At 43.8% G+C, this 60,948-nt stretch overlaps 2 protein-coding genes and 1 long non-coding RNA gene across 5 annotated transcripts in view; all 3 read right to left on the bottom strand.

The window, feature by feature from the left end:
* Positions 1-2,115: 2,115 nt before the first annotated feature.
* cica (capicua transcriptional repressor a) lies at positions 2,116-25,967 on the bottom strand. 3 transcript variants are annotated; one of them, XM_027016257.2, is made up of 21 exons: positions 25,814-25,967; positions 19,860-23,594; positions 16,749-16,880; positions 16,458-16,611; positions 16,183-16,282; positions 15,867-16,049; positions 14,254-14,386; positions 13,381-13,556; positions 13,152-13,272; positions 12,582-12,679; positions 11,392-12,256; positions 10,678-10,817; positions 10,406-10,566; positions 9,658-9,845; positions 9,176-9,571; positions 8,525-8,769; positions 7,304-7,428; positions 6,386-6,537; positions 5,716-5,847; positions 3,811-3,936; positions 2,116-2,913 (listed from the first exon to the last, which is right to left on the bottom strand). In XM_027016257.2, the coding sequence occupies exons 2-21, from the start codon at positions 23,446-23,448 to the stop codon at positions 2,630-2,632; spliced, it is 7,500 nt and encodes a 2,499-aa protein (XP_026872058.2). In that variant the 5' UTR covers positions 23,449-23,594; positions 25,814-25,967; the 3' UTR covers positions 2,116-2,629. The 3 variants fall into 3 exon arrangements, with proteins under 3 accessions (XP_026872058.2, XP_026872059.2, XP_026872061.2); XM_027016258.2 differs by having other exon boundaries at positions 13,152-13,230; XM_027016260.2 differs by having other exon boundaries at positions 2,738-2,908.
* A 6,282-nt stretch (positions 25,968-32,249) lies between these two features.
* On the bottom strand, positions 32,250-55,878 carry erf (Ets2 repressor factor). The gene is made up of 5 exons (XM_035528927.1): positions 55,299-55,878; positions 39,225-39,459; positions 36,389-36,504; positions 35,293-36,239; positions 32,250-35,190 (listed from the first exon to the last, which is right to left on the bottom strand). The coding sequence occupies exons 1-5, from the start codon at positions 55,318-55,320 to the stop codon at positions 34,645-34,647; spliced, it is 1,866 nt and encodes a 621-aa protein (XP_035384820.1). The 5' UTR covers positions 55,321-55,878; the 3' UTR covers positions 32,250-34,644.
* Positions 55,879-56,630: 752 nt separating this feature from the next.
* LOC118241934 overlaps positions 56,631-60,948 on the bottom strand; it is a 6,393-nt gene continuing 2,075 nt past the window's right edge. Inside the window, exon 3 of the long non-coding RNA XR_004776426.1 lies at positions 56,631-56,994. This is a non-coding gene — a long non-coding RNA (uncharacterized LOC118241934). The remainder of the gene's footprint in view (positions 56,995-60,948) is intronic.

Raw genomic sequence — 60,948 nt, 5'->3', positions numbered from 1 at the left:
ATTGGTCTAATAATAATTGCAGGGCACAGCTTCGCAGGTGTGATCTCTCCCAATACAGATCTGTTCATTACTGACACAGAAACCATTTGGTAAAAAAAAAAAAAAACTACAAGAAAAAATGTTGTGTTAGGTCTTTAATATTTTCAATATTCTTTTGTTTAGAAATATTGCACATGGTCAACATGCCTGCTTATGAGCTTACACTCATCTTTCTATTTCTAAAATTCCTTCTCCAGTCCAAAGTAAGGACAGTTTATTGGATACACAATCAGAAGGTGTGCACACATACATGTGCAGGTATGCATGTGTGTGTGTGTGTAAGCGTTTCTCTTTTGCTTGGGAATGGTAAATATATGGTGAAGTGCCAAAAGTCAAGTTTGTGTCATGTTATACGGTTTGCTTGAGAATCCCCTTATCAATACAATAATACCCAGCTTACAGGCATAGGATAACAGTCTTCTAGTAGAGTGCCCTAGTTTATGAAAAATATGGATGGCATTTGCATGTGGGCAAGTCTGGTCTGCCAAGGTGCATATTAGGTATTAGCAGATACGCTCACACACATACACGTGCACACACACACACGCGTGCATGCACACATACACATACACACACACACACACACACACATACACACACACACACACAAAACACCTGTATATTACGGACACACACACACACACACACACACACACACACACACACACACACACACACACACATATATATATATATATATATATATATATATATATATAGTCACACATTCAAGTGAAGACTGAGAAGTATCGATATAGTCATTACTCCTCTCAGCAAAACAAGACGCAAAAAAGTGCTAGGTTAATTTTTTGATTGTTTTTTAGATTTTAGCTTGTTGTTTGTTTTGTTTGGATTATTCTTCAACACTCATTTATGAATGTTAATATAATTCTTATTTTAACTTTTTTTTCAATATATATATCATACTGTGACAGCTTTGTCAGCCTATACAGTGAATATCTATGGCACAAACCGTTCCCTCATCTAAACCAAATAAATTTCCCATCCATACTGTCCTATTGCACCAGTGAACAAAGTAAAGTGGCAGAAAAAGGAAGAGGAGATCCTGAGAAATGCCACCTTAGCACTGGTCTCAGATCAGCTTTCCCTTGCATTATCCTCTTTCAAATTTACTCAAGACTTCAAAGCTTATTCTGACTCTGGACCAGCACTTTACAGGTGCTTTCCATCAACACTTCAGGTAAAAGTTTGAGGGGAAGGGCAAAAATAAAAACAGAAAAACAAAAACAAGAGTCTTTTTTTAAAAAAAAAGCCTTGCCTAAGAAAAGAAAAGAAGGGAATCAAATGAAATGAAACAAAATTCTTGGTTAGTTTTTAAATAACTCTAAAAGCAAATACTTTCCTGATTTTACTCATGGTCCATGACCATGTATTGTGCAAACACCTGATTGAAACATTTCTCAAAAAAAAATAGGAAAAAGGAAAGCCTCATGCCCCCAGGTCATCACCATTATGTACAGAGAGAGGTGAAGGGGGTGGGGGGTGGGGTGGGGTGGAGGGGGGGTAAAGCCTTAAGATGAAGGCTTAGGGAAAGCCTTAAGATGAAGGCCTGAGGAGAGGAGCTTCAGCTAAGAGGCCATAACAGAGAGTCTTTTTTTCTGTTTTTGACCCAAAACTCAGAGTCCATGCTGAAAATGTCACCAGAGTAAGAAGAGAGGAGCAAGCTATTACTGAAAAATATATATCAGTCGATTCCACCAGTACCACACAACGGCTACAAACAACAAAGCATAACTACAAGTTGATTCATAGAGTATAGTGTCTTGTTTTTTTCCCCACCATATTTCTCGGTGGGGACGTTCCATTTGAGAAGAAGAACACTGCTTTCTTGGTTTCAGTGGGCTGTGTTGTTGTTTCTGATGTTGTTTGCGCAGTTTGGTCATCCGCTGTAGCCTCTTTCTGCTGGGCTGTATGTGCTGGGGTCTGCTGCTTTTGCAGGAGTTTGGTTATGAGCCTGCGTCCAAGTTCGGAAACAGGCTTTGCAAGTTCCCCCACACAAAAAGTGTGTGCCATTCCTACGAAGACCCTCCTCCTCTCCATCTATTGCTTTCTGTCTCAGTCTTTCTCAAATCAAAGTGCAAGCGCAAATCCTCCAGCCATTTTTCCTAGAACAGTCTCATTTCTATGCCAGGCAAGGAAACACTGTGCAGACAGGCCAGTCTAGTGCTGCCTGGGCTGCAGCATGGAAGGGCTCTGAAACTCAAGACAGGAAGTGAAGTCACGCTGTGGGTAACCCCGACACTGCCTGGCATTGAGTGGCACACACAAATGACTTCCACCAGACACTGTATGGAAAAGGTTCTTGTGCCAGTTGTGAAAGTGTGTGAAGGTTATCTTTGTGTATACTTGCATAAAATATATGTGTATTTTGGTGAGTGTGTGGAACTGCCTCAGAGAGATTATGTCCAACAATAGGAAAATAACAAAGTGAACCAAACAGAAGAGAAATCCACACGGTTGATTAGAAATGGAACAAAATGTGCTGTATAATGTCAGTGAAGTTGCTTACACTCATTCACTACCCTTTCCTATGTTCTGTCACCGTTCCTTCTGATTTCTCTGTCGTTCTTCATCTCTGCTCCTGCAAGTCACCCAAGCCGCCCTTTGAGCCTTCCCAGCCTCTGCCCTTGTTGTGCGACTCTGCCCCTCCTTCCTCTCTGGCCACAGGATTGGATGGTCCAGGGGCAGTGGCAGAGTCTGATCCACCAGTAGCCCCTCCTCCACCACCCTCCAAACTACCAGGCGTCGCTGTCTGCATGATCTTCTGCCTCACCTCACGAATCTTCAGCTGCAGACACAACTTGGTGGGGAAGGTGTCCGAGTAGCGGGCCTGGAAGGCAGCGGTGGCCTGAGCTGGCACACAGGGGAAGACGGAGGAAGACATGGTAAATGTATTATCCACAGCTGGCCATTGAGGAGAGTGAACACTGGTAAAGCAAATACTAGGGATGCACCAATATTGAATTTCTTGGGCCAATACAATAACTGATCATTAGCACCTTGCTGTGGTTGATACTGATATTAATATGATAATGTTACCTTTATGAATCTTAAAGCAAGTTCAAACTATAATCTACATATGAAGTGAAAGATATGTTAAAAATGGATCACTAATTCATTTTACATAATCATGTCACAGGTAAATCAGACATCACAATTATTGTAAACATACGTTGTTCCTGGGGAACAACAGGCCTAATGCAGGTATAAAAAACCTTATGGCTGGAAAGCCACCAGAAAAAAAACATAAGTGTAAAAACTCACAGTCAAAAACACCAGACACTTTGCTTAATAAAAAACAAATCTGATGTGAAAATTATTCCAAAAGCAGGTTGCACTTTACAAAAGTTATCTCTTGTATTGGTTATTATTTTTTATAGCTGTAGTAATATATAACCAAGACCTAAACTAAACAGAAAAGCTGTAATCTGTCGAAGAGATGAAAATGATTGGTTTTAATTATCAGCCAAAACTCCCATTTTCTAACCAATAACTACAATAATTTTTGGCAAACACAATATCAGGCTTAGACACATCATGCACATCTAGCAAACACTTCTCCCAGTCTATTTGTCCAAAGACGAAACTAACCGCCTAACCTCATTGCTCAGTGATCACTGCTGAATATCAATGAATCCTAATGGGAGCCATTTGGAATACCTGGCACTTTTTGGGAGTAAAGTCCATCACTTCAGCTACTGGGCCTGTGTGTCTACAGCCTTTTTCTCCTGATATGTTTTCTGCACTCACCTGAGGGGAAGAAGGAGCCATGCTCCTGGAACAGCTGCATTACAAGAGCCCGGCGCTGGTCCAGCGTGCGACGCAAAGATGAGTAGGGCGCGCGGTCCAACTCTGACAGGATGTCCTCCGTCTCTCCTACTCAGAGGACACACGCGACCACACAGGGAGGTTGGTAAATGTCATATTTCTGTAGGTTATGTGTCTGACACATAAGGAGCAGGTGTCACTTCGGGAATGTGCCTCATGCTATAGTCTCTCATTGAGCGATGCAGATGTTAACTGAATGCTTGGCAGGTCACACCCTTGCAGAATGCCTAACAGCACTGGGCTTTTACATAATGCCATTAGGAATGAGAGCTGTGAAGGAGGGCAAAACCAAAACCTATTATAGTCTAGAAGTGGCATATCCTTAGGATGATTCATTTGTGATTTCACAAATAGCCTATACAATATGGCAAGGATTTCTTTGACAAAATACCAAAGAGGTGTAATGTGTAGTGTCATGTGCCATGCATGCAAAGTGTTTCCATGTTGGTTCAATATTAATAGCTGATATTTCTACTGAAATGATCATGCCAGTGGGAAAGCTCAGTGAAGCAAAACACCTTTTGTTTATGCCTTGCTTACTTGGGAGATTGTTTGGAGAGGAGACATAATGCTCATCTGCACGGCAAAGCTGAGAAGCAATTTGATCATCCTCAGCTTTTATGCACAAAAGCAGCAATATATACATTAAAGGCATCAGCAAAGGAACTGGATGATGTAGATAGAGAAATCTCAGTCCAGGCATCAGGCCAGCTTTTTGGACACACCCTCACCACACACGGCCCCTGCTGGCCCTGCCTCTTATGCATAAGCTTAACAAAGATTCATAAGACTCCTAACAAATAATATTGAAAGAACTTGGGCTAAATATAAAGGCTTTGCTCTCCTTAAACAGGATCAAGTGTTTCAATTTGAAGTTTCTGTCCGTTCTGTCCATGCTGGTTCTCTGCAAATCACATGTGTACTGAACGTATACACTCTCTCTCTCTCTCTCTCTCTCTCTCTCACTCACTCACTCATTCACTCACTCTCACTTACACACACACACACACACACACACACACACACACAGACACTGAGCCTTCAGCGCATTTATGGGTGAGTGTTTGGGCCTGCAAGGATGAGGATCAGGTGCCGGGGGTAGAAACCTGAACCAGGCGGATGGCCACAATGTGCCCATTTCTGAGACACACCCTGCTGCATGGTACCACAATGAAAGGCACAACATCAAGAGGTGTGTCAGTCATCACTCCAGCTAATCTGCCAGCAAGTCCACATTTCATATGGCATCTCATATTTCACATCTACGCTGAGTGTAAAATGCCATCCCATTGGACATTATCCAGCACCAGCTGACGGGAGCTTGATAAAAAAAGGAAATCTAATCAGACCGAAACAAACCTCCCAACTACATAATCATCTTAGAATATCTATAAGACTGCTCAAGAAGAAACTTAAATTCAATTAAATATATACTTCTTGAAGATATATATGAACTGCACATTATATAAACCATTATTGGTGCTCAGGCCAAGTTAAGAATATTTAAAGAATGTGAATTTATTCGGGTTTATGGCTGTCAAAATTGCCCATTTTTTGTTTGGAAAATAATCTACTATGCAAGGCAAAACATCAGCATTGCTGCTACAAAGTGGTTAAACTGAAAATAATTTACAACAAGCATGAGTCCCAGTGTTGGTGATAATTAAGAGAGCATTCCTGATACAGAATAAGAGAGAGCAAGCAAAAGAGGGAGAGAGAGAGAGAGAGAGAGAGAGAGAGAGAGAGAGAGAGAGAGAGAGAGAGACGAAGAAAGAGAGAGATAGAGACAGAGAGAGAGAAAGGGAATGAGAGGTTGTTTGTACCCACCAGCTCTGTCGAAAGTGAATATCTCTCCCTCACACTTGGCAGCACTCTTAGGTGTGTTGGGTTCAGAGCTGCAGCTTGACAAGCGACGGCTCTTTCTCCTTGGAGAACTGGGGTCATCGACAGAGTCCAGATCTAGTAGATAGACAGAGAGTGAAAGAGAGAGAGCGTGAACAAGAGAGAAAATGAGAGAGGGAGCAATAAAGAAAGATGGCAAAAGAGTGAGAGAGAAAGTGAAGGGAGAGGAGAACCAGACAGAAGGGACAGGTTGGAGGAAGAAGAGTGAGAGAAAGGCTGTTAGGAATAGAACTGTACATTCCCCAAAAAGAATCTACCATGAACAGGCCAAATAAGCAATCAGGCTCCAAAATTCGCCCCCACTGAGCTCACATCTGCTAACAAGCGCCACGCTTCTGTTTGCACAGTCCACAACAGAGCCGCACTTAAACTGACACACAATGTCCCTTTTCAAAACATTAGCCATGTATGGAGGATACAAAATATGGAACATATTGGCTTGATGCTGTTTTCTTTGCTAGCATATCTCTCGCTCTCACACACACACGCACACGCAAAGGCACACAGATGCACACACAGACACACAGGTACACACACAGACACTCAAACATACACACACAGACACACACACACACACAGACACACACACACACACCTGTGGAGTTCCTCCTCTTCTTCCGGTAGCTGACCAGTATAGCTCGTGGAGAGGTGGTCAGGCTTTGCAGGTTCGGAGAGGGCAGCACATCCTCTGGCTTAAACTCGGGCAGCTCGGCCAGACGCTCCTCCAAGTATGTGTCAGACAACACCCTTTGCAAAGAGAGGCCAACCAACTGTGGGTCAATTTGAACACTTTGACTGTAGAAAGACACAGTCCAAACCCAAACAGAAGAAGTGCTCAGTCAAGTAGTTCCATTATAGGGTGTAGTCCATAAGTTCAGTGATACAGTTTGGTTGTCTGGGGACCATACAATGAACCAAACAGTGCTGCTTTTTGGCCATGTGTGTCTGTGTCAGGTCTCACAGAAGGACTTGATTGATTCTAGGCTTGCTGGTGTGTGAAGTCTGTTACTGCTGTGTCTCAGCAAAGAACTAAAGAAGCGTTACTGTCTGTAAAGCAGGACAGAAATCAGAACAAATCAATAGACAAAACCTTAAGTGTGTCAAAAACAACTATTGGGTACAAGAAGCTGGAGTCCACATGTTATAGCTTAGCAACCACCAAGCTGGAAGGCTATGGAAGACCACTGAAGTGAATGACCAAAAAAACACTTTTAATCGTGAAGAACCAACTCTTTTTCAGACTACCACAAAGCCAATACCGCAAGACGCAAGATGAGTCGTTTGCCTCAAGAACAGCAAGCTCCTGCTTTCTGAAGTGTACATGAAGTGTACTTGGGTCTGGGAACAATTCTTATGGACAGATAATTAAACCATACAGAACAATGGGGAATTTTGCAATGGGGAAAGGTGGGGAAAGAAATGCAAGGTTCTCAAAACCACACTGCCGAATTATGTCACTGCAGACTGCATGTACATGGCCGTGTAATAATGTTTTTATAATGTTTTTACTCACCTTTCCACAGGTTCCACAGTACTCTTCAGTGGTGGGGGGCGGGACTTGGTCTTCTTGATTATAGGGGTGTCGTTTTGTGGCGGCGGTGGAGGTGGGTCCAGAACAGACAGGTCTCTCCGGCCAGCCTGAGAGAGCCAAGCCCCGTCAAGTTTATTCATATAACACAGGCAGTTCACAGTGCTTCACATAAAAGAGTTAAATAACAAACCCATTTCATCTTGAGATCTATCACCTCAGGAAGGTTTTTGCCAAAAGAAAAAAATTAAAAATAACTGAGCAAATTACAAATAGAAGGTGTCAAAATAAAAGATCTATTTCAACAAGGAAAGTATAAGAAATGTTAAAAATGAAGTGCTGGAATCAAACTTGTAGAGAGAAGGAAAGAAAGGATAAGAGAGGAGAGAATAGAGGATGAAAGTGATAGGAGAAAGAGAGGAACACCTATGTACACAACACGCAGGGTGTGATAACTGCATGACTGCATCATAATCTTATGAGATTAAGATTAAGCATATTAAAACTAAACCTAATTTGAAATTGCAGCTGCAATTCATGTGAGTGTAATGTTGGCCTGGGGAAAATAATAAAAGAACTTATCATTCTCCGCTGAACCTCACAGAGCCATACTAAATCATTTAGCTCAAGCTAAAACTGTTGACACCTGTAACTACAGAGACAATATCACTGCTTCAAGCACCCACGCCAAATCTCCAACAAATTACTGTCTCCTGTCATTTGGTGCCATGCAAACATTTTGAAATCCCCTCCCACTGCTTGGCCTTTTATATACTACTTGTCTCTGGGTAAAGGAGTGCTAAGTAGAGTCCACTTCTACATTCCATCCAGCTGCACTCAGTAAGATGGAAGAGAACATATCTCTGACCACCTCTGACCGTTGACTATTTACACACAGTTCACAAAAATTAGGCTATAGTGAATAATCACACTTGTTATATCATGAATGACACAACAATAGTGATTTAAGTATGCCTGGCAAATCAATATGCTCAATTGGGTTAGTATTAGGCAACATATTGAAGTTGTAATAAAAGGTCTTTTTTTCAGATTAATTATGCAATTAAAAGTCCAATTCCAGTGTGTTGTATTAGCGTTTCCAGAGAGGCGTGACACTCTGAGTTAGCTGTGTTAGGGTTAGCTGTGTTGGCTGTGTTAGCTGTGTTAGAGTTAGCTGTGTTAGGGTCTGTGTGGCTCCTCACCCACCTCCCTGCTGAGCTCCTCTTTGCAGTCATGCTCAGTGAGCTGGCCTTTCGAGCCTCCCTCCACTCCCCTCTCTCTTGCCGCTCTCTCTGTCCATGAGGAGGCGCTGTCCCACTTCCCCTCCCGCTCTGGCCTAGTCTCCTTTCTAACATCTCTCTCCTCCCCTGCTGGGGCTGAGGGCGCGTGCTCCACTTGACCTTTGACTTTCAGAGGGAGCGGGGACATTCTGGCAGCTCCTGATGCAATTCCTGTAAGGATAAACGATTAACTATATTATAATGTACATCAAATATATATTGTTATAACAAATACATATACAATTTCATATTTTGCTGTAGTACATAAAACTAATGATTAAAGCGAACTACTACTAATCTCCTTGTACAGTATGAGATGGGAACTACTGTATGAATCAGATGGGAACTTATAGGCATGAAAAGTAGAATCTTTCTTTAAAACTTCACTGGTGTGAAGTAGCTGCTTGGGACTGTGTGTTACACCCCATATTAATATCAAGATGTGTAACCAGTGAGTCAGCAATACCAGACACATAAGTATAATGTAAAGCATGCCAAACAACATAATTAACCCCTGTATAAATTCAACAGGTTACGTGAGTGTGTGTAAAATTGTGCAAATCCACCCAATGTTTACCTGCATGCAGGTGCACATTTGGACTAGCGGGCCGCATCGCTTCTGCCACACCACCAGAGGGAGCCTGACCTGCAGCGTTTGATGCTTCTCTCTGTGGGTCAGCCTTGAGCCCTGCAGGGCTGTCCATCTTCACTGTAACCTGGGACTGTGCCTCTGTGTCAGCAAGCGTCTGAGATGGCGAGTGTGCAGGGGATGCCACAGTCATCTTCATGTGCACTGATGAGGGCGACGTAGGAGTCGACATGGAACCGGCTATGCTTTGAGGCACAGTCGTCATGGAAACCACTCCCGTCGGCACAGTGACACCGGGGGCGGGGTAAATGGCGGTCACTAGCTGATGAGTGGGCTGTGGTGAACAGTTGGGGGGCGGAACTGGTGCCAAGAGGGGGGGCTGGCCTAAGAGAAGGAGGCTGGTGAGCAGTGTGCTCCTGCCGCATCAGTGTACTATACATACCTCAAACATGATCAGAGATTTTACTCACCTGCCACGAGTGGATGCACCAATGCCTGACCAGTAGGGGCAATGGCAGTGAAGCCAAGAGTTGCCATGGGAGATGGCAAAAATGCTGGTCCAGGAGGGGGCTGAGCCTGTGGAGGAGAAGAGACTGCGGATGTGGAGCCCACTGGCAAAGGGGCAGCAACAGCAGAGGCTGACTGCACATAAGTAATCCTGAAGAAAAAACAGACAAACATTTTACAGTCTCTCATGGAAATTGACAGCCTTGACTCACAGTACAACCATCCACTGTGTCATTTCCAGACAGGGTATTTCTCACATAAATATATTTTTTCCTATAGTGCACTTTAGTGGCAGTAGGGTTGTGGCTTAAGCACTTCCTACCCCTTTAGCTGGAAGGACAGCAAGCAGATTCTACGTCACGATGCCAAATTGTGCCTGCTTTGGTTTTAAAATCATTACTATGGAAATAAGTAGGACTGGAATCAAGATCTGATTAGAAAATCTGACTTTAGAAGTAGCAACTGTGTTAAAGATGAGAGAAAATATCCTGGGTGGGACCCCAACACTAAAATCAAGTGGAGCTAGACAAACATTGCGCACATACATCTACACAAACATCTACATTGTGCACAAACATCTACATAGAATCCAGCTCCCTGAACATCTCCCTTACCAAAACACCTAGGTGTCTACCTAAATAGACACCTGAATAAACAAAACTTATTTTACCTTGACTAATGAAGTTCATTTGATAGAGAAGCTTAAACTACCTTGTTGGAGATGGAGTCAACAGCACTGTCTGAGGTGGGGTGTTTCCTGAAGCCATGACAGTTGCTGTTGCCATAGAGACAGGAAAGGAACCCCCAGGATGCACTGTTCCCCCAGGCTGGATACTGGTCTGGACCACGGGCATGGGTGCGATCTGAAAAATCTGCCATGAACACATACAGTGGGCGTATGGTCAAAGTACCTTTTATTTTCTTTAGTACATGAGCTGGATTTGTAGGATTCTTGCCATGACTGTACAGCTGTGCCAACCTACCTTACTTCCTGGTTGAGTCCCGTTTTGTACAGGAAGAGGTGGGGCCACAAGGGAAATAGGCTGTGGAGGTGTGGATCCTGCTCTCACTGTTGCCATGGAAACCAACATCTTGTTTTGTAAGACTGGAGACTGTGCTTGAACTACATAGAGAGAGAGGGAGAGATAGAGAGAGAGAGAGACAGAGAGAAAGAGGGGATGGGAATTAACTTCTCTAAAGCCTACTGAAGGAGAGTAATCTCTAAACTACGAAGTATGATCAGTTCACCAAGTCTGCTCAGCTACTAGTTTCCATTAGTGTCTAAATGATTTGCAGATAATCTAAAATAAGGTTAAACTAATATTGTAGCGCTGTCATTCACTGGAATCTCTTAAAGTGACAGTTCATCCAAAATTGCCTGTACCCTGGTTGTTCTAATAATAAAAGTGCATTGTCATTGAATATTATGTTAAATACATTCTTAAAATTGTATACACTTCACACACATCTAGTTCTTAGTCATTGTCACCTGTTGTGGTTATGACACAGTAGAACTTCCTGCTATATCTAAAAATCTATTAAAATATTGATATAAACTTAAGGTATGGACAACAAACATATACCAAAACTATATGAAAAATAAAACTCTATATGTCATTTGGCTGAGCTGTTTTTTTTTTTTTTTTAAGATTTGCCCTGTGTCCACCCTGTAAGATGGTCCCTAACTCCAGTCTTACCTCTTCCTCCTGGGCTGACCCCTCCAACTGCTGGCACTGAGGCATATCTTATTCCTGGCCCAGCGCCAGTATGGACTCCATTGGACAGGGTTACATGTGTGGGTGGGGCACTAGGCAGTGCAAGGATGCTGGTTGGCTGCTGGCTCTGTTGTGGGGAGGGGCTGTTTGGATTGGCTGTGGCAGGCAGAGTTGGAAGGATGTACTGCACCTGGGTGACTGGTTTGCCACCACTAGGAGGAGTAAGTGAAGCGGCTGGCAGGAACTGAGGCTGAAGAAGGGGAACGGGCACAACACCGTTGTTAGGTGCTCCGTTACCAGCAGCAGGGCCTGGCAAGGCTTGGGGTGGGGTTATGAGTCGAACAGTGGGCTGGTTTGGGAACGGTGCACCAAGCACTAAACCTGTGACTAGGCCTCCTTGGCCAACAGGTTTGGGAGAGGAGGAGGAGGGAAAGTACCCACCCCCTGCAATGGCTCCACCTCCTGCTGGTCCTCCTGTGCCAATCAGGAGCTTGGGCTTGCTGTCAGGGGGTGGTGCCCCAAGAGACAAGCCACCTTCTGCAGGCTTGCTAGCGATGGGAATGGGAGTGCTGACCACAGGACGAACCACATTGGTCACTACTGTGGGGGCCATGCGCCCAGCCCCCAGCACATGTGAAAATCCAGGCTCAGATGAGGGAGTCACATTTAGGCCACTAACAGATGACAGGTGAGAGTGAGAGGGGACCTGCCCTCCTCCTCCTCCTCCTTTGCTTTGTCTGGGTTCTCCATTTTGTTCTTCACCCTCCACCTCTTTTCTCTTACTCTCTGCACCTTCTCCATGGCCTTGTGTCTCCTTGTTTGCTGATATGATAGGCTGGACCACTGGCTGCACAGAGGGGAGTATAGAGGTAAACAAAAGTGCAAAGAATGAGAGGCTGCTCCCAAGAACTCTCCTCTTTCTACTAACAGTCACCTTAGAAGCTGAAAATCATGCGGCTGATACAAGTCATCTACCATCAGTCACATACATCTATAGCAAGCCAAGCAGGTGGTTCTGATATTTGTGATTCCCTTATATCTGTCATGGTGGGTTATGCTCAAAAAGAAATAATCACAGAGCAATTGCCAGTGATTAAAACAGAAAGGTAAGAACTCAGTTCTGACCTTCATGATACATAAAAAACAACGAATGAAAGTCCTGAAGGCTTTACCTTGCCGTCGGTTTCATATGTGGGGTTGTTTTCTTCATCACTGTCTGTAACTCTCTCTTTACACTTTAAGTCTATTGAGCCTTCTGGGAAAGAATCATCTGTAAGCGAGACACACAGAGACATGAGAGACATCAGACTGAAGCTTGTATGAGACAGCACCAGCTCAAGCGGTCTCCTCATTAAACCAACAATGAGATTCAAGATGTAAGCTTTTGTAAGCCAATGGTTACCTTCATTTCAAAGGGGGCCACATGTACCACACTAAATAACATCAGCATTTCTATAATAAATACTTAATATTCCATTGAATGCATAATGCTCTTTTGGTGTAAATTATATGCATTCCTATCAAAATATCAATTTAATTTCATGTCTAAACAACAAAAGATTTGTGCTGATACATTGAAACTTATTACAGATGTTTATTGAAGACATCTGCAATAAATCCTGTGAATGAAATGACAAAGTTCATCTTTTGCATACATGTTTTACTTTATGCTAGGATAGGCTTTTGAAACAAATTCTATCTATTTAAAATCATGCATTAAAACATGATGTAACTATCCTCACCCATGACATCATCATCTCCATCTTCCTCACAGATGACCATTCGCTCTTCATCACTGGTCACTTCCTCACTGGCCCTGCGCTGTGTGAGAGGAGGGCATGTCTGAAACGAATCAGTTCCATCCTTACAAAATAAAGACACAGAGAAACACACAGGGGGAGGGGTGGGCAATTAATAGACTGCTACTAAGCAACAGGATGAGTCTGTGAATTTCCTAATATAGCCATATACCTTTTCCAGATCCCTTTCTCGTTCTCTCCTCTCCATGATATGCACTGCACTCTGGGAAAATGCTCGAGGACGTTGGAGCTGACCTCCCATTGGCTCTCCGTGCCGCTCAGACCCTGGCAATGCCCAGGTGGAGCCTGCTTCCTTGTGCTCCACCCCCTGAGACACTGTCTGGGCCTCTGGAATGAGAGGAACCAGAGTAAGGGGTAATATTATTGCTCCTATGATCTGCTCGTTCTATTGACCTCAAACCTCTAAATACTGGTAAATTCTGTGGAGGGGTCAACATTTGGGGTGAGTTGAGTAGGCAATTTCGAACTTTGTATACTCTCTTAACTGCACTATGATATGTGTCATTTGTAATTTTGGCATATCTGAAAAAAATTAATAAAGCCAGAAACTTTTTTTATCAGAATGGGGAATGCCCTATAATATATTCTCACTAGGCTCATTTCTCAGATTCTAATAATTAATATCACTTTCTGCTCTCAACTGGCCTACTTCCTTCTCTGCTCACAAAACATTCTGAAAAGCTTTCAAATGCAAGCATGGTGTAACTGCTAGGAAAAGTTTGAGTCAGAAAATCACTCTATTCAGCATCCATTCCCATCCTCACTTCAGTCACTTCATTTGAACAAAGACGATCAATGGTTTGAATGGCACAGCTTGAGCATGTTTGGCCAGGGTTTAACTGCTTCACTAGCCTGGCTAACACACCTGTGCTTTCATAAACACCTCACTAGCTCGGCTAACACATCTGTGCTTTCTGAAACATCTCGCTAGCCAGAAAACACACTTGTGCTTTCAAAAACACTTCGCTAGCCCAGCTAACACACCTGTGCGTTCAGAAACACCTCGCTAGCCCGGATAACACACCTGTGCTTTCAGAAACACTTCGCTCTCTTGCGTCCTTGGCCCCCGGAGCACCCCGGCCCTCAGAGAGAGACTTCCTCCTGTCCTTATTACACCACTTCCAGTCAGGATGAGCCCGGAAGTGAGCCTCCTTCACCTAAGACACACACAGGTTAATAGATGCATACATGCAGATTAACAGATCTGTGAAAAGCATATAACACCATCCTAACTTTCTATATTACTGGAAATATTGACATGATATAAATATATAACATTTTATTTGTATAGCACGTTTTATAACAAGTTTAATACAATGCTTTACATATTAAATCTAAAATACAAAATGTAAACTAAAAGGAGAAAATAATTAAATAGAAGTATTGAACGAAAAATTAAAGGATCAGAAATCTTTTTGAAATGTTTTCTGAAGGTTTCTCATTTAGGTAGAGAATTTCAGAGATATAAAAGGAACTTGAGGGAACAAATAACACTTCTTGTAACATATGTTGTTTATTTATAATAAATGTGAATAATTAGTTAACCAAGTTAGCTGACCAAACCACAGACTTGACAACATGCAGCACTGCCTTTTAGAAAACTTGCTTAATTTGACCCATGACCCTTTTCAAAGTGAAAATGAGCAAGCTCAAAGATTCCACATGCACATGATACCACGATCGAAGAAATTAATTCTGAGATCAGACAAAAACATCCTGATATCTATCAGTCTGAAAAGGCCCTGGGGCTCCACTGGACCATAGCGAGAGACATACTCCCCAAACACTTAAAGATCCAGTCTCAGACAAGGCCAATGTTCATGTCTGCACAACGAAAAAGAGCCTGGGCAAAAATGGTCATCATGGGAAAGAAAGCAAGAAAAAGTGCTAGCATGAAAAAAAGTGGAAAAAAATGAACGGTCCCCTCAGATTTGCCAAGAAACACCAGGATGTTCCCCAAACCTTTTGGGAGAATGTTCCACAGACAGATGAATCAAAAATGGAACTTGTTGGATGATATGAGTCCCATTATGTCTGGCGTAAATACAGCATTCCACAATAAGAACATCATCTCAACAGTCAAACATGGAGGTGCTAGCATGGGAATGATCTTCTGCCTCAGGACCTGGAGAGCTAACATTAAGTTAAGGAAATATAAAATTCAAACTGCATCACAAAGAATGCCTGATAACTGTGCATGAACTAAAGCACAAGCTGATGCACAGTTGGGTCATGCAGCAAGTCAAGAATCAAAGTGCATATCAGAATGGTTAAAAAAGGCATTTCCTATAATCCTGATAAACTCATTTTATCTGTAGGGCGGTATTACTTTTTCCACACTGAGGATATGGGTGTTCAGTCACTTTGTTTATTAATTATAAAAAGAAATATATAATCAATATGCATTTTTTGTTCACTCAGTCCCATATCATCTAATGTCAGATGATCTGAAATTGTCCAGTGTGACAAATCTACAACAATAGAGGAAATCAAGAAACAGGGAAATTTGTCATAAAAGCTCACCTAATGAATGACGAATATAATTATAACACAAAAAGGACAGAAATGCTAAACCCATGTTGCTGTCATGACAGCTGCCTGTGATGTGAAGCTGGCTCTGAGGCTCTCCGTGAGTACCTGAAAGGCGAGGTCATGGTACTTCTGCTTCTCCTTGGCTCCCAGAGCGTACCACCACTCGCCCAGGATTTTGCTGACCGTGCGGTTGTCCTGATTGGGGTGCCGCTGGTGCACAAGGGCACGGTGGCGCTTGCTGAAGATCATGAACGCATTCATAGGTCGGCGAATATGGTCCTTCTCCCTCTGGAGGGACAAGAACAGTGTAAGCACGCTAAACCATCGCAAGATGGCCAATTTGAAAAGTAAGGAGAGTTAAATGTGCTAAATCAACCTATTAATATGGTCGTATGTTGTCGTGTTTGATGCCTGTACCCACCTTCTTGTCCCCGTCTTTGGGTAGAGCACTGAGCGATTGGGTCCGTCTCTTCACTGTACCAGTGGAGGGGGCAGGGTCATGGGTGCCACCTGAGTAAAATCTCATTCACAAATCAATGAAAGAGTCACTTCACCATTCTAAACTCAACCTCTTGATGTCTGATAAAAAAAACACATTTTCCTAAACAGTTGGATGGCACCTTTTCACACTATTTCCAACAGTACATGCATACAGAGAGAATGTCTGGGTTGTCAGAGTGCAGCATAGATATTTACAGATCGTCAGCATCACTCTCAGTCTCACTGTCTCCTCCTTCCCTCTCTGCGGGAGGATCCTCTACAGAGGGTGGCGGTCGGGATGGAGACCTTCCCTCTGCCCCTGATTGGCCAGCACGTCCATCAGTCACAAGAGCTACTCCACATCGTGGTTCTGTGAGGTGGTAGAGGAGTCATTGAATTGGAGTCACTGAAAGCACCGATTTATTCCTTTCAAAAAGACATAAGAGGCTCTCATTTTCAGGGTAACTACTGAAAAGTGTTACATTCAGGTCAACAGTCAGTGCTTACCTTTGTTCTGGTTCACAAGTGTTTGACTATCAGCAGGTTGGGTGCTTGAATTTGATTGGCTGGTCTCCAGAAAAGGAACCAGTGAATGCCAGGGAAACACTGGCACAGATCGAGGTTCCACATTGGTCCAGACTACAGTGAGACAGGTAGAGTGAGAGAGTAAAATGTGGAATGTAGTAACACAAAGGATTTTTACTACAGGATAATTCCTGTTGTATGTGCCTCAGATAACCATACAAGATTCCGGTCGCTTCCTTCAGTCTGAATTCTTTATGTAAGTGTGTGTGTATTTTAGTGCGCTGCATGTATACTTGTGGGTGTAGAAGTGTGTATACACATGTATGTCAGAGATTTCTAGCATTTACATGTCTGGGCAAGTTGCAATATTCCACTTCAGCCACGCTGCAACTGTCTAAAGACACACTGACCCTGGAAGCAAAGAACACTCTCCACTACATACTCAGACACACCTGCTGCTGATCAGCATACCAAAGGCTTCATCCCTCCCCCATTCTGACTCTCTCTCTTCCACACACACACACACACACACACACACACACACACACACACACACACACACACACATACACACATACACACACACACACACACACACATAGGGGCAAGTGTTACTCAGCATTGCTGTCTTTAAAAAGTCACCTTTCTATGTAAATTTTCCAACATAAATATACAAGTTTTTAGCAATGCTATATTCACCCCAAAAAACAGTGGTAAATTAACACCTACAACGTTATGTACAATCAGGCATAAATGCTCCAAATGTTGCTGCAAATGTTTAGGAGTGTCTAAGGTAATTCAGTACTGGGTTCCCATTTTCCTTGTGAAGATTTCTGTAAACATGGATATTCATTTATATTACATATTGAAATATTCTCAATATATATGCAAATTATTAGGATAATAACTGTATTACAAGTATTATTATTTTTCATGTTTTTGAAAAATATGTTGTGTGTGTGTGTGTGTGTGTGTGTGTGTGTGTGTGTGTGTGTGTATATATATATATATATATATATATATATATATATATATATATATATATGCAGGGTCTGATAGCATCAAAATACAATTAGAGGGATGTGTGTGATTGTGTTAAAATCCTGAAAACTATAAAACCTACAAACCTACAAGAAGGCTGCAACACACAACCAAGCCATCTAACACACTACCAAATGCCATCTAACACACTACCAAATGCCATCTAACACACAACCAAATGTCTTTGTAATCATGCACATCCTGACATCCTGACATCCTGATCACTGCCCGACATCTCAGAGATTCTAGATGAAGGTGGTGTAGGTGTTTTGATGAATCATGCCACTCACTTCCAACAAGCGTAACTATTTTTGGTCAAAGTAAGGTAGGTTACAAACTTTACCATGTCACATTAAGGATTCACTAGTATATTTACCAAATGCCTTTGTAACGCATTTGTAAGGCATATCCATAATAAGTGTATATGACAAAATAACTGCAAGATTGGATTTTTGTCTGTATTATGTAAGCCTAAATGTAATCAATTACTGTGAAATGTAATCAATTACTGTGAAGAATGCAACAATGTCATCAAAAAATCTTTTTTTTTCAAAGGACTGCATTTAAGTATTATACATAAATTATGTTAGGTCATATAAATATGCATGTTCATTATATTTGTTTGTTTACCTTCATTTCAAACTAATTGACATGTAAAAACAAAAATGGCAGAACACAATAGAGATTTCATAATTCTTCAGCAAGGAATTTACAGGTATGTATATGAATTACTATCCCAATCAAAATGCAAATAAATATGTAAAATTAAAGTAACCTTTCCAAATCTCCTGTGAGTCTGTCTTTCTTTCTTTCTCTCTCTCTCTCTCTCTCTCTCTCTCTCTCTCTCTCTCTCTCTCTCTCTCTCTCTCTAATGGCATGTTGTACAACTGGCATTTGATTTCTCTGTACTGTACAAATTGTCTTTACTTAGGTACAGCAGTAGGTACCTTAGATTAAGTATGTCTAATTGAATCCAAAATTATCAAATTAAATTGAGAGTTAACTAATGAAATTAAATTGAGAGAAAATCCTTTAGTTCAATCTGTGTGTTACAGCATAAAATGTACACAGGTAGTAGTTTTTGACCTATGGCATAAAAAAGCAAACTTCTAACCAACACAAAAACATCACACACACACACTGAATGAAAGCCATAAAAGCCTGTGATCTCCAATGTTATACCAACTAGCATGATTTCAATTTGGCTAACATATGAAACACCCATTTACCTGACACTTTTATCCAAAGCACCTTACAATTATGAGTACAACTTGAGCAATTGAGGGTTAAGGGACTTTCTCAGAGGCCCAACAGTAGCAGCTTGGCAGTGGTGGGGCTTGAACCAGCAACCTTCTGATTATAAGTCAAGTGCCTTAACCACTGAGCTTGAACTTGAACACAAGTTTACTTTTAACAGTGAACCTCAAAAAGTTTAATTTCTACAAAAGAAGATAGAGATAGATCTGTTATTCACCTTGCAAATTCAACCGCAAATCATCCTGAAAAATTATTTTCTATCAGCTATGCTGATAATAGCAGATACAAGCAGCAGCATGAAACAAACAAATATGGAACTGAAGGTAACAGGTAATATCATCAGTTGAGTTTGCAAAATCTGGGTGGTCGAGGAGGGCTGAAGCTCTGGCTTTGTGAATTTTCTGTTTTTCTCTGTTCTTTTATATATTTTATGATGAGAATGATGCAAGTCATCTAAATCTGTAGTTAGCTTGATTGTAGAATTGCCCAATTTGTTAGGCCCTGTATCCTGAAAAGACAGCCCTACTCCTGACAATGACTATGTTATCACAAAAAAAAAAAAGGCTAATAAAAGCTTTTAAAAGCATTTGTAACTATTTTAACTGTAACTATAATTATAACTGTAACTCATGTCTGTGTATTGATTTTGCATTTTAAAAATCAGGTTTCCACACACGCATTCCAGAATTCATCCTATTTTATTCCAAAGGCATTTTGGACTTTGGCAGACAGCTAAGGATTTTTGTAGTGTTGCTTTTGCATGAAAATCGATCATACTGCACAGTGCAGACTCACCAGTGCCAGGCCGTCCCATGATGATGTCCTTGCGGGGGGCAGGATGCGGAGACTCTGCGGGCAAGATGAGGGGGAGGAGGGCCGTGGGTGATGGGTGGCAGGCAACAGGCTGTGGCAGCATCCCTCCCAGAGAATCCCTGTGCTCCCCTGGCTTTCTCTCTCGCTCTCGCCCTCCAGAGCCCAGGGTCAAAGCAGCGGAAGCACCAGAGGCAGAAATGCTGCCCGGGCTGGGGCTGGAGTGGGATGGCCGTCCCATGGCGACAGTGGTCAGAGACTGGGCCGAGGTCACCAGCACCAAGGTGGGAGCAGGGCTCCGGAGGACGCCACCATTCGTGGTGGCCCGGTTGATAGGGACAGGGGCCTGCAGGCCTGCAGAGAGGTGTGGCGGCTGGCTGTGCTCTCTAGAGCGGGAGCTCACCCTCCGGCCCAGAGGCCCGTCACTGAATTTGGCCAGTGGCACATCTGGGTTGCGCACAATGACGGGAGAGTCACGCAAAGGGACAACTCGACGTGGGCTAGGGTCCTGGGGCAGGGGCGAGGGTGGTGTGGGGGATACCAGCATGGGTGGAGGGGTGGATGCAGTGGAGGATAAGGGGCGACTGGTGGCACTCCTCGGCCGAGGGAAGGAAAGCGAAGAGGGGGTGGTCGGCTGGCTTTGGGGGGAAACCGCCCTGAAGGCCACAGCGTTGAGGCCTAGTCCAAGTTCACCCAGCTGGGGGTCAGACTTGCTGTAGTCAACAGCATTAGGGAGTGGGGGAGGTGGAGCATCCAATTTGCGCTTGCTGGGACTCATGGGAACAGTGAAAGTCAGGTTGGTCTGGAAGGTGGGCATGATGCCAGACAGGTGCCGTTCGCGCTCTGAGCCAGGGTTGCCCACTTTAGTGCCACTGAGGTGGCGTGGGCGGCGAGGGGTGAGTGATGAGGGAGCCGTGATGGGGCTGAAGTTGGCCGGCCGGAAGCCGAAGAGCGGCGATGCTGACGGGGAGGGGGCTGGAGAGAATGGTGACTGGTTGGATACAGGCGAAAAGGAGGGTGTACCGGAGCGTGAGCTGCTCAGTGACACCAGCATGTTGGCAGCCTCGCACTCATCGAAGTCAAAGCGTGAAAGGTCACGTGGCAGCTCCTGTGGCAGCAGTGAGGGGAGCACCAGACGCGGGCGCGAGTCTCCGCCGCGGCTACTGGCTTCGCTGCTGTCCCGCGACGTCTCGTCCCAGTCAAACTCGCTGCTGGTCCGAACCAGGCGCAATTCGGGTGTCAGGGTACCTGTGCTACCACCCCCGCCTCCGCCACGCTCCCGGCCCACGCCCACACCTCCGCCTGCCTCCATCTCCTTGGTCCGCATGGAGAGGTGGCGTGAGCAGTAGCCGCGACGCTGCGACTCTTTGGAGCAGCCCTCGCGTGAGCACAGCCGCCGCCACTGCTTGCCGTTGAACTTCTTGCGGATGCCTGTGGGAGTGCACACCACATCACCCTTCTTGTACTTCTGTTGGGCAGCTGTGAGGGGTGTGCGGGAGCGTGATGATGAAGACACTGCTGAAGAAGAGGAGGTGCCTGCGCCGCTGCCAGATGTGGCATGAGAGCCAGAGATGGAAGTCTTCTCCAGGGAGCTGCGGGAAGAGGAGGAGGAGGAGGGAGGCATGGGAGGCAGGTGCGGGGTGGCAGAGATGACCGCCGGCCCTGTAGCCGTGTCCAGGCCCAACAGCATAGAGGGACTGGAGTGAGGGACGAGGGACAAGTGGGGGGCTAACGGTGGCCCGATGCTTCTCACCACTGACAGATGAGAGCTGAGGTAGTCTGCAGGCTTGGAGAGAATGGGCCGTGGCTGGGAGGGCACACCCAGAGGTTTGGCGCCCAAGGCTGAGGTGAGGCCACCGTCCCTGAGTGGGGCCAGGCTGAAATGGATGACCTCCATATCCTCCTCGGGGGCTGGCGTCTGTAGAGCAACCCTTTCCCTGTCCCGCTCTTTCTCTAACTGCCTTTGCAGCTCTGTCTCTTTCTCTCGCTCCTCTCGGCTGTGGTCCCAGTCTCGGTCTGGCGCTACGCTGAGAAGAGATGTGACCGAAGACGAGGACAAGGGAGGTACTGAAGGCACCGCAGCTCCAGGGTGTAACATCTCTGTCACTAACATAGGGCCACCCACTCCATGCACCATGCTGAGACGACACAGCTCCTGTTCCACGTCTATCTCCTCTCTCTCCTCCCACTCCATCTTTCTGGCCCTCACTCCACCTTCTTTCCCCCGCTCAGTATGCTGGGGTAGTTCCAGGTCCCACGGTGGAACCAGGAGGCGGAGGCTCTGCCGTGAGACCCACACTGCCTGAGCAGAGGTGTCCCTTCCATCCTCCTCCACTCCCCTCTTATCATCATCCACGGGGTCTTCCCGGAGCTGGATGCGATAGGGGAAGGACACAACAGGGTGCGGGTCCACCCGAGTGACCAGGCCTTCTCGGAACCTCTGTCTTGCCCCCTCACTGTCTTCACTGCCCCCTCCAAAGGGCACACACACGCGCGTGCCGATGGCCACAGGGGCCTGCCCTGGAGGTGGGGCATCCAGGATCAGGTCCACCTCTTCAGTACCCCCTCGAAATGGATAACGACATAAATTCTTCTCCCCGTTCAACTGCACCTCCACGCTTCCGTGCTCCCTGCTGACCTCTCGGACGACGCCAGCATGGAAAATGGCCGAGACTTCGTGACCCCTGTCAGGCAGCCAGCCTTCTCCTGTTCTGGTGCCTACCCTGGCCAGAACCCTCTGGTTCTTCAAGCCCTTGGCGAGCGCTTCAGACAGCCCAGGTGGCAGGGTTTCCTGCAAAGGCGGTGGGCTGGGGTGCACACGTGACCCCTGGGAGCCAACCTGGGGCTCAGGGCGCTGTGCTGTGGCCTCCAGCTCGGCTGAGTGCTCACTGGCTGTGTCTGTTGAGGAGCAGCGCTGGGGACTGGATGTGCTGGCCTTGTCCCTCCCTTTGCCAACGTCCCCCGGCCTGTCTGCCACCGGGTTGCTGTGGGTGGCAGCGGCTTCAGCTGGTTGGCTGTTCGGGCTGCGCGTGTCCCCGGGTGTGGTGGTGGTGCCCACGGGTCCCTGACTAGCACCGCCGTCGTTATGAGCTGCGCTGCTGTTGCTTTGTGGGGGAGTGCTGGGAGTGCTGGTGTTGCCATGGTTTCCAGCACAGTGCTCAGAGGTATACTTCTTCTTGGGCACGCGTGCCTTAAAGGTGGCTGTCTTACGGCTGGATGAGGGGTTGGGGCTGTTGTTGGCACTGGCTGTGCTGCTGTTGCTGTCGCTCTGTGCACCACCTGACCTGAAGTTCCCAGAATGCTCCTCAGGTTTCCCACAATCCCCTGTTATATCCAGTATTCTCTCTCGGTGCCGCTCCCTATCTGGAGTCTTGCTGGTTCGTACTGGCTCCTCCTGTGAGGAGTCCGAATTTGAGGAGACCTGCCTCTTGGGAGAGGAGGGTGAAAGTTTGGGCTTTTCCTCTGTATCTCTCTTCTCTTCCTCTGGGCTTGCTTCAGCCAACCCCCTCCTCTTCCCCACCTTGGCTCGTGTGGAAGGAGGTGACCGTCTGCCTTGCTTTTTAATAGGCTTCATCTTTAAGAGCTCGAAGAGTGCTTTTTAGTCTTCGAGATTCCTTATATGTCCCAACCTACCAATAACTTCCACTCTGTTTCCCTCTCTCATCCCGCCCCTTTTCACTTTTAATCCCTGCCTTTTCCCGTTTGATTTTAATTCAGACTCTGCAGTGCAACACAGAATACAAAACAAATTACTTTTGACCTTAACAATAGAATAATTCTGTACATACAGTGTAGATAATTAAATAACATATATGAGCATACATTAGACCCAGGTTACATAAATGCACTGCCTCATATGCCCATTCTATTTCCCAGCAAGTGACGTTATGTAATAAATACATAATCACCATATACATACTGTTTAATGTGAATTAATGCAATTTAGTATTACATGCCATAACAAAGATGGACTGAATACAAAGGAAAGTGCTTGCTCAGACAAGTCACACACTCTTTTTAGGTTCTTGGCTGGAACAACGGAGGCGGGGGAATTCCTTGTTCTCTCTCTCTCGTACACTTGTTCACCCAGTTGACCTTTATGCATTTCTTACTGAGACATTCCACCCCTACAATCCTCACTTCCTGCCACAGCATTACTATATCTCAGGCTACATCATCATCCCTCCCTCTCTCACTCTACCTCTCACTCAGTCACTCACTCACGTACTACTTCTCTCTTTGAGTCTTCCTACCAGTACACACTGTTTTCCAAAGGCAGCGCATCTATAAATGTATAGAAAGTTAAATCTATATTATTTATATTCAGATATTTGATTGTCACCCCAAATGTAGCTTATGCAAGAAAAACATTTTAATATCTAGGACTTATATAATGATATATTGAAAATGTCACACATCATGTTGTAGCAACAGCATTTTTAAAAAGATGTATGTCGCTGTAATAAGGTCAGAATGTCACTTATCACTTTAGGACTGTTTAAACATAATGTGCCTGTGTTCGACTTTGCTACAAAACTGTCCTATGTTGTTTAGAAAACCACAGTAACCACACTGTTTGTACATTTGCACTGTAATACCAGTTTGCACACCGTATGCAAATATAAGGCATGATGTATACTGCTACCACTAATAAAAAGTCACTCATAAAGTAATTTAGTATGAGATGAGTAAACAAATATGGAGGAGCTGTGTTACTGAGCGGCATTAATAACATATGTATAATAGTATAACTAAGACTAATAGTTTAAGTCAAGATAGGTGCAAACTGTAGGACAATATATAATGCAAGTCTTCATACAGGCAACTCAATCACTCTAGACCCGATCCACTACACTGCCCATATTTATACTACAAATCAATAATAAACGACAAACAATACCTACTATATTTGTAAAAACAAATCTTCACATGCCAAAACCATATTAAACGCTCCATATTAAAGACGAAAAAGCCTCAAATATTCAAGCTTCAATAAAACTGTGATGGAAAATAGATCGAAACACTGTTTGTCGTCACCAAAAAAATGCTGTCGTCGGCTTCAGAAAGTTTCGCTGTATAGTGGACTGCTGAGTGTGTGTCGCGCACTGTTATTGGTCGTAGTACCCTACTCTCCGCTTCCAACCACCTACTACACGAAGAGTGAAGGCGAGGGACGCAGGCCTCTTTACAACAGAAGGCCGCGGAGCAGTTTCACTCTGTTCAATGCTTTTAAATGCTGATAAAGAATGGACAGAACCATTACTATTTGGAAATTGTGCTGTGTCACACTAAGCCTTGCGTATCCATAAGGTCGCAAAAAAAGAAACCTATAAATCAAATTATATTTCTAAACCTTGCACGGAACCGTTGCGTGAGACAGTGCCCAGTTGTAACCGTAAAGGTAGTACACTACGCGACACCTGATCGACAGATATTTGTGTATACTCTACGGCAACAATGTATCATTCTTATCCGCCAAGAGGAAGACACAAGGGCCTGAAGTAAGGGAAAGAACCTGGGGGGTGGGGGGTGAAACTGTGTCACAATACACCGTGTTATGGAAATGTCTAAGTTTAAAACGTAATAAAATGATCTTTGCTTCTTCTAAATTCTAATGTGCAAGTTTTTAAAACCCACCAAATAGTTACGATCAGTTTACCACAACAGAATCTGTTGTGTCGTTCGAATATTTTCTGGAAAAAAGTTTTAGGCTGACTGTGCACCCCCCACCCCTCCCTTTCTATGTGTGCCTGGTGAAATGCTTACACCCCCTGTCTCACTGCCCTGAAAGAAAGATAATCATTTGCGAAACATACGCTGAAGCTTAGTAGCTAGCAACTGTTAACAGAAAACACCCATCGTCGTAAGCTCAACACAGCAAAATAGGCAGATCACTGCAGTGCTGCAGAAGAAAGATTTGTAGCAAGCTTTCAACTCACCCTTTGAATATTTACAGTGACGATCAAATTGTATTGAGTTAAAAAAATTTGATATAAACACAAAACCTTCGCGACTGCCAACAGGCAGGTTTACAAAATGTTTTTCTTCCGCAAAGCCACCCAAATGAGGAAAAGTATAGCCGCTTATGTTTCAGGCTACACTATAGTCGCAAAATGGTGAATGAAGCCCAAAGCCTTGACAACTACTAACTTCAGCCAATCACAGGACACTGTAGGTTACAGTAACCAATAATAACATGAGTAACATTAGCGAAGGTGGAGAAATCTGTCAAAGTCTAGCTGATTGACAGATTATTCAGTCGAATCATTTTACGGGACAACAAGAAACAGCTGGTCAGACCTGAAACTGTACCATCCAATGGGAATGTAAAGAATATCTAGTGAAAGGGAGTAGGAGGGCGAAATGAAGAAAAATAACACTATTCACCAGTCTACGGTTTCAGACATCGGATGCTGACTCTATGTACGTCACATTATTACACGGTGCACGTTAGGAAATGATGTTCATAAAGATAAATATTTTAAGACGAATTGTAACAACACCTGTTGAAATTCCAGTTCATTTGGGTTGTCCTGTTAAACTGGGGGATATTTGCTAGGTTAATGTACCATTCAAGAAGTTCATAGGATGAGCCATGATAATGATTTACAACTGCGTATAGGCCCATGCTTCCAAGTTGCGCAAGCTCGAAATAACACATTAGAATCAAACTACCCTTTATCTGACTCTTCTTCCCATGACTGCTTCTACCCGATTTATACCTTAACGAATCCAACCATTCACAGAGCGATTTCCGACTATTTTTGACGTTAGCCCGTGCCTTAAGCCCGCCTTCACGTCCAACCCAAGCAGACATTAGAGCTAACGTCATCAAATAAACCCGTGATTGGTCAGGTGATAGGCGGTCTCCACACCAATGACCAGTCAGTACGACGAGCTTATTATGCGTGTTGCCATCAGTGAGACCAAACAGGAAGGGTTGCGACTGAGGGTAAATTTGTCTAAACTAAAGACGATCGATCAGTATACAAGGTGTGACCCATATACACTGCAATTCACTCACTTTAGCCTTTCCCCTAATTTTATTCTACCATCTCAATTTAGTTTGCCTCAGCATGTATTTAAATTAATGACAGAGTGTGTTTGTACAAAACATAAAATAGATAGTAAATGTAAGAGAAACTGCAGTGTATATCTTTGTATGTGAATTAGCTATAGCTCACATTGTTGGAGATGATCAGTGCTTATTTGTCGCACCTCAATCGGACTCTCACACATGCTGTGTACAGTAATTAGATGCAATAGAACCTTACATAACTGGTGTAGCTATACCACACCCTCGCATTACCATACACAGCTACATTCACTTACTTTAGTCACAATCTCTCCTCACACAGTCGAGGTGAGAACCAGATGATATATGACCATTTTGAATGGTGAGGTTGTAAGGTGTCTGCAAAATATGGATAACTTTATTTTTAAATCATATGTATTCATTACTTTAGTGGTATTTTTATTTCAAGCGTGTATGAAAAGGTTTTGGAAAACCGCTGAGGTAAGATCAGCGCTGTTACAAATTCTATCACTTCTTGAGTTAAAATGACCAATCACTAAACATGTTTTATATAATAATGCAAAAATTGACTGAGTGACAATGAAAGTACAACAGGAAGAAAAAATGTATCAAGGAAATGTATCCCTTGTTATCCAAGACAATAGTGAGATAGTGGGTCAGAGCATATACTTGTAAAATAGGCAATGAAGACTGCATAAACCGTAAAGGAGAGCATGTGCAATAAATTGAAGTCTGAGAGAAAGACATGTAAAGGCCTTCCTGTCCGAAAGCAGGAAGGCCGAGGCAAGAGAAAATCTCAGAGCTCAAGCAAAGCACACGGCACTCCTACCTCACATGACATTCTGTAACAAGAACCAATTATGGAAGTCTGACTCATACACACAGACGTATCGCGTACACACGCGCATGCACACTCACTCACTTACTCTCGCAAACACAAATAAGTAGCAAGCTTACATAGAGGTTGTTAAAAGGTTGTTAAGAGTTGCTAAGAGACAAGATACAGTAACCTTCGATCTATAGATATGCCTTTTTTTTCTTCATGAAAAGGTCTAACGTACAATAAATAATAGATAATAAATAAGACAGCATAATATTCTATTTCAGTCACCATGAAGGTAAGGAGGAATAACATCACAGAGATGTTGAATAGGTTATATCTCGCAAAATATCAATGAATATCTATTCTTGAGACACAATGAATATGTATGAATATATAACTACTTAAAGGATATTCTCTCCTTTAAGTAGTTATATATTCATACATATTCATTGTGTGTTTAATATCTTCTCTAGACTATATAACAGATGGTGAAAATAAGCTTTACATGTCATACCCTTAATGCAATAGTAGTTACAAGGTAAGTGAACAGCAACTTTTATTTAGAAAAGGATTCATATTCTAATGACAAACTGTAACAGTTATAACTTCTTCCACTGGCTATTATAAATACACACTGAAGATCTTGGACTAAAACCTCTAGCTGAAATTCCAAGTCTTTATAAATTATACCAAAAAATACAAAACGTATCTCGGATGAGCAAGAGCAAGAACGCTAAACATTACTGAACTAGGCCGTAAATGGTGCGGCGTCCAGATTATGAAGTAATAGCAACTATTGTCCACTAGGTGGCGAGCACAAGTTTGGTCTTATAGAGTCAGTTTGCTCTGATGATTACTTAATTTCAGCAAAAAAAATGGGAGCAGTAAATGGTATAGTTCCAGATTACATGAAAGAAATACGTTAAAAAAAAAAAGCTTTTACACTAAAACAGAATTTAATGAAAGGTAAAATATCTGCCTCTAAGGTGAATATGTGAACAAAGAAACAGGCTATTTATATACACTCTAGGATTATCTGGAATTTTTAATTCGAGAAATTTTAAAAAGAGAGGATGAAAAGCCTAAGGACATTATGCAAACATTCAAATGTATAAAAGCAAAAGCCAAAGAAGTAAGATAATTGACAAAACATCATCACAGAAGGTATGCTGTCACACAAAGTGAAAGACTGATAAATATAGCGTACAGGTTTGCTCAGCAACCTTGAAAACAAACATTTAAGAAATAGTACTCCAAAACTAGGAATAATTGTAAAATGATTAAGAATGGAATATCTGAGAACAAAACGTGCACCACATCTCCTACATCATCCTACAACTCCCATATAAAAAGTGAGCAGAGACACTACCACTTGAGGTTTACAGCATTTAGCAGTGGATCCAGACTCATTCTTCACTTTGGTAACTACACACCTTTTATATTAGCTGCAGTGTAATTACAGAGTAGTTTACTTGAATACCTGAATAATATGTCTCAAGACTACCCACTATAAAATAAAACCAGATTTTAAGACATTAAACAGATGTGAATGATTTTGAGAAGATGAATGTGGAAACCCAAAAGCTCTGACACTGAGGACATCAGCTAAGAGGTGCTCACTCTAGTTCAGGCCATTGCAGTTCATACGGTGCTTTGTTACTATGCTGTCATACACAGTTGGTGAAATAACCAGAATAGTGGCTTGCTATTAATCACACAAGCACACTAATTAGCTCCCTTGCCTCTCCTCAGGAGTCATGCTTTGCAAGCCCGCCTCCTGGTGAGCATGATTGGTTGTAGAGTGTATGATTGATGGAGTGGGGTTAAAGAGGGTCAAAGCAGTGCTAGGTCTTGATGATAAAGGCCTAAAGAATGCCAAAAGCTCGACAGTGACACAACACAGAGCATAGGGTAAGCAAACTTATTTGTTGATAGATGGCAGTATACAGTAAACACTTTACAAGTGTGGAATTGTGGGTGGGGAGACAACACTGGATTGTAATAACAATGCTTTTTTAAAGGCTAATTTCAACAATGACTCAAAATATATCCAGTATATATTTTCATATTAGATTTATAAATGTAATTTTTGTGTTCTCTGAATATAAAGATACAACTTCAATTCAAGAGAACTTCCGAGTCTGAAGAACAGGCACACCCACCAACCTGAGAACTTGCAAACAATGGATAAGGATAAGACCTAAGAATAATTAGGATCATGTTCTTCAGTTAAGTTACTTTGTCAGAGAAATCTGTTATTTTATGTCTGGTAAGAAACAGGACACAGATTTTTTTTTGGTTAAATGGAAAAAGTAACATATCAATAATATAAGGTACTTCTGAAGAAGAATCAACTTTACAATGAGGAGATGCCGTGTGGATTCAGCAGGGGGTGCTGTTTTCATAACTATAGCACAATGACTAAAACACCAGTATCAATCCTTAAAACATTTTTCCTAGTAAATCACATCAGTTTTGAATAGGTACACCAAACCATCACATTTGACCAGCTAAAGTCACTACAGATGCACTACTCACCTCCCAGGAGATTCTTGATCCTGATTAATATTTAGCAATGCTACACCTACTGAACAATGTATGCCTTTTGGCTTTTTCTCACTGCAAAACTGAGACTGTAGGTCAATCCCACACCACCATGATTTTCAGCAAGATTACTGCTGATGAAACAGCTGCACTAACCCAGTGCACTACCTTAATCCGGGGTGTTTTGTTCCATCCCAGCTGCAACACACCAGTCAGGTAGTCATGCGCATACGAATTACCCATTTGGGGTCTTTAGAGAGGCACAGCATAACCAAGATGTGGAAGGCCTAGAGGCAGCAGCACAGTTTGTTCAATCTAAAGGATTTTTTTTTACTTCAACAACAAACATTAAAAACATTGACAAGCATCTGACTGGCAGCATTATGTATTATTATTAATTGCATTTCAATGCAATTTTGAATCTCTCGATTTTATATATATATATATATATATATATATACATACATACACACACACACACAGAGGCACAATCGAAGCACATGGTCAGCTATACACATGAAGAACAGTATCTTAATCCACCAAATACTGCTTCTGCTTCTTATTGCACCAACTATTCCACACAATCAACAAACATAAAAGCCTATAGTCTCATTTATAGAAGAGGGTAAGAAAACATTTGCTAAAGTCTGCACTGTTGTAGCATTACGTCCTATACTTACAAGCAGGTCATTTACAGCAATATGCCTTTTCCTTATTTATCTCAGAGGACAGGGTAGATTCAACACAGCTCCATTTGTCTGACAGTTTGTGATTACTGCCACGGTAGTAGATACAGGTGCTCACAGGTGTGAGTTTATTTTTATAGCCATTGCCACATTTCCAAAGGCCAACAACCTTTTGTGTTATTTCATTTGTGTATTCTCTGATTTGCCCTGTGCTAACAGATGACTAAGGGCATTTGGCTTGTGCTTCACCTAATATTTGCCCACACTCAAGAGTGGAAGAGTGGTTATAGATGACTTAAGGGTTCCCAAACCAGCATTCTTTAAAATAAATAAAATATGAATGTATATTGAATATAGATTTTGTACTTGAGATTTTTAATTTCTCACTAAAAGGTCACTCACTTAACTCAAGATCAAGCTGATAAACAGTAAATACTTCTTCAAAGCATTTTTTTGCACCTATTTACAAAGAGTGCAATTAATTGTATATTTCACAAGGCAATGACAATTGTGAACAATTTATTTATAAAAGGGCAATGAAATGACAGCCGAGACAATATGATCCACGTTTACCTGTTTTTAATGAACCCTGATTACAGTTTTAATTACAAGAGAAAAAAAAAACAAAACTAAAGTATACATATTTCCTCATGTCAAGTCTCATCTCTTCTTCAAAGTGTTATATAACTGCTAAGAGAGAGTTTGTGTTTGAAAGACAGAGAGAGACAGACCAAGAGGGATAAATGGATAAAAAAGAAAGGGAGAGACACCTTATACACAAAGAAATGCATTGTCTTTTTCTTACATAGTCCCCAAAAATGAAAAAAAAAAAAAATATATGTACACAAGACAAGAGAGGGAACATATTAAGATAAAAATAATGTGATAACATAGTACCCCTTCCATGTCCCTGTTTAAAAAAAGTAATCTTTTTTCAATAATCACAAATAAAACCAGCATAGATACAAAGCCAAAATAACTGCATTTGCTGTTACGTAGTTTGTAGGAAAAAACATTGCGGAATATGATTTGTTAAAAGGGTTAATCTTATTAAGCAAATCTTCAGGAAGGGGTACCCCCCCCCTCAAAAAAAATCAGTAATGTCACTGTTAAAAATTATAAATGGTAACATTAATAGGTATAATAAAAACAGCAATGTTTATACTGGAGAGGAAAAAAGGGCTTTTGTTTTTTTTTCTACAAGAATGAGTGAGTAAGGCAGTTTGTCAGGTTGAGACACTGAGTTAGTGTAAGGTTGCTGCACTGGGGGGGGGGGGGGGGGTACATCGGGGGGGGGGGTTTCGGCTGGGGGCAAAAGCTCATACTGCCTGCTTGTTACTCACAGTATGTACTCAACATAATGAAGACTTTTCGGTGTGGACTACTGTGTGAGATATGCAGAGACAGCGGAAAGAGAGCCTGATTTATACTGTACTGTGCCTACTTGCCCACTGCCCTGACTACAAGAGGTTTCGATACAATTCATTATGTCAGTGGAGCCACAGTAACACCTGCTGACCTCTGTGCAGGAGTTCTTCCACCAAAGTCAGAAGCTCATGGTGGAAAAGCAGGGCTGGCCATGTCCTGCACCGATGCCTCAAGACAAAGGGCACCTGGTTCATGCTCTCCACTCCACAGACTGCTTCATCTCAAATGTCAATGTTGCTTTCGGAGGAACCGCATTTCTGAGGGGCAGCAATTGTGAGGACCAACTTTACCATGAACAGGCTTCGTTATGGCAGCTCTAGGCTGGCACAAGCAAAGAGATGTAGTGCTGAGAAGGGACAGTGAAGGGTCTGTTTTCATCTTCCAAGCTCCCCTCTTCCCTGGTAAAAGGTATGAATCCGAAGCACTCCAGAGGACAGACACACACAGAGTTGTCTGTCTGTTTTGGGCCCTGGGACATGTATGTGTGTGCAGAAATATACAAGAAACTATACTGAACAGGATTCAGTTCTTAATATTGATAATTTACAGTCATTTTGCATTTTCCTCCAATAGCACTTCACTCCTACTGAGTAAAGTTCTGTAGGATCCCTGGAACTAAAGTTCTGAGGTCACCCATTATATATTCTCCATATATTCTTATCTTTAAAAATATACTTCTTATCAAAACCAGTGTTTTGAATATAGATCATCTGTATCAAATATATATGATTACTGAAAGCAATATAGAGAGAACACATGGGCTTTATTTTTGATCCAATTTAGGATATTTTCTATGCTAAAAAAATAGAAAACAAAGGCATAATAGCAGTGTTTGAGGTCATGTTTCTAAGGCTTGTGTGTGTCTGTGTGTCTGATTATGGGAGCATATTTAAAAGCATAGGGTACCAAGTCTCCAATGTTTACAAAAAGGCACAGTTTCACTTTGTTCTTTAAGAGGCTTTTTGAGATACAGATACTATATACTCTAAGTGACTCTATAGTCGAGGTTAGGTCTTTGTGAAGTATGCCTGAGATTTGTGCTCGCAAATGCTTCCTGTTATTATTTTTTTTTAAATAGAATATTCTTGGTTTCAAGAGCTTTAAAAGCATATTCTAAAACCTTTCCATTAATCATCACACTTGATCACCCTCAGGATGAAGAGCAACCTCTTTCTTGGTACACTAATGTTTCTTTCAGCTCAAAAAACACAAAATAGTTGGGAAGAAAAGCATCCATGCATACAGTCCATACTTCACTGCAGAGGTTCATGTCCATCTTAAATAGGGGGGAAAACGAACTACAAATCTCTTCTGCTTCAAGGGTGTATTTACATCTGGAGATTTTAAAAGGTCAAGTGGTCCCTTTAACAGAGGCAAACGTGAACAGGACTGGGCAGACCCCGGGGCTCTGGAGCCGACGGACCCAAGGGCCATTGGAAAGGCAGTATCCGGCGGGTCAGTATGAAGGCAGTGGCTGTACAAGCAGGTTTGCGAGCGAGGGCAAAGCTTGCTGTGTAGAAGACCAGGCTGTTTGGCCCCAGGCTGCATGCTGACGGGTGAGGAGCGATCATGTCTCCTTCCTCAGGCATGACTCCTGAGAAGGTCGCACACCACCACGGAGAGAAGCACAAGTGGGTGGCAAAGAACGACGTGTCTCAAACTGCGTGCTGAAGAGTCACCAGCCTTCCCTCTCATGCCAGCAGCTCTTCATATAGCCATCGAGTGAATTGATGACCACTGGTTCAGGCACTTGTTTTCTCTAAAATCTGTTTTGAAAGTCAATGGGGAAGTCCCCATGTCCCAAATAACAGGGTCTCCTGGGGTTACAAACGAAAATGACATCCATTTTATGATGTACATAAATGAACATGGTCAAGGAAGTGTGCTATATCGGTTAATTTGGTGGGAGAGATTTGAAGATGAAACAGGAGAAGGAAGTTTGAAGATCTGGGGGTTTAGGGTGGCGGGCTGTACTAAATTCATACTGGTGAGTGGGACGGTGTCAGTATTTAGCCATTCTTAGTGTCGTGTCACGGCATGCTGAAGTGAACAGAGTTGCGTTTCTCCAAGCCTTTGTTCAACTGTGAGAATGATTCCTCCAATGTTTAAGAAAACTGGTATGAGTGACTGCTTTTTTTCCGTTTTGTTTTCAGCCAATGGTTCCGAATGCAGTTTAGTTTGTATCCGACCACAGCCACAAAGAGGTAAGCACAGCTCTGTGAGTCTATTTCACAATCTAGCATGCTTATCTCCTCAGCAGCCATCGTTCTCCAAGGAGAGCTGTGCTGTCGCTCTCTGCAGCTCGTTGCTCACCCTCCTCTGGCCTGTGCCTAGGGGTGCCACCAAGGTCACAGGACTCCTCCTCTCTCCGTTCTCCTCCAGCTTCTTAGGCTCTGCCTCTTGGATAGACTCCTCCTTCTCAGCCCGGCTCTTCTTGTCCTCGGCTTCATCGGCTTCAGCCTCCATGCGCTGGTCCTCACTCCAGCGGCGCTTGAAACGGAGCTTGAGGGGGATGCAGCGCGTCCCTCCGGGGCTGCTGGGAGGAGCTATGCCAGGGCTGGCCTCTCGCGGCTCCGCTTTGAGGACTGCCAGGGCCGGGCCAAGGCCAGGAGCGGCTGGGGCCTTGAAAACGTCCTCCTCGAGGTCGTCGTCATCTGCGATGGTGGCATCATGGCGAGGCACGGGAGCGGGGCCTCCATTGGAGTGGGGCGGTGCAAAGACATCACAGCTATCGTCTTCCTCACTGATGTCTGTGACCTCCACCTCCTCCTCTGACTCGATGTCGGAGATGGGCTCAACCTGATGAACAGCACAAAACAATGGCAACAAAATGACATTTAGCTTCACAGCAAATTTGCAGTCTCATAGCTGGTGAAAATGATTAAAGTCCTAAACACGGACCTTGATCTTTGGTGGCCCTCCTGAGCTGCTGTTTACCAGTCTAGACGAGTTAGAACCCTGACCAGAGACAGAGCCATGCTCGCTACCAAATGAGAGGGAGGAGCCTAGTCCGGCAGGGGTGACTGAAGGGGCGTGGCCTGCACCGGAGGTGGGAGGCCCATCTCTTTGTTTGCGGCCAAGCGGCGGGGGCTGTAGTTTGAACTTGAAGGGCGAGAGGTGGGGCTCCTCAGACTGGGGGTGATGCAAGGAGTGGGCAGGGAGATGATGCCCCACCCCTGCCGGCCCACCCAACCCCTTGTCCGCGCGCTGGGGCTGAGGGATCACTATGTTCGGGTAGTGTAGGAACGCACGCGGGCTCAGGTGGTAGTTGTAGACACTCTGGGTGTGGGCCTGCAGGTAGCGCTTCATGTCCTCTGGATTGAAGGAGAAGTGGGAGCCCAACATAGGGGAGAGGGAGGGGGATGGGGTGTAGGGCAGATGTGAGGTGGGGGTCATGGACAGTGCTGGGGAGAGGGGGGGGGCCAGCAGGCCTCCGGGACCTGGGAGAGGGGATACGGGGAATGGGGAGAGGGGCTCGGGGTGCACCCTGTGCTGGGGTGCATGGGGACCACCACGTGTGAGCCCCGGTGGGTTGGGAGGCGCGCCATAGACGCGGAAGAGGGAGTCATGTGAGAGACGGGGGTGGAGGAGGCTCCGGAAGGCACGCTCTGTGGGGCGTTCGTCAGCCACCACAACACCAGCTTCCTCTAGCTCCGAGTTGGTGGAGGTGCCGTCACTGCAATCAGAGACAGAGCCGCGTGCCATTCGACGAGCCACGGCACTGAAGACACCCGGACTACGCAGCTCCTCACTGGGAGAAAGGACGTCTGACGGTGTGGACGGAGGGAACCGAAAATGGGTTCCAACTCCTGATGGGACAGGGGGAGCACTCTGAGGAACTCCAGAACCTAAAGTGGAGGGACAGGGAGAGACAGAGGAACTGAGCCTATATTTGTACATGCACACACACACAAACACACACAAACACACACACACACACACACACACACACATTCTTAGAAAGAGACCCGAGAAACAGACTGAACAATTGATTTACCTGCTGACCCCATGTCTATGAATGGGTAGTTGACCAAAACCAGTTTGTTGAAGTTAAACTTGTAGGTGAATCTCTTCCCTTTGGTCTTGTGCAGGATTCTTTTGTTGTAATAGTACCTGGCAAAAGAATGTTGGCATGGTTACGCATCAGCGAAGGACATTCAAAATGAACAGAGTTCATCCGAGCTTCAGGTCCTACTCCATCAAGACCCGGACCTGGTGCTGACTAGTAAGTGCTTTTAATAGATGACCCTGCATCAGAAATCACAGAGTAAGCAGACGGAGGAAGTGAAGCCACGACCAGCAAGCCCCACCCCCCTGGACAGCCACAAACTGACCTCTCCGTTAAGTTCCTTCTTTCCCATATGAGGTCACGCTGTTTCCCTCCTGTTTGCTTCGAAAGTGGACTGGAAGTCAAGCTCATTCTGAATGTTAGCTCACAGAGGCAAAGAAGCAGCTCATCCAGACTGGCCAGATCACAGGAAGCCCTATTCCCCAACATCATTTCTATCGGGATGTTTGCACAAGGACCAATTAAATAAATGTGGACTGTCTGCATTACAATTGTACAACTGACAATCTGCACTCCTACTTTGTTGTCCAGGTCTGGATATGTTCACATCCGTTTCTCTTTGCCAAGCATGACAGACCTAATAGCATGTCAAGCACAGGTTGCCACAGTGTTAAAGGGCTGGTATAAATCAGTCATCAGCCTTGCAAGCCATAGTGATCTGGCAACAGGCAGGTGAAACTAGTGCTCAAAATGTTATTTTGAACCACTGTAATTATACATGCATAAATGGTGTGGCACCAGATGGCACTGACTGAACAAATTGAACATTGCAGACTGTGTAGCTGAGTGGAAGTCTGTAGGGGTTGTGTTCACAATTTCTTAGGTACTGGCACTGTGAGCAAGGTGCTTGGTCCTGTTTCTCTTCATCAGGAACGTGATCTGCACGTACGTGTGTGTGCACACGTGCGGGCAGGGGGTTAAGACTCAAGCGGACGTGTTGTCAGTGGCAAAGGCGGCGGAAGTTTTTTGGCAAGCACATGCTCTTCAAAGACGCTGAAGCAGAAGAGAGGAAAGTGCGCGCACACACACACACACACACACACACACACAGACACGTGGCTGCACACAGGGGGTCAGACATGCTGAGGCATGCACACACAGGCTCTTTGAAGTGCATTTGAACTCACTTCCAAAAAAAAAAAAGGGGGGGGGGGGGCAAAAAGCTCAGGCACGGGTCTGTTCACATGTGCTGCACAGCGCTGCAATAGCATAATGGTGCTTGCATCCAGGCTGAGCCGCCACTCCTTTCCTTCCTTTAAGGTCTGCCGGCATTTATCCGGGCCAGCGGAGATGGAACATGCTTAATTCGGGTTCAAGGGTTTCAGGGGTCGACTGGGCCAATAAAACAAGGTATGACCTGAGAGTAGGGCCCCAGAACTGGTAAATACATCTAAAGAAATTAGAAGATAAAGGGGAGCTTAACCGTAATAAAGAGAACTACTTGGAAAATGCACTTTGGTGTGTGACTGGGAAGTCTGAGCTTGCTGGGAAGGCACGGCTTTTCAAGGTCCTCTCAGGGTGTAATCATGCTAGGGCCGCATTTCTGTTTAATTGCTGGAGTTCAGGATCAGATTTGAGCAAAATATGTCCAGGTTTCATTTTGTTCTGGTCATCAAGCTTAAGTCCTCCATATCGGCATTTACAATGGCAATACAAGAAAAGGCAAAGCATATTCTTATTTGTTTTAGTCCTAAAGCAGACAGACCTGTTAGTCAGAAAGACTGAAAGAAACTTTACATGTTTATCAGACATTTTTACAGGCTACGATTAACAATCAGGGCCAAAGCAGTGGTGAGTATAATGCAAGGAGGAATGAGCATGTGCAAGGCATTAAATTAAGGGAGCTGCATATGCGCGTGCACCCCCCCGACACACTTGGAGAGCAGAGGCAAAGAAGAGTCCCTCTGTTCCTCAGCCCTAAGTGAAACTTCACAACCTCTACTGTCACATAAAAGAGCTGCCGACTCTCCATCACCACACTCCATCACCCCCCGCTGCACCCAACCCCCCCCATTAACCCTCTCCTTTCTCATCCCACCCTTCCATCAATCACCCCCGCCCTTATTATGGGATGGCCAGGACAGGTTCAGTAGGTTTGAGTGGGCATTTTCTGTCCCCATGGAGACCAGTGTGCAGGCCAGAATAACATACAGACAGAGAGGACTGCAGCATAGAGGGAGAACAGTGAGAATGTGGACAGCAGCGGGCGGGGTGGGGTGGGGTAATGAGATAAGGAGAGGCAAGAAAAGCTCAAAAGAACGAATATAGAAACTAGAAGGATCCAGAGGCATATCTGCTGAAGAAAACATGCTATTATAGGCAGCTTGCAGGGTTGGGAGGCTGCAGAAAAATAATACAGGTACATGAGAAGAACGAGGAGAAAAAGAACAAGGCCATTTAGAGTAAGGACAGAAAAGTACAGGGTCTAACAACCACTGGCAGGCAATTCACATATGGGCAATATAGCATTTTAGAAACCATGTAAAAGCATCTAAAAAGCTTTCTCTGGCCCACTAAATTGACCCACTAATGGAATATTTTGTACTTTTTTTGTGATGTAGAGAATGTACCCACCCCCCAAATTTTTATCACTACTGCTTTTTTTTTTTTTTAATCTGGATCTTCCCTGTACCTCCCACCCCTCGGTTCAAAATCTACCTGCGCAAACAGAGCAAGGCCATTGAACTCTAAAGAAATCTGCTCACTGTCTATGTACCAGAACTGCCTATGCATAGGATCAGGCTGACGGTGGGTGGGGCCTTACCGGAGAGCACGGCTCAGCTTGTCGTAGTTCATCTGCGGCTTGCACTTGCGTGCACCCCACAGGCGTGCCACCTCGTCGGGGTCCTTGATGACGAACTCGCCATAGTCACCCTGCCAGGCGATGACATCGTGGTACTCTTCCTTGCGCAGCAGCTCCAGGATGAAGTGCCACAGCTGGATCTGGCGTGAGCCTGGGCTTGACTCCGGCTTGTAGGCCCACTCAGGGAAGGCGAACCCTGGGGGACGAAAGGGTGCACACAACAGACACACACCCACGCAAACTAAATGCATCAGTACAGGAAACCACCCAAATGATCACATAAAGGTCATGTAAATCATGTAAATCTTGACCTATGAGAGACATTAACACAGCAGTGTATAGTTAGACAAGTTTGGTGTAACCTAGTTGATTTTTACCTGTAATATCTTCCAACTCAGGAGACCATTTCTACATATTGGTGTTAGAAGACATAAGCAAACATCTAACTGAACTAAACCTCAATTAAGATGATACAGTGCTGAGTTAATTGTACTTCATACTTTTCAACAATTTCAACCAAAAAAGCCCAAGATATTCACTCAAATTTAGTTTGTGACCAACTAGATGTTTGCACACAATGGTAAAAGCCAGCAGAGGAGGTTAAAGTAGCATTATGTCTGAGTGACTGTCTAGCGGGAAATACATGGGGAAAAAAAGTCACTCGAATTAGATGTTTGTTAACGGCAAGAAACACTTTCATTCTAATCTGGTGCGCCGCTGGTCTGATTTAGAGGGATTACAGGGAAATCAAGACATTTTTGTCTTTTATTGGCCCACATCCAGGTGTAATTACCTAACCTTAATCACTATGTACTTGCTCATGTCTTCATGTTGCCGTTTTGTCCTTGTCTATTATTAGTGTGCTTACTGGGACTGACTGGGTTTACATATCTATGCTCAGTTAAAGGCATGCCAAAAGTAGCCATTTCTGTCAAATTAACAAGACAACCCCATGTTATCATAACTTGCTGTGATGTATTATTGAAAGAATGCATAAAGCTAAAGAGTTTTAATGTTACAGCACAAGAGTCAGTATTTGTGCTCCTCCACTAAAGTAGTCCTGAACCCAACATCCTTGAGATCACAGTCAAAACAAAGATCAACCCCACACCCCCATGAAGAGCAGAGCAGAGGTGCGAGAACAGAATGGTGTGCGTGTCAGACACAGTTTATAAAGGCCAAAAGTTCAGCTCATGCTCAGCAGTTTCGGCATCGATATTATATGAGTAAAAGAAAAGATTATTGTTTACTGTATCACAGACAAACACTTGTCTGAGACAACAGGTGGGCATGGGAACATTGTAATGTCCGTAGAAGGACTGAGGGCGTCTGGAGTTTGGTGGCTCCAATAGCATTTGTCAACATAATCTGGAGCTTTCCCAATGGATCATTCCTAATCTGGAACATTCCCAGTGGATGGCTCCAACATCTCTGGCTGCTGAATGGCACGCAACATACACGTTACGCACTGATCGGTAACAACCAGTACCACCTTTTGCAACCAAACTCATAGCATAGGTTCAGTCAAAGCATCACTGTCGATTCTCACTGTTCATCAAGGTGCAAAGGGGGTTGGGAAAGTGCACCATGAAGGGTGTACAAGGGGATGCAGTTCATAAACAGCAACTGTTCGTTTACTTTAGTTCAGTACACCCTGTCCATTTAACGAGCTTGGCTGTTTTCACCTGACACCTGTATTGCCAGTGTTGCTCTGTGCTGGATGATGTTGTAGGGCTAGAGAGATTGTAAGCATGAACTGTTATTTATCCCTTTTGTGTAACAGCTCATCATACCTCCACCTCAGTTGGGAAGGAGTTGACTTGAGAGTCAATGCATCTGTGCATGGCCTGTGTAATCAGTAATGTTTAATAAAGAGGTGAGGCCTGGAGACACAATGACAAGTGGCTTAGTGTACTGCTTAAAACAAGAAAGAAGGCAACTGATATGTCAGTTTGAATCACTCATTGGTCCATTATCTTCACTTCGGTATGGACAACTAGGAAACATCAAGGTACCATGAGTTTGAACTGAACTGTCTACATGTTCTGTCTTTATATTATGAATGACAAAAAGACCCATAAAAAGAACCACATGGTAAAACACAATGACCGGGTCTTAAACTTAGATGCTCACTTCACTGGGTGCCTAGCAGAAATGTCCAAAAATAAAACAGAATAATTCCCACACTTATAGGAAAGGGGAGAGGGGAAAAGGGAGTCCTGGCACGCAATGTGTGTTGCTGACTGGAGCGCTTGTCACTGACTGTCTGGAGCTTGTCTGCTTATGAAGTGAGCGGCGTGTTAGCCAGAAAATACAGACCTGCTCAGCATTAGAGGCAGCACTAGTGGCCTGCTGAGCCTGCACATGTGCTGCAGTTCAGTGCGCTGAGCATGGGCCAGCACCGGACGAGGGGAGCACTTTGGTAACTGCTAGGCCCAGGCTAATGGCCATGGGGACCAATCCGGGCAAAGGTGACTGAAGTGGTGGAGTTTAGTGCACTTCTACCACACTGCAGTGCCATTCTGGAATTTAGCGCTTCTCTATCAGAGCATGACATACTATCATTTTCCTTCTCATACAAAGTTTGGTCAAACACAACAAGAAAGACAACTAAAAGTGTAGTTAAAAAAGCCTATAGTACACCTATAGTACATCATGTTTGCTCAATGTAATGGAGAGAGAAGTCACCACAGATGGGGCTCATATATGACTAGGCCAGTATGTGTGGGACAAGGCCTTGAACATAGGCATGAAAAAACACGCAGTCGCGCGTGTACCCACACGCTTGCTCGCACGTGGGTTGCCACTGTGTGTGTGTGTGTGTGTGTGTGTGTGTGTGTGTGTGTGTGTGTGTGTGTGTGTGTGTGTCAGTGCTGACTCACGATGGGTGCGCGAGCAAGTTTGTCATTCAGAAGAAGTGCATCTTTTTCCTCCATTCTCTTCATTTTCTCTCCCTCTCTCTTTTGCTCCCTTGCTCCCACGCCATCTCCTAGCAACAAGACACTTCAGCTCTATAAATACGCATGTAGCTTTAAAAAAGGCAAAACAAATTTCAACTAATTGAAGAAAGAAAAAGAAAAGATGTATGAAATGGAACTAGAAGCACACTGTTACCATGATTTTGATGCTTAGATCCCAAACACTTTATTAGTGGCTACCACAAATCACATGCATTTTAACATGTAGGTTATGCTGAGGCTATGGGAATTTGTAATTTTGCTAATAATTATGCAGATGCAGTCTACAGCTAAGTTTATAAAGCAAAATGAGAATATAAGCTCTAACTCGACACTTGCAGCCACTTAGCAAAATGGCAATGGCTAGGAAAATGTTCTGGAGCTGTACTGTCATGAAGACATTCAGTGGAACTGATTGCAACTGAACTCAATGGTTTAATTTAGTAGATAACAGTGAAGGAACAAAAATAAGGATACAATGGAGGAAGGCATAAATGATGATTAGTAAGACAAAAGAAATGAGACATTCACATGCACATCTCTTGGGAGAGCTGAGGAACCGCCTCATAAGCCATTCTGAATTCCACACAATTCCACACAAATCAGGACAGTATATCACACACGACTTAGAATACAAGGCGCCTGAGTGATGACAAATATGTTCAAAGTGCAACAACAGCTCTAATAGGTAGGCCCCCTGATGTCTGCAAGCTCCTCTGGGACTGCTGTTTCTCAGAAGGTTACCGTCACCACTGGGTACAGAGTTGAGAGACCACCTGACACAGACATACACACACCCTTTGCCTAGTAAACACACATGTAAACACCCTGACACAACCCTTACGTGATATAACCAGTGCAATCCTGACTGGTTACCCAACACATGAATACCTAAACAATAACAGACCTTACTACATGTTTAAACACACAAGGATGAGGGAATTTGTTGAAAGTTTGCAAAACTACCCATCCACTATGATTCAGTTGACCCAAGGCTGGCTAGTGGGGCAGTACATGTTCTGCAGATTGTCTATTTCTGAAAGCACCTGACCCTAAAGCGCATTAAAAACAGCATCCATCCCATTCTCTGCATGCGATTAGCACTTCGCTATAAAGGCTTTTTTATGTAGACGCTGTGACGTCAAACAAGATGGGGAGGCCCATTGTGCATGCCGAGCGTGTGCCTAATGGCTCCAGTATGTTGAAGACCCCTACACTCATTCGCTCGCTGTCACTCCATCCATTCCCCACTTGCCTCCCTTCCTCCCATTCTTTGTGGGGTCTATATTTAGCCAGAGGAAAAGGTCAGCCTCCATTTGCTAATGATGGTGGTGGCGATGGGGGAAAAAGGTAAGCGAGTGTGTGTGTGTAGGATGAGTAATACAATGAACCAAGAACCAATATCCCCCTCCAATGTTTTGTATACAATTTGTTAAAAATGTTCTCTACTCAGTCTTGGAGAGTGAAAGAAGTGAATGAATATTATGTCTTGTGCAAGCTTGTGTGTGTGTGTGTGTGTGTGTGTGTGTGTGTGTGTGTGTGTGTGTGTGAGCACGCGCGAGAGAACGAGAGAGATTGTGTGCGTGCACATGTATGCCCCACATGCAAATTTCTTGATTTGGTAACTGATTGATTACACATCTGATTGCTGTTTTAAGAGCCAGTTGAAAGCTCTTTTCTCTGGTCTGTAGCTCGCAATACTATCAAAACACTATGATCGCTGTACACAGATCCTTTGTGCCATCATCAAAACCTGCTGGTTACACACTATATCCACCAGTGGCAACAAACTGCACACATGTACTTTTTTTCTTTCAGTACTCAATACACAGACTACAAAAGCCATGTGAATGCCATTATCTTAATTTCTTTCATTTCTTTGCAGTAAACAGTACCTGAGTAATACATGCATGTACTTGCCCATTACAGGGTATTTCAGGAATGTAAACAGCTGTTTTGTATTTTCTCATGAAACACTTTTACGTTCGTGACTAACTGTGGGGCAGGAGCACAGTGTGACTGGAGCCCTGCAGGTGGGCTGGTCAGGCCAATGAGGTGACAAGTGCTTCCTTGCCTCGTCGATTGAAAATCGCTCGGCCCCGTAACTGCTTTTCGTGTCAGAGACATTTTTGATGGTGAGAAGGTTTCTCCAATCCCATGCAAAACGGAGATGTTTGCATAATTACTGGAATGCTGTCTGTGAAAACACATCAGTGGAAGTTGCCATTAGCTTGTTCATGTTTGTATTAGGGAGAAATGTAAGAATAAACCTAATAAGAAACTGATTACAAAAAAGGTTTCCATTAACCTGTGTTTTTTACTGGTAACCTTAGCACTGCTGCACATGTAATTGCATTCAGTTACTGAAACATTTTAGTGACATTCATTCATGCAGATAAACAATGCCAGTGCCAGAAATAGGAACCAACTGAGAAACAAAATATGGAGTAAGAGTTGATGAGAAGGTGAGAAAACAAGGTTAGATGGAGGGAAGGAGACAGAGAGGGGAGGGGAGAGGAGAGAAGAGGTAAAGAGCAAGTGAAGCAAAAGAGGATAACTATGAAATCAATGACAGGCAGTCACCTGCAGGTGCATTATGCCAGCCTTTAGACCTCACGAGAGCTGCAGTACACTCTAACATAGCACAGTGTGTGTGTACACACACCAACACAACACAGTCTGTGTGTGTGTGTCCACAGTGCATTCTAACATAACACAGTCTGTGTTTGTCTACAGTGCAGCCACTTCCACATTTGCAGACCCCAACAGTAGAGGTCCAGAGTTAGAGCCCCTGAAGCCTGCAACTTGGTGCACACACACCCGCACACCTAGACACTACCCAACTACCTGACACACACGCGCACACACACACACCCAAGTGCCATCTTGACATGCTATGCTCAAGAGCCCATGGTGGTGCCAACTGTAGCAGGCATGCAGATATGCTCTAGTCTCCCCTTACCCATCACAGGACCAGGGTGGCCAGCCAGAGACAATGGAAGAGCCATCTGATGCATGTAAAAAGAGTGGGACACTAGCCAAGGTCGGACAGAGAATTCATGACTAATTTATTTTGTCTGAGTGAAATGGGAGTTTTCACAGATACAGGACACCCTCCAGTCCCTCAACAATGTGTTTGGGCTAGAGTACATAGTTAAAAACTGCATTTAATCTCCACCAGAGCTGTAGGGTTTAACAGCAAATAAGCATTTTCTAAAGCAAATGAGCAAGCTTGCCACTTTAACAAGCAGCACAGTTAACTCACATTTCAATCTGACCAACTTGAATTAAATATATACAGGGCCTTGAAAAAGTATTTATACCCCTTGAATTTTTCCACATTTTTTCCATGTTATACCTACAAACTTAAATGTATTTTATTGGGATTTTATGTGATAAACCAATACAAAGTAGCAATTAATTGTGAAGTGAAAAGAAAATTATACATGGTTTTCAAATGTTTTAATAAATAAAAATCTGAAATGTGTGGTGTGCATTTGTATTCAGCCCCCTGTACTCTGATACCCATAAATAACATCCAGTGTGACCAATTGCCTTCAAAGGTCACCAAATTAGCAAATAGAGTCCACCTGTAAGTAAATTATTCTCAGTATAACTACAGCTGTTTTGTGAAGATCTCAGAGCTTTGTTAGAGAACAGTTAGAGATTAGTGATCAAACAGCTTCATGAAAACCAAGGAACACACCAGACAGGTCAGGGATAAAGTTGTGGAGAAATGTAAAGCAAATGTAAAATATGCCAAGCTATGAAGATCTCATGGAGCACTGTTCAATCCATCATCCGAAAATGGAAGGAGTATGGCACAACTGCAATTCTACTAAGACATGGCTGTCCACCTAAACTGACAGCCCAGACAGGGAGAGCACTACTTAGCGAAGCAGCCAAGAGGCCCGTGGTCACACTGGAGGAGCTGCAAAGATCCACAGCTCAGGGGGGACAATCGGTCCACATGACAACTATTAGCCATTTACTCCACAAATCTTGCCTTTGTGGAAGAATGGCAAGAAGAAAGCCATTTTTAAAAGCAAGCCATAAGAAGTCTTATTTGCAGTTTGCGACAAGCCATGTAGGAAAGCTGGTCAGAGTTGATGGGAAGATGGATGGAGCTAAATACAGAGTAATCCTGGAGGAAAACCTGTTAGAAGCTGCAAAAGACTTGACACTGAGGTGGAGGTTCACCTTCTAGCAGGACAATGACCCTACACATACAGCCAGAGCTACAACAGAATGGTTTAGATCAAAGAACATTCATGTGTTAGAATGATCCAGTCAAGGTCCAGACCTAAATCCCATTGAGAATCTGTGGCAAGACTTGAAAATTGCTGTTTACAGATGCTCTCCATCCAATCTGACTGAGCTTGAGCCATTTTGCAAAGAAGAATGGGCAAAAGTTTCAGCCTGTAGATGTGCAAAGCTGGTAGAGACATACCCCAAAAGACTTGCAGCTGTAATTGCAGCAAAAGGTGGTCCCACAAAGTATTGAGTCGGGGGCTGAATACAAATGCACACCACACTTTCCACTTTTTTTATTTATTAAAACATTTGTATTATTTTCTTTTTTCACAATTACTTTCTACTTTGTGTTGGTTTATTACATAAAATCCCAATAAAATACATTTAAATTCGTAGGTGTAACATGAAAAAATGTGGAAAAGTTGTTCATACAACTTTTTGTTCATACTACCTTTTCAAGGCCCTATACCACTAAAATATTTTAAACTCAAAGAAACCAGTTGATTCAGGAAAGACTGGTGGTCTGTGGCGTTTTGAGCATGAGCTCTTGTAGGCCAAGGTGAAAACGCCTGACCTGTTTGTGTTTTGCCGGCTGTAGACTACACTGGCTTGACAGTGCCAAAACGAGCTGCGTGGCATTCGCCGGCATCCTGGGCTAAGCCCCAGTCACAACACTGCCCATGTGTTGCCTGATCTAATGCGCTTGATGTCACACCCTGGGAAAGCTGTTTATGAACACTTTAACCCGACTTCAGAGGCCCAAGACCCAAAGGGAATGAGTGTGCGTGAGACGGAGCATACCGGGTCCACAGCAGGTCGCTTCGACTTTCGGACCACGCCAAGAGACTATATCCCACCCAAGAAGAGACCAAACTGAGTCTGTGGGCTGAAGACATGGCGAGTAATGGGAGGGCATTAGCTGGGTCTAACACTTATTCAGCTGTAGCTCCATAAGCTAAACATCTAAGAGCTGTTATTTTCATGTCTGCAATCTTCCTGTCAACACCAGTGAGCCCAAAACTCCAGTTACCAGCAAAGCGGCGGTGGAGACGGTGCTCCAGATGTCCGGGACGCCACTGTGCGACAGCCAACTCTGCCCAGACAGAAACCAGACGTGTCACAGGGGAGTTCCTCAGAGGGCTATGATTAAATCAGCCATAGATGGTCAGGCAGGGCACATTTCTGGGCCAATTTTCCTGCTATGTGAGGGGCAGCACACGACTGCAGCCTGCCAAGGGACCCAGCCTGGTGATGGGCAATGATGCATGCAGTCAATTCGCCAGCAGGAGGTGCCACTGAGCATGTCAATTTCTCCATCTGTGCTGCGCTGCACTAACTTGTCCTTCAAAAACTGGGCCTTTTGCACTCAATGCCCACAATCTGAAATATTTAAGAGTCCAAACCAAATTACACACTGCTAACTTCATCATTAACATCATCCACAAAGGGTCAGCAGATCAGTACAACTACCTACAGGTAACACTGGTATGATTTAAGGGCAATTACACTAGATCAGAGATTTTCAAACCTGCTACCAAAACATTCTGGCGTGGGACACATTCAGTTAAGCTGTTAAGCAATAATAAGGCAACAAACACCTGATTCAGTCCTTAGACTTTGCAGCATTGATGTGATGTTCAGTCAAGCCTTTGGTCACGAGTCAGTAACCTTCTGCCTTGCAGTTGAGCAAAAGCCATTTGAATCAGCTGAGGCTACAGGGGTGACCGAGCTCCTCATCTTCCTGATAAACCTTTATGCTGCCAATATCTTATCAGAGCTAAGCTTTCATCTTGCCTTATCCTTTACTGGCAACAACCTCACATGAACTAATGACCTGATGCCCTCACTCCCTTCTGTGTCCATTCTATATAGCACAGCCCTCAGGGCCCTCTATAGCAGACCAACCCAAACTGGATTTAAAGCATATGCTCAAGATTCAGAAACCTTGGCATCATAAAAACTGAAAAGAAGAGCTGGCTGCAGCATTAACTGAACTGTGAATAACAACTGTATATAGACTGTCTATTAATGTGGGGAAGGAACTTCCTAGACCTAAGCAGACACCTCTCGAAGCCTCGCCATGAACCAGAGTGAAGGCCAGTTCTCTGTTGGAGGGCAAGAGGTCGATGAGGCTGAACTTGTCTCTGGTCAAGATTCGCCTTTTCTCCTTGGCGCCGAGGTCATTCCAAGTGTCTAATTTTAGCCGCCGCTGCCCTGCCTGTGTCAGACTACAGTGGGCCGAGGCTGGATGAAGGAGCGGAGCCCGGCTCCTGCCCTGCTCAAAACGGCAACACTCCCTGCCGTTGCTTGCTGCAGCTAAAGCGGTTTTGTGAGGAATAAACACGGTCCACATATAATCTACCGTCTTGGCCTGTCTAATTGCGTTCACTTTTTTTGGGTCTTAATGTAGCAGTCTGACAAGCTTGTCCTCCCTGGTTCAAACTCTGATTTATGTCCCTGTCGGTCTATGTATTAAAATAACATGCAATTGTAGTGGCCTCAAAAACATTGGATTTCTGGTTAACCAGGATACATTGCAGAGTAGAAATGTGATGAACTGGAGGATGTGAAGAATGGATCTGGTCAGATTAGGCCATTTAAAAATGGACAAACACACACTAAGAACTAAAAATCAAGAAATAAAAAATCTAGAACTTAATCATAAACAAAAACAAACAAAAAAACCAAAATAAAACTGCAATGCACTATTAAAAAGTGAACTCTGCAGGGAAAGGCACATGGTTTATTAAATAGGGTGAAAGATGTGTGGTCCTTATCCTAGTCATATAGGCCTTTCAAATGCAGGCACCCTGCTGTGTCCACAAAAACAGGTCCCATCACACCATGAAGGGGTCCAAGAGACAGTCATGTGCTGGTGGCAATCAGCTGGAGCATGCGCAGGACATGGCTGGAGGGCTCCCTGCAGACTGGCTGGGACACAGGAGTGTGTGGGTGAAGGGAGACTCCATGCCTGAGTGGATGAATGTCAGTTTGCAGAAAGGGGTTCTGACTCCACTCCAAAGACAAATTACACCTATATCAAACCTTCTCAAATCCGCAAAATTAAATCAACCCCCTTGATAATTCTGCTCTCTGAGTTCCGGCAATCTCAACTAAGTCTCAACAACTGCATATATCGGAATCTTGCATGGAAGAGTTGCTATAGTTGCATATTGCAAACTTGGCAAAGTAAATCCAAAGAGAGTCAAAAAGAGAAGGAAGATGAGGAGGCAAGAGAGGAGATGGAGCCAGGCGTGGTGGAAAAACGCTGAGTGAGGAAGGCGGGGAATGGATGGGTGACAATGAGAGATTGCCTCTTTTCAAGTTCTGTGTTGTGGTTAGGGCTCAAGACGCCGTTGTTACTTTCATTTTCCTCCAGGCGCGTGTGTGTGTGTGTGTGTGTGTGTGTGTGTGTGTGTGTGTGTGTGTGCATGCTCGCAGACAGAGCGCCTCGTAGCACGCGCGCCGGCTCTGGGTGGAGGATTAGGCTCCCGTCTCTATGGTTGCTTGCCACTGCAGCCCGGTCCCTGGCTATCGCTGTGAAGCCCCCGCAAACACCGCTGAACCGCGTTACCTGCCTTGTGCCACCCGGCTTGTGGAGCTAGAAATCACCTAAGGCCCTCAAGCGAACTGTAGCCCACTGAAAAGTTGCAGTTCTCAAATGACAATGGTGCATTTTAATAACTTAATTTCCACTGTTCCGCAAGTGGCTGAAAGTTCCACCACCCAGCAGGGTGGCCTACACAGAGTCGGAAATACAACATTGGGGTGTGAGAGCACTCTCACCTTCCCACAAGCTAAGTCAAAGCAGGAGGAGCTCTAGTACCTGGGCGGCTCTCAAAGGGGCCCCTCAGACAGAGCACCTCGTGTCCAAACTCCTGTGACGTTCCACACAGCACATGTTCAGGCCCGCTGGATCCAAACCCCGGTGCACTAACGCTAGATCCGCCTGCAAAAATAAGCTGGCTGAGTAACAATAAAAGAGGGAGCGAGTCAAAGTGGCGTCACCACAAAGATGGCAACCCAAGAGAGGGAGATTGAGCGTGAGTGTGAGAATTAGGAAAGTGTGTCCCCCTGTCTCCATAAGGGTGGGTGGGTGTGTAATGCAATGCAGACACCAGCCATTAAAGTGGAATGTGGGGGGTCTGCCCCCCCCCGTAAACTCTGCGTGTGTGTGTGTGCGCGCGCATGCGTGTGTATATATGTGCGATGAAATCATGGTTCTTATTGGGTTGAGTGTGTTTATTACAAGCAAATTACAGGTGGAACAGCATGTCAGGGTGAGAAATATTTGTGAGAATCGGATTTTGGTGTCGTCACAAGTTTTTGAGTTTTTGATCATTAGACTCCAGCTCCAATTACTCACCATGAAACAAGAAAGCACAGGGTATAAGGGACATACTGATTTCTACTTTCTTATTTAAGCAAATCTGTGCACAAGCAAGAGAAAAGACTCTCCAAGTAACCTCTTAAAGCAATCACAGAGTAACACTAATGCTGCAAATAACTAACGATGGATGGTATGAGCCAGTTAGTATTATGCAAAGCAGATTGCCCTGGCTTCTCAAAGCTCATTTTTAAGACAAGCATTTTTGTTTAAAGTAGTCATTTTAAGGCAGCCACTTTCCTGCTGTGCCTTCTCTCTTCTCAGCCATGCTGACACCAGAGCGCCTGGTGAGCGCTATCCAAGACTTCACAGACAGCAACTCGCTCCCGTCTCACCCTCTTTCTGGGCAAAGGCTCTGAGGGGATGCTTTTGAAAATGTCACAAAGTACACAAGCCGTGCTCTTGCATGCATGAGCACACACACACACACACACACACTTGCCCGAACGTGACCACACACGCACCTACCCGCCCAAAAGGGAGAGGTGAGGCCACAGACACTCGGGCCAAGTGCTGACAGACGTGGTCTCGACAAAACCTCAGAGTTCCCACCAAACCATGGATTCCAGCAGACACAACATGGTAGTGGCCTCGCTCACACGGAAACCGTGGCTGGAGGGAGGTGTTGTGTGTCCTTCAGCCAGAGACCTGCTTCTGAGCCACAGGAGATGTGAGGAGACCACTGCTGGGGGCCCTCCACAAAGCTGGACCTGACATATTCAAAGCCAGATCCTAATCCTCGGATGTTAATTGGGACTTGGATTGATATCAACCTGAGCAGCCAAGACTTTAGAAATTCTCATAACTAAAGTGGTTCAGACCAGCACTGTCAGGTAAATCTAGCACTGAGACAGAAGAAAAAAATAGAACAACCATTTCAGGTTTCAGAGGGAAATGTGCCAAAAGGTGTTCAGAGATAGCAGTCAAATTCTAACTGGCCCCGTAACCCCCACAGTTTGGTTCCGGTTGGCTGGCTTTCTCATTACACCTCTGAGTGATAAGCACATCTTTACTGTGTGTGTGTGTTTTTATGTCTTGCTCTCTTCAGGCTCACACCATGTCAGCATTGCATACTGGCATGTGGTTTTGGTTATCTCACATTACCTGAAGCTCACCATGTGTTGTGTTTGTCACTGATCTCTCATCTCTCTGCTGTTTCCAGGAAAAACCTGCTTCCTGTGCATCACCACAGGTCAGACAGGAAGTACAGCCAATCCAACATGAGTTGTGCTATACACCAGCCAATCAAAACTCTGCTGCCTAGGTAGTTCTGCTGTTAAGGTGTACAAACAAGCAAAACTGATGATGGCAAGCCTAATTTATGGAATACCGTAGGGATGCAGAGAACTCAAAAGCAATACACTCCCGAAGTGGTGGAGAGAACAGAGGACAGTGTACCACAGCTACACAGCAAGCCTTCTCAGAGCTCAGGCCATCATATGCGCACATATGTGTCCCTGCTTGAGTGACAACAGATCATATCCGCAAGCCTACTTGAGAGGGTCTACTGGATGAGGTGAATGCAGCCTCTGACTTCATGCCAGGGTCTGGAAACACCCAGGGCCTGTTTGTGTCAGTGAGGGGCTAAATCATACCTGCAAACCTCCTCAGCCTCTGCCGTCTCCACCCAGCCCACCCCCCTCACCACTGTCTTTCTTTGAAACTAATAGTGCCCTCAGCTGCCTTCTCTAAATGCTGGCTAATTGCCCATATGGGCCCTTTCACTCCGCATGCTGGAAGAGACAACGACATGCCCGTTTCCAGATGTGCTGCCTCACATGTGGAGAAATGTTGATATAATGAGTAATGCAAGTTTTTAAAAAAAAGATCAAACTGGGACACTATTTGGCTGTAAGGCAGATAGATGGATATTACGTTTTGCTGCTAAAGAGACAAGGACTCAGTGGAGTACTAAATGCGGCTCACCTTGGGGTTTTGTTTTTCCATTCTTCCTAAAATCATAATAATTGACAATGTAGGCTATTGATAATTGATATTTTGCATGTTCAACTTTACATATAGTTGCATAGAAAAAAATCATATGGCATCATGAGTTAGCATACAGGCTAACTGGGGAAACTGGCTATCTGTCTTTTGTGCAGGTGATAGTCAGAACAGTAGCAGAGAGTGTAGTAAAATTACTGTTTTAGTGTAATTAACCTCTTGGGTACCCAAACAAGAATTTGCAGAAAGAGGGAGAGATTTTAGAGTTCCTGCACACAGGAGGCTTGGGTGGGGAGCACAGTGCCTAAAGCACACAATCTGATACAGCTTCTAAACAGTTGAACACCTTATATTCTTCCTGAGTCGGTCGGTTCAATACTGAAATTTGTCATATTGCATTTAAGATAGTATGGAACGCTCAGATTTAGAAGAAGGCGAGAATGTTCGTGCAATGTCATAACAGAACTCTAAAGGGAAGAACCTGCACACTTCGGCTAATTTCACTGCACTTAAAATTGCGTTTCACAGTAAAGGCAGAACGAGGCATCGCTGTCGTGTAAAATTATTTGTGTTACATTTAAATACACATTTCACCTTACAGGCATCATATTTTCGCTGTCGTGCTCACAGGCCCACCTCTGCTCACCTACACGGAGTTACCCGCGTCATAGAACGACGCATAAAATGGGACCCTCATACCATAATACCTTAAAAAGGGTTACTTCATGTCGGGTTTTGGACACATCCTGAGGGGAGGGGGAATGGAAGATATCAGCTAATGGTTAAATTCACGAGAACATGACTTCACCGTCGGCTAAATGATTTTTTATGATACAACAGAAGACCAAGAGCCGCGATCTGGCTTAAAGTGGCGCACACAGCCAAAAGTCCACGAATAAGAACGGTATACAAATATGAATACTTCCTTCCCTGTATAACTCCAGCGAGCGCATACCTTTAGACACAAAATGTGTACTTAATAAATTCATGTAACGTTACACTTGAGCGCTAAATAGCAACACGAATGCATATAACCCTAACTGAGCGCCGTATTTTGAGACAGATGAAAGTATCAATTCAGTGTGCATGAATACGATTTAAAGCAGGCCAAAAGTCTAAGAACTTCCGGAAAGCCAAGGCTGACAAACAGGGACAGTTGAAGTACGATAACCTCTGATGTTGTAACCGTATTTCTTTGGTAGTTGAACTCATACAGTTTAATTACCTACATCATTATTATTAAATCACGCAATAATTCGACTAAGACATCAAAAGTTCCTAAGTATTCCTAGGGCGGAGAACTTTGAACTTTCAGCAGTTAACTTAGCTATTAAAGAGATCACATTTTTTTAATTCGGGGTAGCAGTGCTAACGTTAGCTAAGCATAGTTCAAACTAGCGATTTTTCAGTGACAATCCAGATATACATCACCAGCGCTAAAATGAATAAAGTTCATATTGCTAACATCTAAAAACTCGATGATCCTATCTTGCTACTATACAACCAGCAGGCCGAACAAAGAAGTCTCCAGAGGGCTGTGATCTAGGCAAGCAAGCGAGCTAGTTTTTAGCACAACTTTCAAGCCAAATGGCTGGCAAGAAAACAGCAAATGGTGGATGCCATAATGAATCATAATTGCCGGTTATAACACTAGATCAATTCCTTCATATTTGTCTTCATTGACTAAAGTTATTGGCATCGTAAAACCGAGTCAGTCGCCAAGATGATTACTGAAACCGATCAAGCCCTATGAAAATCAGCAAAATGTAGGTAACTTAGATAGCTAGCTAACTAACCAATAAGTGTTAGTCGGCTGGGGATAATAAAACGGAACGTCCGAAAGTTAGCCCAAACTTCTGTGTACTAGCGAATAACTTTTTCGGTTCCATTTCACACAAACTTTGCATTCTCTATCTGATTACATATTGACATTATTGTAAAAAATCCCCCAAAACACTAAATATACCTAGCTATGTGGCCTTCTGACCAGGTGCAATAGATGACAAATACAGCAGCAATTAACTTTCATCGTATGCAAAGTAACTTTGCTTGTGCTAGCGAGCTAGCTAGTTAGCTAGCTAACTTAAGATAGCTTACTTTCCTGATGAAACAGCTATCCAGATAGCTAACCTATCTCGGCTAAACTGGTGTTTTTGCTTTGATTTTAGCACAGTCAAAGTTTAGACAACTTTCGGAAGAAAATAATGACAATGAACGCGAAACAGAAAAAAAAGTGTCTTGGGGGACTATTATGGATTATCCATAGTTGTCTAGCTAGCTACGAGACATTAAGTTAGCCTAATACCTGGTATGCTAATGAAACCCGGTATGCTGTATGTTGCACGATTACATTTCGCTAGGTTTTATTTATCCGGCACACAGAAATGGGAATATAAGTAACTAGTCAGCTAGCTAGTTGTATTTGTCCATAATCAATCAGTCATAAGTAGTTAGCTAACTGGCTAGTGGTGTATCATTGTGTTATTAACTTACCCGAATCCCCCGGGGTCTTCATGTTTATAGCTACTTCGTTAGCCTACTTGCTAACTAGAAGTGAGACAATCACTGGAGTGGTGAAATCGGACAGTGGTCTCTCTCGGTGTTCCTCTTGGCGTGATAGCGTTAACTCGTCCACCGCAAACTCCTCGCTAACTTTTCTCCCCTTTGCTACTTTCACTCCGGCTCTCGCTCCTCCACTCTCACGCGTTCTACTCGGGCCCCCTGCTGTTCCCGAGTTTGTTTTGAGGTTGTAGTTCTTGATTACAACGTGGAGCGGTTGAATGCTGCCCTAGTTCAAGAGAACCTCACTATTGTCAAATACCTTAGACGAGGAGCTTTGAGCGCGTCGCGCCAACTGACGGGAGTTGGCTGGGAACGCTACCCGGAGTATACTTGGTAAATTACTAATTAGTCGTTCAGTCGTGTTACAACGTTGCATATTCAACACTTCCACGTCATTCTCATAGTCAAAACATACCATGTCCGAAAAGGGAAAAAAAAAAATCGTTGTCTGAGGCAGTTTTCTCCTTCTCTTTTCACAATTTTTTCTCTTTTTCCACTCACTCTATGCACTCTTTCCCCACTAGCCCCCCCCCCCCCCCCTCCCTTTCGGAGTGTCGTGTTTCTTTCTCCCGACCACACGGGGCCGCCCACGCGGAGCGGGGGGGGGGGTCACGCCCACTCGCCATTTGCTCGGCTGGCGTCATTGCAGCTCGTGGCGTTACTGTGGAGACCGCCAACGCCGCCGAACATAGTTTTCGCGAGGTGACGTCATAACATTGTCCCACACACGCAGCCCCGAAAAGACAATCAATCATCTCACCCTACTGTGGGAAGGAGAAGTCGCAACAACCCCTTAAACGACCAGCAGCTCACTAGACCAGATCAGAAATATGAATTGCACAGGATATGACTGCAGATGACAGTTCTGACCATATGTAGTCTATAATGTGCTCTTCTACACCAACAGGCAGGCTGGCACAGTGCACTACTTTGAAATTATGCAATAATGTTAACATCCTTCAACGCCTACCGACTGACTCACATTATTCCTGTTAAATAAAGGTAGCTTGTGGCCTTTTAAGTGTTTTAGATAAACTGTATAATAATTGATTTTCTTGGTAGGCGTTGGGTGTATGGGATAAGGTTTGGAATTCACTGTTAGAGGTCTACCAGTTAATTAAAATCAAAACTCGTTGCTGAAGACAATGGGGAGGTTTTACCCAGAGCAAAGTACATCATGAATACAACATATGATTAATAGACTCCATCGTTTATTTATTTATTTTTTTTATCAATTAACCTATTAACAAGAGTGTAGTTCATGCTAACCTATTCAGAGTAGCTCATTTTACTCATCAGTCTTTACTCATAATAGGCTAATTACTGATCAGCATTTTAATACAAATTCAAAGTATTACTGTGTGTATTTTTCACAAGTGATGGCTCTTTCTAGGAGCATAGCAGGTTTGTTTGCCTGTATTAGCTTTGTACTGTATTAGCCCTGTGTCAGTGTTATATATGCATACCATGCTGAGCATGCATATGACAGCTCAAAACAATTCCACCCCTGATGGAAGAGTAGAGCAAAGGAGGTTGAATGGAAAAGGAAAAAAAAAATTGGTGACGGTCGGTGGCCTTCTCCACTGACCCACTTCCATTTCCCTCGTTCACCTCCGCCTTTCTCCATCTGCAGCATAAACACAGTGGCATCTCTGAAGCGTTTGCACATCAATACCAAATGAACAAAACAGTGTTAATGTTCATCTATCTCCCACTCTCAGACACAAACTCATACACAGGAGTTTAAGCACACATGTCTTCTCAGTGACTAACATTTTATAAAGAAATCTTGAGAATTAACATTGGCCTGCACTGGGATTGTATCAGCAATTTTGGATGAGAATTTTGGGTTAGTTCATACTGAAGGTTTGAAAACCAAAAGGAAGTTAACATAAAAGCCAGCTGATGTCAATGTGAATCTGACACGGTAGGCCCTTTGTAGCCATTTGTTTTCTACATGAGTGGCCTAATATGGTTTCTGGCCTTCTTTTTTGATGTTTTGATGTTTTTTTTCTCTCCTCTCTTTTGTGGGGCAACCTTGCCATCCCTAATCAGAAAGACAGACAGACACAGTAGCAGAAAAATAAAGTAGGAGAGATATAGATGGGACAGGAATGAGAACAAGATGGGGAGCGATATAGATGAGAAAGGAATGAGAACAAGAAGGGGAGCAATATAGATGAGACAGGAATGAGAACAAGAAGGGGAGAGATATAGATGAGACAGGAATGAGAACAAGAAGGGGAGAACTATAGATGAGACAGGAATGAGAACAAGAAGGGAAGAGATATAGATGAGACAGGAATGAGAACACGAAGGGGAGATATATAGATGAGACAGGAATGAGAACAAGAAGGGGAGAGATATAGATGAGACAGGAATGAGAACAAGAGAGAGCGAGTCTAAAAAAGAGAAGAGCCTGTCCTTCCACCCACTGATGAGCTTTCTTCTGTGGCCCAGTGTATGACATGTCCCAGACTGTCTGCACAGCACTGGCAGAAAGACACCACTCTGTGGAGGCTCCACTACTGAGGTACCTTCAAGATCTGTGACATGTCTGAACAGGAGTGAGGCCAGGATTGGCTGAACTTTTTTTTTCTCCCAGCAGTCAACAGTTTCAACATTATCACCAACTACAGTAATTCTGGATTTTAACGTGAAAACCATGGTGCATCCAAACATTGTAGTGGGCTGGCTGTAATTGAAGATAAACTGCCTCAAGTTTCCCAAAGGACAAGAGAAGACTAAAGAGTAGTCAATAAGATTGATCACCTGGGGTATGAGGGGATAGTCTGAAATAGAGCTGTTACAAAACTACACATCAAACACTGTAAAGAATATTAACAGCAAGCAACAGTCAAGGGTCAAGAAAGAGTGTTCCTAATCCATTTAAATAAAATATCAAACTTGGAAAAGTAATATTTTTTAAATATCTTATAAAATATGTCCACAAAAAACGCAGAGACTGCAATAAAGAAACAGCTCATCCAAGCAAATTTCCTAATGTTTGCTTTTGTACTATTTTAATTCAAATTTAACATGTAATTGTAATATTTAGATTTGCTAATTAAAATATGCAATTTTATTACTCAACTTGATTTGCATGAAAAACATTGTATAAAGCATTCCTTACACAGTTTATTCAAATCCTAGGTTTGATACTCTCAGAAGTTTAACTTTGTTAAATCTTACTAAAATAAAATAAATAATGCATAATTGATCTAAGCAGACAAGTATTATGATCATATATGTGCTTCAGGCTAATATACATGTCTACTCACATATCATAAACTGAGAGTAATTAAATTAAATGATTAAATTAACTCCTTGATGGATGTAAAAGTTGGCTAACCTTTGAGAGCTGCCTTGCTTTTGAACCAAATGTCCAGACACAAAGTGAACGCATTCAGAAATTGTGCAGGCGTTTTACCTGAGTCAGTAAACTGAGCTGCTAATACAACAAAGGAAGACAGACAATACATATCAGCATGAATCAATCCCCCATTTATCTGCTTATCACCACTGCCAGTCACTAAGAGCAACATGTCTAAGTCTCAACTTAAGTGGGCTTCTGAAGCCACGTCCAGTGAGTTGCTTTCCCAGTGCTGAACTGATGAGCGATTGTGACGGACTGATCACAGAGCTAACGCTCTAATGCCGGTCGGACTAGATTAAACCAAGATTGCCAAGGGTGATGCCTAAAGATCAGTCAGTCACTGAAGAAGCAGATAAACTTGATTAAACTGGTGACCTAGATTTGCAGGTTGAGATGGTGCCCAGTAAACAGAGGGCTCTGCAGGGAGCAGGGAGCGAGATCAGATCATGAGCTCTGCACTGCACTTTAAGAGGATCTGATTAAGGAAATCTAATGGTAATGTGATTGGGGTCCAATAGGGAAAGTGCCCCTCCTCAGCCAACTCCCATACATGACTATAGGTCTTAAATGGCACCCATTGACCCTGTAAAGGGGCACCAAAATACATGTCCACACATATGCATTCAGAATCCAAACACTCGTGCACACACAAAGGGTGCTTTGTGTTCTCCTGGTGGCAGGTTTTCTTTTGTGTGTGTGTGTGTGTGTGTGTGTGTGTGTGTATGTGTGTGTAATACAAAGCATTATGAAGATGTTTCAAGGTGCCATGGTTGGCAGCCCACCTCTTGACTCCTGATTCAGTATCTCCATCTTCTTTTCTTTTATCCATCTTTTTGCTAAAAACAAGATAAACTGGAAATTGAGGTCTTTTCGAGACTTCTGAGATTGGCCTGAGAGTAGGAAAAACAGAGAGAGAGGGGAAGAGAGACATAGGGGAAGTGAGTGTCAGATTGAGGGAGAGAGGGGAAGTCGGGTGGTGTGGGGTGAGGTGTGGGAGAGGGTGAAGAAGCCTCAGGAGAATAAGGGATTAGGAAAGAGGGTCAGGGAGAGAAAGACATAAAGGGGTGGGGACAAACTAGTGAGAGTGTAAAAGATAAAGCAAAGTCCAAAATGGAAGCGAGAGGGAGAGAGGGTGTGTTTGTGTGTAGGTAGGGAAAATGTAAGAAGAGGCAGGAGAGAGAAAGAGAAAAAGAAACAAGCAGAGGGAGAGAGAAAGACAGCAAAAAAGAGTGTGAATGGACTCATTGTGACTTATTTGTTTTCTTGGTCCTTGAAGCCTTCAGGAAACACATTTGGCCTGTCTCTCTGCTGTCTGCTTCACTCACCTCTTAGCACTTACTTCTGATTTAGCACGCATGCACACACACACACACACACATACACACACACACACATACACGCACACACACACACACACACACACACACACACACACACACACACACACACACACACACACACACACACACACACACAACACTCACACACACACGCACATACTCACTTATTTACAGTTCTGAACTATGAACTATAGTCCATGCCCCTCTCCCAGAAGCACATTCACCAAACTGGAGAAAGGTTCCAAAGTCTATGCAAACTTTTAGCACTTGTTTTAATAACTTTGTGGAGTAATATTAACCTTAATGAACAAAAGCAGAAAAATGATGCCAAATACTATCACCTTTTTAACACACTTTCTGTCATCATGAAGACATTTGATTCTCACAAAATACATCCTCCCCACCAACACATACACACACATGGTTCACTGTCCTGTCACACACACACACACACACACACACACACACACACACACACACACACACACACACACACACACACACACACACACACACACACACACACACTCATGGTTCACTGTCCTGTCCCTCTCCTTCCCCTTGTCCCAGCTGGTATTCACACATTTGTAATAGGATTAACACACTCTGGCTCTGGGGAAGACAGGATAGAGAGATGAGGAGAAAAAGAGTGAAAGGGAGTTAGGAGGTCAAAATGGGAAAAAGAGAGAATGCAAAAACCAAGAGAATGCTGAAAACAAGAAAGGATAATAGAAAGGACTAAAGAAAGAAAGAAATGAACGTTAAGAAGAAAAAAGAGGTCTTGTGGTTCATGTTGAATTTGTCTTGGTGCTTAAATGTTTCAGGAGTATTGCTATTATACTGGAGATGATGTTTCAAGCTGATA

The sequence above is a fragment of the Electrophorus electricus genome, chromosome 8, assembly GCF_013358815.1.
Source record: "Electrophorus electricus isolate fEleEle1 chromosome 8, fEleEle1.pri, whole genome shotgun sequence".
NCBI lineage: Eukaryota > Metazoa > Chordata > Actinopteri > Gymnotiformes > Gymnotidae > Electrophorus > Electrophorus electricus.
The sequence above is the reverse complement of the archived record's forward strand: the minus strand, read 5'-3'. Positions and strand labels throughout refer to the sequence as shown.

What these genes read in the sequence shown, in the direction of transcription:
- cica (XM_027016257.2), bottom strand. Translation starts at nt 23,448, where the DNA reads ATGAAGCCTATTAAAAAGCAAGGCAGACGGTCACCTCCTTCCACACGA. An exon ending in AAATGTGCACCTGCATGCAG is followed by an intron (nt 8,770 to 9,175) that starts GTAAACATTGGG and finishes TTATCCTTACAG; the next exon opens with GAATTGCATCAGGAGCTGCC. An exon ending in ATTCACTTTCGACAGAGCTG is followed by an intron (nt 3,937 to 5,715) that starts GTGGGTACAAAC and finishes TCCTCTGAGTAG; the next exon opens with GAGAGACGGAGGACATCCTG.
- erf (XM_035528927.1), bottom strand. Translation starts at nt 55,320, where the DNA reads ATGAAGACCCCGGGGGATTCGG. An exon ending in GAAGACCCCGGGGGATTCGG is followed by an intron (nt 39,460 to 55,298) that starts GTAAGTTAATAA and finishes TTCGTCCCCCAG; the next exon opens with GGTTCGCCTTCCCTGAGTGG. An exon ending in CATAGACATGGGGTCAGCAG is followed by an intron (nt 36,240 to 36,388) that starts GTAAATCAATTG and finishes CCTCCACTTTAG; the next exon opens with GTTCTGGAGTTCCTCAGAGT.